Source organism: Podospora bellae-mahoneyi (assembly GCF_035222275.1).
Source record: "Podospora bellae-mahoneyi strain CBS 112042 chromosome 1 map unlocalized CBS112042p_1, whole genome shotgun sequence".
Lineage (NCBI taxonomy): Eukaryota > Fungi > Ascomycota > Sordariomycetes > Sordariales > Podosporaceae > Podospora > Podospora bellae-mahoneyi.
The window spans coordinates 1-54,752 of record NW_026946359.1 but is presented as its reverse complement, the minus strand read 5'-3'; the positions used below and the strand labels follow the sequence as shown (position 1 = coordinate 54,752).

Sequence of the window (54,752 nt, the reverse complement as noted above, 5' to 3'; positions counted from 1 at the left end):
GATGATACCAGATAGGAAGGAGGGAGTCGGATCAGGAAGCCCTGTGGTGGAGAGGCAATGAAAGGGATCCAGAGTGGTGTCCAGGTTGGTGGTACAAATAGTGCTGGGTGCTGCCTTTTCTTTCATAGAGAGAATATCAACCGTCCTTTCTTGACCAAGTTGTTATTCTTGCTTGTCTAGTGACCTCACACATACATCTCCACAATGGAAGACAGGACAGTAGTTGTTTACGGGGAGAAGGACTGGAAGAAGGATGAGATCATCGAGACCAGGATAGACCTGTCCTATCCAGTATCACCAACAGATTCAGACCTCTCCTCCATCCCTCCCCATTGAAAGAGAAAGCAGACCTCGAAGCCCAGACCACACCAAAAGAGGAACCATTACGAAAGCGCCTCGGCTTTATCCGGTACACAGCCCTCAACGTCTACCGCCGCCTATTCACCCTCGCTTTCATCGGCAACATTATTCCTCTGATCATCTACCTTGTCAGAGGTGCCGAGCCTCTCGACTTGGTCAATGCCTCAGCCATCAACCTCGCTGTATGTGGCCTCTGCCGGCAACCGCTCGTCCTCAACCTGCTCTACCTCATCTTTGGTTCTGTCCCGCGTTCAGCCCCGACAACAATCAAACGCCTCGCCTGCCGCATTTTTCACCTCGGCGGTGTCCACAGCGGCACTGGCGTCGCTTCCCTCATCTGGTACATCGGATTCGCGGGCACCTACACCTACCAATTCAACCCCACCACCGCCAACCCTATAAGCATTGCCGTCCTAGCCTTGATCTACTCCGTCTTCGCCCTCCTCCTCTCCATCATCGTGGTGGCCCACCCCACCATCCGGAGAAAACACCACGACGTCTTCGAGCTAGTCCACCGCTTCGCCAACTGGGGAATTCTCGCCCTCTTTTGGGTGGTAATCTTCCTCCTCGGCACACAAGAACCGTCCCTAGAAAAATTCCTCCTCAACCTCCCGGCCTTTTGGATCTTGATCCTCTTGACAGTAGCCACAATCCACCCCTGGTTGCTCCTCCGCAAAGTAACCGTCACTCCTGAACCCCTTTCCCCCCACGCCATCAGACTTCACTTTGATCACACCACCGTCAAGTTTGGTCAAGGCATCCAAGTCGCCAAGCACCCTCTCAAAGACTGGCATTCCTTCGCTTGCTTCCCCGACCGCTTCGACAATGTCAAGGACACCGCCTTGGAAAACACAAAGTTCAGCTGCATCGTCTCGCGGGTGGGCGACTGGACCAAAGACACCATTGTCGCTCAACCAACCAAGCTGTGGAAGAGGGGTGTGCCGACGTATGGATTCGGGTATGTCTTTCGTATGTTCAGCCGCATCATCGTTGTCACAACCGGCAGCGGGATCGGGCCGTGCCTGTCCTTTTTGGCGGATGAGAACAGGCCTAGTATGAGGGTGTTGTGGCAGACGAGGAGCCCGCTCAAGACATATGGGCAGAGAACGCTGGATTTGGTCAGCAGGATGGACCAGAACCCCGTGATTATCGATACGAGCGAGAAGGGGAAGAGGGAGGAGATGCTGCCGCAGGTGTTGAGGTTGGTCAACGAGTTTGACGCCGAGGCGGTTTGCGTGATTAGCAACCCTGCGGTGACGAAGGAGGTGGTGTTTGGGTTGGAGATGAGGGGGATTTTGGCGTATGGGCCTATTTTTGACAGTTAGTTTGGCGGTTGGAGTTTTTGGTTGGCTGGTTCTTGTGCATATTTTGGTTTTGGATTTTGGGATTGGAAATTGTAGTTATTGGCCTTGTTATTATGGGTTGTTTGTTTGGGATGGCGTCTGGAGAAGGGGGCATGATCCTGTTGGGAGGACAGGGTATTGTTTATTTTTGAAGCGTTTCGGCAGGAAGATAAATTCAGCTTCTGGAATTACTTTCAAAGCTTCGCAGTCCTAACCAAGTGCAGAGTGCTGAGAGGGGAGAAGCTATGCCTCTGCTGAGATCTTATCTCCGATAAGGCGTGATTGCGGGGATGACGTCAATCCATGTTGGTGCAGGGGCACATCAGACTTGATATGTGCGCCGTTTGGGCTTCTTCCGTCCAGAATACAGATTGAACGCCCAGGAAAAGAGGATATCCCAAGACAAGCGATTGATGACAAGAATTGCTTTGTTAAGCAGCCACGTAATCCATCAGATCAGTTCAGCCCATCCCACATTACTAATCACGATAATTGTCGGGTGTGGAGCCGGCATGTGCAACCCCGCGCTGGAATTTAAGAGGCCATCACCCCGCTATCTCAAAAGGCTTCAGTGACGTGACAAGATAACTAACTGACTTTCAACCCCTTAATGCGCGTCTTTCGTCCTATAATATCATCACAAAAACTCCTCAGACAAGTCACAGCCCGCAAAATGACCAGCAGTACCTTCCGCTACCTCGACCCAGCCAGCATCACCGCTGGTGTAGCGCCATGGGCCAAAGTCGACGTCGACCACACCTCTTACAGCCGTAAAACCGTCACCAAGGACGTCACCAACTTTTCCGACTGCCTGGACATTCACTCCAAAGTTGGCTCCTTTGGTGCCGACATCGATGTAGCCGGCTTCGCAGTCTACCGCTCCCCCTCCGCCACCACCCCAGAAGATTTCGAGGACGACAAGACCGTCCGCACCAAATACTACGCCGAAGTGGAAGCCCTCCTGAGAGAAAGACTCCAACACAGCGGCCAAAAGATCAAGCGCATCGAGATTTTTGACCACACCATCCGCAGGCACGACCCCGGCGCCGCCCGCCAGCCGGTCCAGCAAGTCCACGTTGATCAGACACCCAAAGCTGCCGAGGCCAGAGTCAGGCGACATGTCACTCCCAAGGAAGAAGCCGACGCCCTCCTCAAAAAGCGCTACCAGCTCATCAACGTCTGGAGACCCATCCGCCACCCCGCTACCGACTTTCCCCTCGCCGTGATCGACTACCGCACCACTGCCCCTGAAGATTTCGTGGCTGTCAACTTACTTTACCCCAAGCGTGACGACGGGGATGACGACGACAGAGGCAAGGAAGTCCGGCCGTCCCAGGAAACACTCGACTCGCTTGAGGGGTATGAAGTCAAGGGTGAGACATTCGGTGTACTGCCCAATGAGTCGCACAAGTTGTATTACATCAAGGATATGACGCCCGGGGAGGCCATGTTTATCAAGTGCTTTGACTCCTGGGGGGATCGGTTGCCTGGTGGGAAGAAGGGTGTTGCCGGGCTGACGCCGCACACGGCTTTTGTTGACCCCCAGACGCCTGAGGGCACACCGGGGAGAGAGAGTATCGAGGTGAGGTGCTTGGTGTTTTATGAGTAGATGGTTGACGACAAGACTAAAAAAGGCGGGTCGGGATGGGAGATGTAGATTGAACTGGATATGATAATGAGGCAAGATGTAATGAAAGCAGCTTTGGACTTCTCACTTTTGAGTTGATCATTTCGGACAAAGTACTCCGCATTAATATTGCAGTTCTTTTTGCTGATCCCGGGTATCTCCCGCCGGGTAAACAGTCCATTGCTATACCACCCCCGAGCCGCCCTGTCGTTTCTTCCACTCTTCAACCACCCCAACCCCACAAACCGATCACTGTTCACAATGAAACCTTCTACAATCACCGCCCTGCTCCTTCCGTGTGTTCTGTCCCTTTCCCTGCCAAGGCAATCCCATAAAACAGTCAGATGGATGCCCCTAGGCGACTCGATAACCGACTATGGCTGCTGGCGAGCCTGGATCTACCTCCGCCTCCAAAATGACCCCGACCTCTACGACTCCGTCGACCTCGTCGGTGGTGAGCGCGCAGGCGAGATCTGCGACGACTCCGAATTCGACCGTGATCACGAAGGACACCCCGGCTTCCCTGCCATCCAAATGGCCAACGAGGGTCGAGTGTCCGAGTGGTTGGCCATGAACCCTGCCGATGTGGTGACTATGCACTTGGGCACAGTGGATATCGTGCGAGGAAAGCCGAGGACGGAGGAGTTGCTACGGGCGTATAGCACGCTTGTGGGGCAGATGAGGGGCCGGAATCCAAATATGAGAATTATCGTGAGTACCGTTGGAATTTTGGCCGGCCAAGAGACTGCAGGATTGACACGAGAAATAGGTGGCGCAGATTATCCCGCTTGGGTTGAGCGCGGAAAAGAACGAGCAGGTCAAAGAGCTGAACAAAGCGATTCCTGCTTGGGCGGCCAGCCAAAACACCACGTCGAGTCCGATCTGGGTCGTTGACTTGTTCACTGGTTTCGATGCCGAGGTGGATTTGTATGATGGTATACATGCCAGCTCGTCCGGGATTCAAAAGATCGCTGATGGGTTCTATCCGGCACTATTGACTGCGATTAGATATGTCCAGGGGGGGGGCTAAATTCAGTGTCTTGTAACAGGGCGGCGATGTATTGATTGGGGGAAAAGGAGGAAGCCAAGTGTCATTAAATATCCTATATCCAAAATCCGCATCGCTTCAGCCGTCGGTATACCGGCCATGTAACGCCTCGACGCCAGTCATTATCCTCATCTCTGTGTTCTCCAAGTTTGTCTTTTTCGCTACGAGGCTGTGTGATCCGACTTTCCTCTACTCGAGGCTCGATCTGAGGTAGGTCCAAACAGTTTACTTCCGAAATTCGATGTGAGTTGTGCTGAGGAACCACTAACATAGTTTTCATGATTGGATGATCCTTCGATTTCATCATCTTGGCTTCGTGGGGTCGGTCGTGGTCGTTGCGCAGCGGCAACGTGTGATACGGGGATGGTGTACAGCGCCAGTGGATCGCGGCGTGCACTAAATTGGAGCAATGATGGCACATAACGGCCGACCAACGCCCGTAGTGTAGGGGCACAGGCACAAATAATGGCCACATTTGTTTCGATGACGCTGTGTCAGAGCTTGTGTTAGGCCTCTCTCAACGGCGACAGGGGCTTCCAGGAACCTACCTCCATATGTAGTTGATGGCGAATCGATAGGTAAAGTCGTACTTATCCCACCCCTGTGACACCACTACAACGCGAAATATGCTTATCCCAACAACACTGTTCTTACTGTTAGCATTCCTGTGCTGTCAGCGAAGAAGAAGACATACAATCCGCCAGTACCCAATATCGCGGCAATGGCAGCCTTCTGCGAGAAGCCAATCCTCAACGGTGCCAAAAGCCAAAGCGGCAGGACCAGCAAGATGAAATCGGTAACGCAGTTCAAAATCACGAGCCAGGCGTACCAGGCGTCCCTGTGGATGCACGTGCCCTTGACCTGGCCATCCCAGAAAGAGGACATGGGCTGGCATGTGAAAAGGACGCCAAATGCCGCAAGAGAATTGGCGATAACAACGATAACGAGCATGACGTATATAACATGATTGAGAATTCGGGTCGTCGAGAATCGGAGATAGAACACCAGAATCGAGCACTTGATGAAGAGGACCGATAAGTTACTCGTTATGGCGGCAGGAAATCCGGCAAGCTTTTTTCATGGTCAGTTGTGTCCGCCTCTCTAGCCCGTGAGGAAGGATTTTGATTACCAAAAGCAAGGTTTGCCCTCTCCAGGTGTTGGAATGAAATAGGTAGAAGATATGATACCCCAGGCCGAATTTGGTCACTAATCCGTTCGTTGTCAGCACTCGCTCCAGTCGTGGTATTCCCAAGCGTGCTGCTGAGCAGATGATAGAACGGATTCTGGCGTACTAGCAATGAGGGTGGCGGAGTATAGGACGGACAAGATGACGGCAATGAGAATGAGCCCTAAAACGCAACCCCGAGTTAGCCAACCCCCGCGGTCAAGAGCGGCCACGATCCCAAAAACATACAATCATCCTTGTGGCTCACGCGCAAGATGGAGCGCGCGGTATACAATCGGAGGACGACAAAGATTATCGCAAAGACCGGGGCCAAAACAGAGGCGAGAATGACGTTGGAAGCGATGTTCTCCGGACTTTTGGTGTTGTCCGGTACATCGACGTTGAACATCTCGAGGGATCTGGCGGCATGTTGTGCATGTCTCGGTGGGGTGTAGGTGTGTGTAGGCGACACACTCGGTCCAAGCTATAGTAATAGTAGCCCAGAGTTCGGTGGTGTTTGTCGAGAGAGTTAGTCCTTTTGGTGCACCACGGCCTACAGAGTATGCACGGGGAAGAAGATCATGATGAAAGATGGAAGAAGTGATTTTGCGGCACCACTTCCCACCAAGTCCGCTCCTTGCTCGACTGAATGAAGCTCGCGGTCGAAAATGCTTCACCGGTCCCGACCATTATTGTGACAGGGCCAAACTCATGCAACATGCGGGAGCAGGCTTTCCCCAACCTGGTCTGGCGTTGGGCCGACATGGGCCGATTACATCTGGTAGCGCTCCTGATTGGCCAACAAAGACGGGATCCTTCCCCGACACCAGGGGATCAGCGCCTCCAGTCCCGGGAAAGGGTGCTGACAGCGTTAGCACCTGAAGCTTGGCGGCCATTTCGGACATTTGCTTGAGGCCATTTATTGCGCAGTACGGAGTAAACATCAAAGGTCCCAGTCCAATGAGGCCTTGAAAGTGGATATCGATATTGACAGCAACGGCATGCGACTGTGGGAATCCAAGTCCACGGGTGCCTCCAATCCATTCTTATCAAAGATGCCATTGCCGAGCGGGGACCTGGGTATGTAAACGGCGACCACTTGTATGCAGTGCCGCCCGGTTACATCGTCTACTTGGCCAGTTTTGTGTCTGCCTAGAGATGCCGCCGGCAACTCGAGCGGACTAGCCACGATCCGACCAATTCTTTTCCACGTTGCTACTTCGCATGTACGGTACCAGTAAGCTGTATCTCTTGGGTTCATGTGCGTTTTAAGCAATGACGATCGATTCGACTGAACTGAACACATCTGGATGACAAAGCATGAATCCCGAGATTTGTTAACGACCGGGGTTGGCGAAAGATAATCCACTGGCTTCTGGTAAAGACCGGTGAGAGCACATTGTGTCAAAATGCATGGAATGTGGCGTTGACTAACAGCAGCCTTTTCTGACGAGGAACTTTGGAATTGGCAAAGTTCCGCATCAACAGCTTCAGTCGAACTGGGCTCTCTTCAAGTTGACACCTACATCCGGCTGTCGTTCGTTGCCTTTCAACTTTTAGTGCCTTGGATGATCCCAAGGGAGCTCTGTTGGTAGACGAGGTATGATGACTGAGCGCAGAGGTCTGCAGAAGTGCTGTGACCAGAGTGTAATCATGATACTCCCCCGAGACTACCTTACACTTCAAAAAGAAGCGGTCTGCAAAGATTTCCTAGTGAGCGTCGCTGGTAGGGCTTGGATTGGGCGTTTGCTTGATACTTCTTCGACAGATAAAAATGTAAGGAATGACATGAAGCCTGGCCTCAACCAAGATGGGCAGGATAATCATCATGGCGACCGATTTCTTGGGTATTTGCGTCAAACACAGTCATGCCTGGGCAGTGTTTATATCAATTCAAGGGTTGTCTTCAGGATTGTTAGTGCAACGGTTGACCCGTGCGCTACCTTTGCCGAATGACTCGTCTGCCAGCATGCGTTCTGTTACCAGCCTACTCCTGCTGTCTAAAATTTCCAAGACAACTGACACATCTCCAAACGACGAAGCTTATTTTTGGTCTTTGGCAGTGGGTAGGGTCACTGTTCAAGCGTGTCTTCCGTGCCCGGGGCTTCCTGTGGTTTTTATTTTATTTTTCACTTACATTGTATACATCTCAAAACGGAGAGACTACAACAAAACTTGCCGCAGAATGAAGCGAGACCAGTATCTGCCGCTTTGCCTTCAGCAGGTCACCAACTCCCCGCTTTAGTACCGCCACGGATCCATCGTCGCAAAGGGTGGAAAGATCCTGGGCCAGGGCTACAACGATTATCGCCATGGCTTTAACGGCGATGCTCTCAAGACAGGAACGCTTCGTAAGGCCGCATCTCCGCACACTACCCCCAACAGGCCTACCTGGGCGGCCGCTGATAGCATGTCCAACGTTCAATGCGGCTTCATGCGCTGGAGCTATGTTCACAACACCGTAGCCCAGGAGCAAAACAAGACCAAGCCATCATGCAAGAAGTCCAAGAGTGAATTAACGAAGAAGAAGCCGGGAAAGCAGCACATTCCCAACGATCTCGGCAAGAAAGCATTTAACAGAGACGAAAAGAAGGACAGGTTGAGTTGTAGGCCAGAGTTCTGTCGACTTGAAGGTATGCTGTCTAGTTGCAGTATGATTGGAGGTTATTAATCAGGTACTCATTCTGAACAGTCACACTTTCCGACCCAGGAATGCCCCATTCCACACCAAAGACAACGTACGCCAGCGAACAAAACACCCCAAGCTCATCGGCGCCGATGTCTATGTCGTCAGGTTAGCCCTCCACGGCACTGGCACTGATCATATCAAGGCTGAGGAAGTCGACGATTCCAGATTGTTAGACATGCCAGCGCTAGTCGGCGTTGATGCACCCTCCTCATCACCATGATGCCTTCACGACGAGTTGACAATAGCCCCCTATCCATCCCTGTTCCCATTACCAACATCGCTGAAATCTCTCCCGTAATGCGAGCCACCAACTCCCGTCCATGCTACCGCTGTATCAACTACATGCGCAGTGTCGGCATCAAGCGTGTGTTCTGGACAAATAAGGAAGGAAGATGGGAGGGTGCCAAGGTGCGGGACTTGATACCTGTTCTGAATGGGTGCGGCGCCTCAGGGTCATATCAAGAGGAGGTATTTGTTACAAAACACGGGATCTTGATGCGAACGAGGCTCATGGGTGTCTGACATTGCCGTGGGCTAGAAAGCTTAGAGTAGCTAGGGTCAGGGAAGGAAATAAGCGTATGAGGGAGCTACTTCAGACAACCAACATAAAGTCTTTCAGTGGTTTTTGATGACATTTCCATAGCTCCAACAAGCAATCAGCTAGACCGGGAAGAGTTTGTGACTGAAAGGTATGAGTACCTCTATCCATCATGACTGTCACATTTTATCATCCGAACATCGAGGTTACCCATAAAGACTGTCCCAAGAAAGGAGCATATATACCAGAGCAACAGTTGGCTTCACCATCATCTCGTCCCCAGTATCTCAAGCCCCACCCGAGTCCGAAGAACTTTTTTTCGCAGTTTTTTCCTTTGCTCCATATCACCAAACCTCATCAAACTGTATGCTGAACACGAGTCAATATGCCTCGACCTCTATCCCCAGACGAGTATCAGTTTCTAAAATTTGACGAATGGTCTCTTTCATACGACAACGCTGGCAACAAATTCGACATGCCGGATCAATACTTTGTCCCCGTTGCAGCCCCGTACAGTGGCCAGCCTATCGTCTCTCCTGTCGGTGGGAGCCACACGCTGCTTTCTACCAAGGATGTAGACGAAGAGGTCAATCCTTATATCAGCAATCCTCTTGTTACCTACTGGTCAGAAGAGACAGTCGAAGAGTTTGTCAACCGCTGTCGACCGTCAAAGCAAACCGCCACAAATTTTAACTGGTATATCATCCGCAACCCGCATGCTACTCAACTTCCAGGACGCGGAGGTGATAGGCCTTCTTGTTTGAAGGAGGGGCTCGAGATCGTTGCCAGTGCGGAAAAGGCCATTGAGGCGGTCGTGGCTAAGAAAGGGCGGGATCAGGCGGAGCCCCTGATCAAAAGGCTTTCGACAGATTTGATCGACTTGGCGAGGAGGCATGGAGTCACTCGTGGCCATGCATGTCCACACTCCTTTTTTTTTTGCTTTGATGTGCAAGTAAGCTAACAGAGGCAAATAGTTGTTCTTCGCTGTTGGTGCCAAGCGGGTAGATGAGGTCTAGTCAGCCGTCTGCCGTGAGACACTCAACAACAACCTCGGAGACGAGTCCCGCGTGAAATGCAAACCAGGCTCGCGTGCAAGAGCTGGACACTGGCTCATCCAGGTGTCCAACAGGAACTTTGACGACAGTAGCGAGGTGAGGAGGATGATGATATGTCTGAGGGGGATACTGGGGGTGGGTGACAAGACGCAACTGACGTACGTGCCGCATGTCTTTGACATCCTGGGGGCAAATAAATGGAACGCGTGTGTGGTCAAGTATGCGGAGAGCTCAGATTTTGGGCCACGGGTCGTCATGTCATGAAGAGGGTCGTTTTGATATTCACAATTCAAGCACGTCAATCCCCAATTGGCTATAGTCACAATGAAACTGCATGAGGGTGAGTGAATGATCCTTGGCCTGGTAGTGAACACATGCTCTGTGATATTTCCAGTCTTGTAAAAGCTGTATAGCTCAAAGGAGGCTAAAGCATCTGCCTCAACCCGTGCCTGCTCCTAACTCCCTTTGTCCTCAATGCTTGCCCCGAATCCCTCCCGATGCTTGCTAGATCACATTTATGCTCGCTGCGCTCGCTGCCGGTGTCTTGCTGCGCTCCTCCCGGGTTTGTACGCGAATCAGCCGACGCAGCATCGTTCCCAAGCGCATGAGAAAAGTACCTCTGGAAGGATACAACCGTTAGCACACGATTTCAGCACGGGTATATCTCTTTTCCAACTCACTCACAATATCATCAGTAGTCCTCATGGCGACGCTTCTTGGCCACATCTTCGGGCATGCCAAAGAACTGTGGGTGAGCGAACCCGTTGAAAACGTCATCTGTACCGGCAGCTCCAGTCTGGTCCTGGGTCATGAGGGGGGAATGGCAAGAGGCCGCTGACATGCCTGGCCTGGGAACGCATGGGAGCGATTCCGGCGAGTCCGTTGCCGAAAGCAGTATTTTGATTCTGCTGGCCAGAAGCGGTGGCCATCTGGGACCCATTCCAGAAGTCAAAGGCAGGCGTGGTGGCGAAGGCTTGAGGTTGCTGCGTGTGAATGGAAGGCTGTTGCAGAGGCTCGGGAGCAAAGTTCATGGGCGCGCGCTGCTGCTGGGCGAACTGCTGCTGGGCGAACTGCTGCTGGGCGTATTGCTGCTGGCGAGCGCGTATCTGGGACGCCTGTCGAGCGTTTTGCTGCTGGGTGGCTTGTTGCTGCTGAGTGAGTTGAGGCTGGCCGTTACCATTGCCCTGCACCGTACCAATCCGGCCTGGCTCCTGAACCGTTTTCAGGATCTTGTCAAGGCTTCCGTGAACCTTGTCAATTGTTGCATTGAGCGTCCAAAGATTGTCGGTGGTCTTTTCCATGTTGGCACTCATCTTGTCCATATTGGCGGTCATGGTGACCATACTGCTGCTCAAGGTGGCGATTTGGCTGCTCATGATCTCCACATGACCGCTGAGCCTCTCCACAGAGGCTGTCAGAGCCCTCAGGGAGGCAGCAGCAGTAGGTGGTGCTCCATGATTGGCATTGTTAGACGGGGGGGGAATAACTGGGAGATTGTTGGGATTATGCGAGCCTTCCTCTTCCTTCATATTGTCGGTTGAGATGGATCTGAGGGTAATCTGAGATTCGGACGAGAGTTGAGAGAGTGCGATTGTCAGGGAAAGAAGAGTCTCAGAAACAGGACAGAAAGGAGTACTTATAGTATTTGAAAGTTGGGACGAGAGAGTCGGCGATCAATCACAACGATAGAGCAAAAATTTGCACTGCCTCAGATACAGTTGCTCCCCTGGCTTTAGTGAATATTAATTCACACGCTCTACCTTGGGAGTTAGCTGAGACCGTACAAACTAGAAGGCGGCGACACATTTTAATCAAGATCTTTCATCTGATGCTTGGGCACTTTCATGAACGGAATCAAGATATAGATTGTCTAAAGTTCTGGAGAAACATACCAGGTATTCTTTTCTAGCTTCCTATGATTATAATACCCTACTTGGAATAACTTGAACCATTCACACTCTTCATTATATACTAAGTTATTTCCTATGATCTTTTCATGAAATGCTCATGTGGTTGATGGACTAGCATATCAAGCAAGATCACCTACAGCAAATGCATTGAGGGCCTCTAAGGTCAAAGACTTTCAACATTCTAGCATACTGAGCAGAGTCCTGAGGCTAGATGATGGTGAGCAAGGAGACATGATGTTTTTGGTGATTTGCCCTCGTTCTTGTTCTTCTGTGGCCCTCAAGTAGTGAAAGCCAGTGCATGGGGATAGACATGAGCATTAGATTGACCAGAACTTTGGGAAATTGTTTGTCTTCTTTGACAGCTGCAGCCTGGTCAATAGAACTGGGGACATGAGAGCGGCAGACGTGAGGTCATTGCGGCATAGTCGTCTGGACGATTCACCAAAGAGGAGCATGGCTGAGGAGACAATCTCATATATTGCAGGCTTCCTGCCTCGACTCATCGCCCGGTGCTGAATTTGCCTCTGGAGGGATGCCGAGTTAGGCGGGGCAGCTCCGGCCATTCCTGTCTCCCGACAACGGCCCCACCTAGCCCTAAGCGGGGCCGAGAATTGACCACTGCCGGCCTCCGGCTGGCCGGCAATTACGGGTCTCAGGGCTTGCAGCTTGGGCGACATCACACTCGCAGCCTGCAGAATATGCTTGCTTTACTCTTTTCTCTCTCTCTCTTCTGCCTTCCATTCCACAACCAAACACTCTTCCCCAATATCCACTTCGAGATTCATTATAACTCACTTTCTAGTCACCTCACCGCAAGGCTGTCGGTCGACCTCTCTCGGCAAACTCTCTCCTCTTCACAACCCAGCGACACCAACCGTTGAGCCTGCTCACGCTCTTTTGGGCTGGAGCTCACCCCTGCCCGGGATTCTCTGTCCTCCAAAAGCACAACATCGCCTATCTGGCGAACATGTCCGGACCGGCCATTGCCGAATTCAACATTCCGCCTTTCTCTGAGTGCTGGGCGCACTTGTACAACTTGTGCTCTCACCCTGGCGTCTCTGTCGATGTGCTTGAGCGGTACATCGTTCTCATCCGTGAGCAGACAGTTCGCTACGTCAACACACTCCCCGCGTCTGTGCAGGCTTCCAGCAAGGATCGTGCCAAGGAGGACAGTCTTTACTTCTTTACTTTGGGTACATGCGGCATGAGATTTAGCTTCCGCAGGGCAAGGAGCTCGCCGCTATGACTCTTCAGGAGGTGGCTTGGGAGGTGGCGATCAACCAGATGCAGGCTTATGGATTTCACGCCCGGTTATGTTGCAAGAATCTTCTTCGACCTTTCTGATCTTCACTGACAGAAAACAGCGGCGTCAAGCTAGGTGTCGGGAGCAGTTCTACGTTCGAGAACTGCCAGCTAAGAAGGAGAGGGAAGGTGGCTATGAACCAGTTGCAAGGTTGTCAAGCTTGTGGCTTGTGGAAGTCGCCTGGGTGGCTGGCATGGTAAGAAGATATCTTGATCTGCTTTTCTGTTGATGATGCACTTTGCTGACTCTCTTTGCGAAAACAATACTTCTTGGTCACGGCGTCCAGGTTATCATGGAGTGGTGAATGGACGGAGAGTTAGAAAATGGCGGACCGCCATACAAGAACTATTCATTGTAATATATCACTTGGTGGATTGACGAACGGCTTTTCTCATTGCGCCTTGATATCGCCATTCAATGTGACTATCGTTGGTGACCCATGCTATTACTCTGAGCCCATGGGCCCAGTGTGGCATTAGGTAGAGAGGCCTGACAGTCTTGATGAACTTGCGGGACGAGAAGGCAGGGGGGCATCAGTTCAAATAACAACAGGCTTCCCCTATAATCCATGACTTGGGACGTTATCCCGAGCAAGTCTAGCGGACAATTCACGCAACATGCATTATGGCCAACTCAGGTTTCTTTACTTAACAAAGCTAGCTGCCAACATACCCTATCTTGGGGAATATTGACCATTCCACCACGTGCTTTGTCCCCTCCACTTGGCAAAGACCTTTCTCACTGGAAGCTACCTAGGTACTGAGTATAATGCTTCAACCCTCTTTAGCTCTTCCAGGTCCCTCTTCCAAGCACGGATCTCTACACGAGTCTTGATCAGCTCGTTAATGAGCCCCCTCTGGTCCATCCCTTCCAGAGAAGGCAGACCAGTCTCCCCCTCAAACATCTTCCCATGCCGGAAACTCTCCAGACAACTATTCATTGAATGCTCATCCATCTGCCGATACCTGCTCGTCGTCTCCAGTTTCAGTCTGTTCAGCCTGAGCGTTTCCTGCCGTAAAGACGGCACGAGGTCTTGCACCTCAAATCTGGGCTGCAGCCACTGCGGATCTATCGATGCCAAATCCTTCGAAGCTTCCATGGCTGTTCTGACCCCGTCGCCGTCAAGCTTGTGGTGATTTTCGTAGTGCTGCCTGAGGGTGGAATCGTTGCGGAAGGTCTTTGGGCAGATCCAACACGAACTGCCTGGCTTTGGTGTGTGCTGACTGTGAGATTGTCCGTTAATAGGGGGGTTTCACACAGCGGTGCTATTGGGAAAGGTATTGCACTTGCTTTGTGATGTGGGTTTGCAATGACTTTTCCGAACCTATGAGTGTAGTGCAGTTGGCCCGGGGGCACTTGGTCCGTCGGCTTCCAGGCTGAAAAGACTCCTCATCACCATCGGTATCGCCAGCAGCTTGGATAGCTGGAGCCTGGGTGGTGGAAGCTGAGGCCGCGGGGGGGTTGACTGGTTCGGGAGCGCTTTCGACTGGTTCGGGGGCGGTGCCGACCTGTTCGTGAGCGGTGTTGACTGGTTTGCAAGCGGTTTCAACAGAGGATTCCAAGGCTGGGTCTACCGGCAGAGGGTTCGAGACTACTAGTGGCGCGTCGACATTGAAACCATGGTTGTCCATCGTTCTCCGCACTACTTCGAGGTACTCGGCGAAATACTCATCAGACCCAGGTTGGGGGACCAGCCTGAAAGGCATCCATGAGACACTGCCACTACTGATCATGGCTTTTGGCCTGGAAGGATTCCACTTACTGACCGGATACCTCTCTTTGTGCACGCCAGTCGTCCATCACGAACTTGGCTCGATGTAGATACTCCATTGTTGACAATGACCTGACACAAAGCATTGATGAGTGTCAGCCATCTCTCAACTAGTGCGGTAGAACTTGGGAGGTTGGAAGGTTTAGTGAGGAGAGAGGTGCTCACCAATTTTGCCTTTGCATCGTGTCAGCTTCTTTTCGATGATCACTGAAAATCGTAGATGAGGTAAGAAAGGGGAGTGTAGATTTTAACACCGCTCGCTGGCCGAGTAAGAGTGGTCGGAAATGCTGAAAAATGCAGAGATGGTTGAGTCGGGTTTCGTGTGTAGCTGTGTGAAGAAGAGACAGACGAGCAGCCAAACTGAGCAGCGAGATCAAGTTACCACATTCCTGTGGAGCAAACACACCCGCTTTGTGAGTCAACAATATCACCCAGTCGAACTATGACATCGCCTCTTCACACACAATGCAAACATACTTCCTTCATAGACACAGCTCTGGTTTAAACCCAATCGCATAATGTCATTCAATTATAAAGCTGCTGACCCTAACGCCACACAAATGCAATGCTATATACCAATCCATCACACATCATTCCCACCCCCTGATCTAGCTGGCATTGATCCTGGAGATCAGGAACTTGGGCGCCTCATCAGCAGCCTCATCAGCATAGGTGCCATGGGCAGGCAGAACAATGAGCGAGCCGTTGCAAACCAAGTCGCCGCTCTCGCAGTACACCTTGAGACGGGCGGCAGGGTAGTTGGGGATCTTTCCGTTGTTCTGCTGGTTCTTGGTCCAGCCGTAGAGGACAACACCCTTGATCTGCTCGCGGATGGTGGCGCTGCTCTGGGAGATGGCGGCACCGGCGAGGGCGGCACCCTGGCTGTAGCCACCGGCGACGATCTTGGCCTGGGGGCAGAGCGAGTTGGCGCGGATGAGGAGGCTCTTCATCTCGTTAATGGCGGCGGTGGTGGTGCCCTCGGAGAGGAGGTTGTCGAGGAGGTTGGCGGAGTAAGCACCGCCAACACCCTGGACCCAGACGTTGGCCTCGCCAAAGGCAGCGTCGAGAGCGACACCAGTTGGGCTGCCGAGAGATCCCTTTTGGCTTGGTTAGCTATGGTCGACTTCGCAAACAGACAGGACAAAACTCACAAGGTTACCACCCTCGGTGGAACCGCGGGCGTAGATGAAGATGACCTTGGGGCACGGGCCGCCATCGAGCAGTTCGTTAGCAGTCGCACCCTCACCCGACTTCCAGCCACGAGCCTCAAGGGTCTCCATGGTCTGGCGGTGAGACTCGACAAGCTCCCGGGTGCGAATCTCATCGAGAGGGCTCGGGAGAGCCGCGACGAGAGTGCCGGTGAGGGCGGCGACGGTAGCGAGGAAACGCATGTTGATGGATTTGTCGAGAGACTTTGAACGAGAAGCTGAGAGCTGACCAAAGAGGAGACTGAGTACTCAAGTGAATGAGACTCGAAAAAGGGCTGGTAATGGCTGGAGTTGAAGATCTGGAGCTGAGAGGTGCTTGGTGAGTTCAGGCAGGACGAGGAGGACAGTATCTCGACATCTTTATATCTCTGGGTTCCCCTCCCGGCCCGACACCATCGTGGTTCTCGCGGTCCGTATCCTCCGTAGTAAGACGGTGAGAAGACAGTTACAATAGTGCCAAGACCGATGGCGTCTTCCCCATGCCGTCAGGGTCCATGGGAGACAGGCATTCCCCGCATTCGCGATGCAACGCTTAGCGTCGAGCTCGGGCAGCTTGTGGCTTGCAGGGTTGCATCTTGAGGCGTTTGTTTGGGTCATTTGAACTGCCAGTAGCGGACGTTGATCCCAAATTGTACCAGAAGCCCGCCGCCGCTGTGCTGGCGCGCCGACGTATCCCAACACAAGTTCAAAAAAACCTGAAGTGTGCCAAATCAAGAACCAGCCGCATGCAAGAGCCAGGCCGTGGACGGAAGGTCCTGTGACTTTTGGTGCGGCGTCAAGTCCCGTTGGTCCGGACGAACCTGGTACACCTTCCTGGACCGTCTTGGAACACCGGCCACCGCAGTCCTCCCTCCCCGACCCCGTATCTTGACAGTTGACACTGCCGGCATCGAGTATTCGTACCTATCTTCATGTTGAGAATGCCATTGGGCAGCAAGAACAGAGTCGCAGCCATCTTGCAACGGCGCTCGGATAGCGTAGATGTGATGGGGGGTGTCCTCTTGCAGAAATCGCCGTACTGCAGGGCCGAGCACTAAATCACAGCATGTGAAAGCTGGAGAATTTGGAGAAGTCAGCAATTGAGAGTTAGCTATCTGAGTCGCTATCTGAGTCCTGACACAACTCGGCGACAAAAACCATGACTGTCTTGAGCACCGCGGACATCCGTTACAGATTTCCAAGCAAAATCCCAACAAAATGTTTTTGATGGCGGATAACTCCATCCAACTCCATATAGATAACCACCCAGATCCATTTTGAAGTGTACATTCACTCGGCACACAGTTCCCATTTGGGACTTTTACAACAGGTAAGCGGCCCCTGACCCTGGTCTCTCCAGTTCAACACCAAAAAGCTTGGCTCTCGCTGGATCTTGGGTGGGCCGAAAAGCCCTCATGGTATCTTGGCGAGCGGTACCGCAACGCGGCAGAAGCTGTTCGCTTCCCATTCTGCCTATGCTACCGTGGTCATTAACGGGATGTGTATACCTGTCAACAAGACGAGGGTTTGCGAAAATAAGCTCGCAGCGTCAATGCGATCTGTGGCACGGCGGTTCCTTTTATGAACCTTATTTCGACTTCGCTCGCTACCATACATGGAGGATAGCAAGGCGGGTAAAGGTTTTCAGCTTCATGAGCTAGTATGTTGATGGGCTCAACAAAATCACAGGAGGGCAAAGCAAGACTTGTAAGAAAGCCATACTTGATCCGTCTTTCACAATTGATAAGAACCTCTACACGTATATCAAACACTCTTGCCAACACCAGCCCAGTCCCCCAGCTGCCCAGCCAGGGACTTGATATGAACCCTGCCACCTTCCAAAACCGCCCAAAAACGACAACAAGCCCAACCTGTCTAGCGCCAAAGAATGCAAACCGCCGAGTCAGAAGTCCTCTCATCTAACGGGCCCCACAAGATCCAACCCCTTGACATTGTAGAACCGCTCCACCTCGCTGCGGAATTCCCTCAAGTGCTTGTGTGCCCACCCTCCCTCCGTCTTCCTCAACTCCCTCATGACTTGGACAGCATTGAACATGCCACCCATGTGTTCAGCCAAGAGAGCATTGCTCCGCACCCCGATGCCCCTGCGTGCGATAGTCTTCCATGTACGACCTGATAAGAGTGCGACCCATTGGTCAGGCTACCTGAAAAGAATGGGAGGTGAATGGAACTACTTGCCATGCTGTTTTGGCATCCCCCTGATCAAGTACCAAACATCCAAGACGATAAATGCAAGAGATATCAAGCGGGTGGCTCGCCATCTGTCCCGAAGCTTGCCACAAGCTCATTGTCTTGTGAAAGTGTCGAGTGGCACGTTCGTACTTGTGTTCCTTGCGATCAATAGTACCAAGTACGAAAAGTGTACTGTTGAGAGAGTTGGTAAAATGCAGAAGATTAATGGCGTGGGAGGTGCTCGACTTACTGTGCAACCAAAACGCCGTCGTGTGGTGTGCGAGCGGCGATTTGCTACATCGGCTGCTGTATCCACATTCTGGCGTCGTCGATCAGAATGTCGTCTTCTTCCTCAGCATCATCTGGATTTGCGAGTGTGCTCTTGCCCTGTATGGCCTACTCACTCTGGCATTTCCTGTGCATGTGTGAGAACGTGTCTGGTTCTGGGCAACAATAACCTCCCAATGCTAAGAATCATCCTGTCCAAGGTCCATGGAAGTTGTTAATTCATCAGCGGATGGCCCTCTGCTGTCGATGAAAAGAGATAACCCTCTGTGATTAAAGGTTGAGGTGTCTCGACCTTCTCGGCCCACGTCATGATGTCCTCGTCAGTGAGTGTTATCTCTGTCTCAACTCTCCGGCACCTTTATACCCAATCCGGTAGGTTTCCATCGCCGCTTGGAACCAATCCAACGTATTGTCGATATCCCGCTGCGTGACGCAGATAGACGAGTAAATCAATGCCATGTCCGCGAGTGCAATTGCTTTATGGTACAGGTCGTCTGTCCACTCACCCTCGGCCTCTGAGTAGTCATTAGAGTGATTGAGATGAGATGCGCAAAGGGGATCCGCCGCATCCGGTTCACCAAGAGCGAGTTTTGCATAGCCGGCGTAACACATCGTTTTGACCTCTGAAGGCTGTCCAGGGGACGTCTATTGCCAAGATTGTCATCGTGTCCCTGCCTGATTATTGGCAGGAAAGCATCGGGGTCCCAGTCTACCGTACTATATGCTCCGATCTTGAAGACATATCTATTTGCCAAGACAATTGACGACTGATCAGCTTTGTCATGTACGACAGGATAAGTAAGATAGATAGTGACGGAAGCTCACTGTTCGACGAGGCTTATCAACCGATACAAATCTTTCATCGTGACGACATTCATATCCTTGTTGTTGGAATACTCTCTCGTCAATAACCAACGCAGGGTCAGGGCATGCTTTAGATATTTTGCACAGCCATCCTGATGGTCTGGGTACAGACGCCTGTCCCTAGGGCATTCAGGAAAGGCGATAGAGAGCAAAATTGCTGCATTGCTCAACGCGGTGTGCTTTTCCGATGTTGTTAGTAAGCCCTTGAGGATATTTTGGGCAACCATATTGTCGACACAAAAGCATTGCAGATCCTCATCGCTATCTATCAGCGTGCAGGCGACAAGGTTCTCTAACGATGCCAGCAGACTGTCGGTAGAGCCGGTGTTAGTAACTCGTCCATAAAGATATCTGAGATGTCTGCATAGCGTTTCTTACCATTTCTCGTCCATTTGAATGCTGAGCAATGGATGAGGTTCCAGGAGACAGACGGGGTCAAACAGCTCCTTGGGTATGCAGGTCGGTTCTATCACCGACATGATCTTTAGGATTGTGCGGCACTGTGAACTCAAAGACTCAAACGCCAACCCCAAAACTGTTTCTGACAAACTTTCAGAAGAGGAGCGAGGAAGTGAGGAGTGTTCCAAACGGCTCTCCATGTCGGACATGTCAAAAACGCCCCGACCGAGCATACCGACAAGCTTTGGGATACGGCTGCAGTCAGCCGACAGTTTACTGCAAACAAAATCAACCAGTGTTGTAATTCTTTCATCACTCAGCCGGTCAAAATTGCTTTTATTGCGATTCTGTTCCAACAGAGCTCGAAAGGTGGCTGCGTAGGAGACTGCGCTCAAATCAACATGGAGAATGGTGTCAGTATATGCGAAGCAGGCAGGTTAAAAGGAGTCTGATGTGATGATGATTTGTCCATGACCGCCGCATCTGTTGGGAAGAAACCGGTACACCAGTCTACCGCTGTCCGCATTATCATATACTATTAGCCAGCGGCACTCTAACATATCACATTTTGCCTCAATATTAGCAACTATCCAACAACGAAAGAGAGGTCTTACTTACCCGTATTTGTTGACCAGGTTCAAGAACATGCTGCCGCTGGTTTTGAAGTCTCCCGGCTTTGCGTCGGGAAGACAGAGATGAACCGCCATAGTGTCCGAAGGTTTGAGAGAGAACATCGGCTACGTTACCCTCTGGGATCCAGAATATTGCATCCACCTCTTCTTGGGCACGAAGCATGTCGGCATACTGAAGGGTCATCATGCTCTTCCTACTGGCAGTGGCATCATTTGTGATTGTTAGGGCACGAAGGTGTTCTGCGCCGGTTTTTTTTTTTTTTTTTTTGTGTGTCAGGCTTTCTGAAGTGTTGCTCCAGCGTTTCCATGGCGCTGGGAATCTCAAACATGTACCTAAGTCTGGTGGATTGCAAAACGAAACAGGGGAGTTCTGCATCTGCGTCTGACAGTGCCACAGAGCTCTGTGGTCCGTCTCGAAAAGGTGTGAGGTTATTCGATAAGCATCTTGTGGGTACGACTTGTTGGTTTGTTGACAGGGAGTGTCTCAGAGCCGTCAACTGAAGAAGAATGTCCATCAGATGCGCAACATGCCAGCATTTCTTGGCCAAAAGTGGCAGTACTCTTACTTGTAGGGGGAAAGTGTTCTTTGGACCGATTGGGAGGATTCCGGCCCGATATATGTCAAGGACCTCTCTGAGAAAGCTGACTACATTGATGACACATTGAAGGTATGACCTTCGCATCTCTGGGCTGATCAGGTGACGTCTCCTGACATTTTTACGACAGGATTCAAGTGTGTCGAAAAATATATGGAGTGCTGAGAGAATAGGAGCTACCGCAAGAGAGTTGTGGCGTATGATCTAACAAATTTTATTAGCGACCAGTCTAGGTGGTTGGGTGCTTAACAGTATATCATAGGGGCGAGCGTACATGTAGCACTAGCTTCGCCAGATTCTCGACAAGCGAAAGATTAACTCCTGGCTCTTACTGCTCGAGGTGAAGCGCAGACTCGCCCACTGCAGCAAGATTCCAGTCAAATCCTCTTCTGACAGTGATGAACCCTGGGTGTTACTCGGAACTGCACGGTCTGCCGTACGCTCCCGATCAAGTCCCCGGATGAGTTGAATGTCGCCAGGGGTTAGGCCTTGCTCCAAGAGACCCTTTGCCAATGTCCACCGCGCTAGTACGAGGTCATCGCTGTTAGGAAAGGTCAGGAAAGATGCTCTGCCAGTATGAGTGGGGCGGGGTTCCTACTGACGTCTGCAGTAACTCCATACTGGTGACAAAATGTTGACTGCAAGGTAGGTAGGTAGGTACCTGCGATGTATACAGCTGGGAAGTCGATTACCAAGGCATGCTGATTGGCTATGTTATACAGACGCTGGGTGCCAAATGGCTTCCCGCCTTGCGTAGCGTGTGATGGCATTGTTGGAAGCACTGGCTTGCGTGACTACCGAAACAGCGTCGAGTTATGGACGGAGGATGACCAAGATTTGATCAGCTGCACGACCATCATGTCGGGGTGGTTGATCTGATGAAAGAAGGCGCAAGGGCCTGTTTGCAGTTGACAAGTCGTCCTGTGTGGGGTTACTGACCCCCCTCCTGTCAGCCACATGGCGCCAGTGTGATAAAGTTGTGGAAAGAGCGGTAACTATCCCTGGAAACAAGAAGCAACTTTAAACTTTGAACTGTCCCTGTCAGTCACGTTTGCATCCAAACTCGCAGAATCAGCAAGCCGGAATTTGCCGCCAAACATCAACCTCCCGGCTGGCCAATCCTGCACCTCATGAGACCACGCCTGGTCACGTGCAAAACCTGTAATAAAGTCAAGGCCACTTTTTCCCGAGTCGCGGTGAACTTCGATATCCACCAGCAAAAGGTAATTGGACAGCTGGTGCTGAGGATAATACTAATAACAGCCAGCAGCCCTTGCAGACATAAGTAACAAGGCCGTTTCTCTCGCGTTCGGGTATTTTGTCGTATTCGTATTCGTATCTGACAATCTCCTACACGACGGCTTTTGAGGATATATAGGCTTCGCGAAGACTTCGCTCGGAATGTCTTCTGGATACGTGGAGTATCACAAACCATAGCCCTTTGAATCTTCTGACAATGGCCCCCTTCAAAGTCGTCGTTCACCCACTCACGTCCGAGCCCACTGACAGCTCCCACAGTCCCAGCCTTACCGCGTATGAATCCGAACCTTTCTCCTCTCCCAACGCCCTAGTCTTCATCCATGGCCTGACAGCTGGGCCCCACACAACAGATCTTACACATCTGCAGGCCGCTCTCCCTTCTGAGTACTCCATCTGGGAGCTGCGTATGCGAAGCTCCTACTCTGGATGGGGGTATTCCTCCCTTGACAACGACGTCCAGGACCTCACACGACTCGTCCGCTACCTTCGTGAGGACCTCAAGATTAAAAGGATCGTTCTGATGGGCGCTAGTACTGGATGTCAGGGTGCCCTCGAGTACAACAACCATTCTAGTCAGCCTCCGCGTGTTGATGGGTACATCTTGACATCTCCTGTCTCGGACAGAGAGGCTGCCAACACCCTCTGGTCGTCCGAGGCACTGGCTGAGAGCTTGGCTGTGGCGAAAGAGTTGATAGACCAAGGAAAGGAGTGTGTTACCATGCCAAAGAAGCATGTTCCTTTTTTGCAACGCCAGTCACGGCGGCGAGATGGTGGAGCTTTGCTGCCACTGGGTAAGTGTATTTATTCTTTTATGTATCATTTGGTGTAAGATGCTCATCAAGTTACAGTGGCGCCGAAGACTACTTCGCTTCAGACATTTCAGATGAGGTTCTCGCAGACAAATTTGGCAGGGTGAACAAGCCATTGTTGATCTTGCCTGCTGAGAAGGATGAGATGGTCCCGGCATCGGTCGACAAGCAGCTGTTGTTGGAAAGGTGGAGTACGGCGGCCCCTAAGGGGGTGGTAAGTGAGCTCTCGGGGTTCATTCCTGATGCTGATCATGTTGTATCCTCTTCTGAAGCCCAAAAGTGGCTTGCCGAGAGGGTTGCCAAGTTTTTGTCCAGCATCTGATTATGCTGTCATTTTAGATATTGGCAAATATAAAGGTGGCTATGCGTTTGTTTGTTGATAAACAATGTGCTTTCAGATGGCATGTCGTTTTGTTGTGCGTTTGCAACTGTGCTGTGAATTGGTAGCCCTCGGTGTTGATACACTGGTTGACACCAAACTTTGCCCACGTCGAGGCTAGGATGGCCACCGGCAATGTCTTCTTTCACAGCCGGCGATATCAAGTCACCTTAAATCCTTCACTGAATTTCTTTCATCCTGTTCAACAGTTTGACAATCTCTTTGTCTAGTCCAATATGCCTGCGCCCTGTCCGTCAACCTTTCACTCTTCTATCACAACTTATCAAGCTACCAGTGTTGGAGAGTTCAAAAACAGTCCCTCTTTGTGCTTGAGGCGTCGGCCGGTCATCATTGAAGGCTGCTTTCTTAGGTACCTACACGGCTACACTTCGAAGCCTCGAATCCTCTCAGAGTTGTCATATTCTGACCACCTGCCACCAAGGATGAATCCAGGTGGAGATGAGAATTACAAGTATGTATCAGCAGACCTTGACGGCTACATTAGTTGCAGTATGACTGGAGCTCGAGACCTATACTGATGTTTTGCGATTTAGCTATGCTCCTCACCATGATCCTGACTGCGATCCTGACTACGATCTCTTCTACAACATGTATCCCTTGGTTCTTGTTGACCCCTGCGACGCCTTGGGAGTAGCGCCCACGAACGATGAGCCAATCGACCCCACGCCCGCTGACTTGTTGTTTTACCGACACTTCCCGATTGAAGGCCTTGTCCCACTTCTTCAAGATGAGACCCACCTCCTGAGTTCGCAAGCGGGTCAAGTCCAGGAGAAACCACACCATTCAGACCAACGACAATACCTGGGACTTGATATTCACTACCAGCAAGCTCTGGTGAATGGTGAGCAACTAAAACAAGACCCACCCTATTCACAATATGTGGGTCAGCAAACTGTTGGCCAGGAGAAAAGGCTGCGCTTGTCACCACTTCCTGACGATCAACAACCACCGCTTCCCGACGATCAACAGCCAGTTCCCAAAGATCAAAACGCACCTCACACAGCAAAGAACCAAGAAACAGTAACCATGGCCAACAACAAAGCCAAAGTCACTTGTGAAGGGTGTGGCAAGGCCCTTGGGGCTAGGAGCATGTACAATCATAAGAAAATGTAAGTGGTTTCTTTTAGATACCTAGGTACCCGGTACGGATGGACTGACGCCTGCTGGACATGTAGCTGCCGCAAGCTCAACTCCGAGGACGAGCTCGACCTGCCCAAGTGCACTCTCCCAGTTCTCGGCGGCGGCCCGGAAAAGATCTGCAACACCCTGCACCGCAGCAAAACAGCCCTCCGTGATCACCAGCAAACAAGGCATCACTATTTTGCCCCCGGCGAGGCCAGCTACGACAAGCGCATCAGCATCGATTCCAGCTACCTGACAAGACTCTCCAAGACTGTCTTGATGGCTCGGGTGCGCCTGGAGGGCGAGCAGCTGCGCGAACATGTGGACGAGCTCACGAACGACAAGGTCATTGAGAACATTGACAAACAGGTCAGAGCTGGGATGGAACTTACCAAGGAGGAGTTGGCCGAGCGGTTGATTTTAATTCGGGACGAGAGAAGAGCTCTTGATCTGGAAATTCTCACTTAAGGCCAGACAAGGAGGATGAGGCGGTGGCCGGATTGATATGGATGTGGGGATATATTGGTCACAGACAGGAGGGTTGATATTGAGCAGCACCATAAACGTATAGGAAGCGTATGTACGGACGGTACATGGTTGGGGATTTGAGAGGATGGTACAGCATCAGCTCTTGGTCAAATACAGTATTGTGTGGGATCCGAGTTCGCGGTAACATTTTCCAGTGTTTTTCTGATATGTGGCGTTGCATTGAATGTGATACAAGTAATACAAGTGGTCGGAACGCGAGGGTCCAGACCCTGCCACCTTAGAGGGCTGAGGAACAATTCCGATAACACGCTGATGAGACAAAGGTGCCTTCCCATTCAATTCGGTGGAAGGTTGAGTTCCTCCCGCCACGCACATGTGATTGTGCCTTGTGACTTACATGAAAGTCAAAAAAAAATGTATAAAGGAGGCAGCTGCGCCCTTGCACTGAGGGGGCGGGATTCAGTTTACCCTCTCCCCTCGCCCGCATCCAGATCTTCCAGACCGAAAGTCTCTCCACAGCCCGCCAAATTCGAACCAGTACCTATTTTCCCAACCTATCACCCCAAAATGCCCCTCAAAGGCTACGGCATCTGGAAAGGCACCCCCACCAAGTGGGACGGGACCGCTAAGCCCGGTCACGGCCACATCACCTTTTCAGACACCACCTCCACCCGCCTAGACGCAGCAGTCAACATCGAAAGCAAGTCTTCCGACTCCCGCCTCGTCTACTGGGTCATCCGCGACCTCCAGCCAGTCTCAGCAACCTTTACCCACTCCCTCCAGGCCCTCCCACGGGGTTTCCACCCCCAGAAGGGCACACTCGAAACCGGCAGCCTGGGCCTTGACTTCCTCCGCCTGAACCTCTTCCGCCCCCAAGATGGCATTCTTCTCTCACACAACACGCCCGGAACGAGCCACAACATCCTCGACTATCTCAACCCAATCCTGAACCAAGCTGTCGTACAAAAGGCGGACATTTACCTGTTTGGCGAGCCGTACAATGACAAGACCGGGATTCATGATATCCACATGAATCAAGGGAACTCGGGACAGTGGAAGAAGGACAATGGAATTTTTCAAGACGGCGGAATCATCCTGGCCTTTCCTGATGGTCATTGGGAGGGCATATTTCTTGCGTTTGCCGTGCAGACGTACAAGACTGATGAGCAGGGCATGCCGGTTGGCGACACGTTTGCCAAGTTGCTGGGTGGAGGAAAGCAGCCTGGTGAGGGTGATGAGGAAGAGCCGGAGCCGATTGTAGGAGATGGGATCAAGATTGAGGCTGCGTTGGTCAATCCTCATGGACCGGACCAGCAGCCTACCAGGGGAGATGGGGAGACGGTGTACTTGCTTAATCGTTCTGTGACGACGGTGGACTTGGAGGGTTGGAGGATTGTGAATGGATCGGGGCAAAGTCATGTCTTGAAAGGAGTGTCTTTGGCAGTGCAGAGCAAGAAGGGGATTGCTGTGCCCGGGGTGGCGTTGGGTAACAAGGGAGGGTCATTTCTTTGAAGGACAACGGCGGAAAACTGGTGCACCAAGTCAAGTACTCGAGAGATCAGGCTCAGAGGGAGGGAGCGCTGGTGTATTTCTTGCAGAAGTGATCAGAGCTTGAGAAGTTTGGGTGTCGACTGTCCTTGCAGACATATCCCTGGGTTTATCTTCCGGGTTAGCCTCCGCATGCTCTGTTCATGGTCAACTTGTCAAAATTCTTCCCATCGCACGGCACCTCATTGTGGCCGTGCCCTGGTAAGCACTGTGGGGGCTCTGCACTGGAAGTGTCAGTTGTTGGTGTCATTGATGGTGCCACTCGGTAAATGGTACGTGTCGGTGTCCTTCGAGGGTGGGAGATGGCCTAAGAGGACATTAGATGGAATACTGGCTCATGGCGTCAGATTGGGTCTGCCATGGAGGCATCAAGTTTTCAGTCTATAAGAATAAGGCTTTTTAGCTGCCATAGATATGTCCAGGTCCCCAACACCGCAAAGATTACCGTTCCTGCCATAGCTCAAGGGTGCCGATTAATTGTCCTCCAGCAACAATTGGGTCAGTATGGCCTGATCAGCGATCAATTTATAACCGAATTCGCCTATGAAGAGTACCAGACTCCAACTGCCCTCGGCCAGTCTCTCATGGTATGCAGTATCAATCATTACTTCTGACCGTGCATATCAACAGTACCTAATGGTTACAGGTGGTGCCACGTGCTTCAGCCGTTGTGCCTGGCCAGACTAATGCAGAGCCAGTCGCAATCCATTCCAACCATCACAACATGGTTAAATACACATCAAGGGAAGACAGCGGATACAAGACAGTATCAGGACACCTCAAGGACATGGCAAATGACGCTATCAAGCAGATTCCGCAGCGCTGGGAGGCAGAGAAAAGATCTAACGAGGGTAGTAGTCTTAGATCGCAGTTTCCGGTTTATCATAAATATTAACTCATAATTAGCATATATGAATGCCCCCAATAATGTCACATTCACCATCGGTTTCAGTCTGTCTCGAGTTGCCCAAGTAACGCATTTCGTCGGAAGGGGAGAGGAACTGGTTTAACTACACAACATACTTGGCAAAGGCCCCGAACAGCGGATAGCAGTGGTACATGGCCTCGGCGGCATGGGAAAGACATAGCTCGCCGTGGCCTATGCAAAGCAGCATCGGAACGATTATTCTGCAGTCTTCCGGGTAAATGCTTGAGACGAGGTATCCTTAAACAAGGATATTTATGGATAGCCGATCGTATCTTGTCAGCGTATCCCTCCCTCCCCTTGTCTACATTAAGAAGGCTTCAGAGGGTCGAGATCTTGACGAGACCGTACGGACGGTTAAACGGTGGTCTGACAATCGAGGGAACAGCAATTGGCTCATCATCTATGACAATTATGACAACCACATGTTGGAGAATGAGTTGGATGGGGATCAAGAAGCCGCCTCGGCAGGTTATGATATACGCCCATTCTTCCCGGATGTTTACCATAGCGCTATCCTCATCACGACATGAGCATTAAGGGTCGATCTCGGTTCCCACGTGCCACTAAAGAAGTTGAAAGTCAGATGAGGGGTCAAGAAAGCCAACTAACCATTGTTTATAGACGCTGCTGCTACCGAGTTTGCGCAAGAGCTAGACGGGCTGCCACTTGCCCTTTCGACTGCTGGGGCTTATCTCCATAACATGCCTACAACATGTGCCGAATATCTTCAGTTATATAAGAAGTCATGGCGACGTCTGCACATCACCACGCCGTCGCTCCTCTCGTACGACCGGGCCCTCTACTCGACATGGGATATCTCATACACCCAGATTGAGCGGCAAAACACAGCATCTGCAATGCTATTGCAAATATGGGCCTACTTTGACCACAAGGATCTGTGGTTAGAGCTGCTTCAAGAAGGCCGACCACGAGGACCAACCTGGTTTCAGGAAATGACACACGATATAATCGAATTCAATAAAGCAATACGTGTCTTGTGTGATTATGGCCTAGCTGAGCCTGATATGTCGCCAACAGAATATACAGAATCGCGTGGGTATAGCATGCATAGTTGTGTGCACGCCTGGACGAGACACGTGTTGAACGAGACAGAGAGCAATGATTTGGCACAGCTCGCAATAATATGCGTAAGCTCAAAGATACCAAAGGACACCGAACAGAAGTACTATACACTACAACGGCGGCTTCTAGGGCGTGCAGCATTTTGTTCAACAACGATCTTAAACGGAAGACCAATTGCTAAAGGAGAAGAGTGGACTTTAAAAGGACTAGGCGACCTGTTTAGAAACATGGCCCTATTTCAAGAGGCAGAGGTTATGTACAAACGCGCACTGCAGGGCGAAGAGAAGGCACTTGGGCCAGACCCCCCATTAATACTTGATATTATTAACAATCTGGGCCTTGTTGATTGGAATCAAGGCCGGCTTAAGGAAGCAGAGGCCATGTATGAGCGTGCACTGCAGGGCGGAGAGAAGGCATTTGGCCCAGACCACCCATCAACACTTATTACTACCAACAACCTAGGTAATCTCTATCGAGATCAGGGTCGGGTTCAAGAAGCAGAGACTTTGTATCGGTGTTTGGTACAGGGATATAAAAGGCAACAGCAGAGAATATCACTCCTAATATTGATTCTGTCGAGAATATGGAAGATTTTGCAAAGTTTCAAGTTTAACAGGGCAAAAACATGAAGCAAAATCTTTATATATACGGTGCCAGGAAGTGTTGAAGGCTGTGACTCGAGAAATTGAGTTGTTGAGTGAAGATGGTGGACGATAGCGGCTGGGCGGGTTTGCAATTCTTAGTGTGCAGGGTCTGGTGATTTCCATATTGATTTCCGGGCGGGAAGGAGGAAGATCTTTGAACTTCGCAAAAAGAATTCGGAATTGTCCAGCAATCTTGATATTATTAATTCTATGCCCACATCGCTCCCATCGGCCACCTCCATCGTCCCCAACGGCTCCTTGCAGCCTCACGAGCAATACGAGCTTGGCCTTAAAACTCACTATGTGAATTGCATACTGCGGAATTATCTACACTGGCTAGTTCTGTTGAATATCATGGTAGTCAGGGTGGTAATTTCAGGGTATCATAAGACGGGCAGAAGAGAGTTATTGGGGTGATCAGGGGTTGGGCGTAGCCCGACCAAACTTTGAACGGAACATCGAACATCTGCAGCTTAATGAATACATTACCCGCCCTGCAACTTCTCACGCTCCAGTTGTAAGCGCTTCAACCTGTGATACTATGGATCCGTGGTTGTTGATCTTTTCAACAGGAGGAAACAGGTGACTGGTGTCATGGCTGGCCCCATCGGCCAGGTGAGACCCTGAAAAGTCATGCTCGATGTACAGAAGTACCTATATTCTCTACAGCCCGTTTTATTTTCGGTTTGTATTTTCTGTCGGCGCTTATATGCTTCATGTTCATTGGAAGACTTAGGGGTGTGAATGCACAAATGAAGAAGAAATTTTTCTCAGATTTTGGCAGTAATTCTTTCTAAGAAACCAGATTGGATTTCTCTCGAAATGAGAGTCTATTTGTTGTTTAACGCCCACAGGTCGGGCGGCCGGGGCCCACGGCAAGAGAAATGCACACCCGGGCAAGATGAGCATATGAAAGTAATGAACGAAAGTAATGAACCAAAGGAAGGAGGCACATCGCCAACCCGCCACACCAAGCATCAACCCGCTCCGTCTCTTAGAATCCTGACAGGTGTCTCAAGATCTGCCGTCATCCCAACATCTACTGCACGATCTTGAAAGCCTCGAAACTCTCCGGGATGTCCGCCGCCGACACGCCAGCTTTGGCAATCTCATTGAGCTCCACGGTGTCCAGCTTGGCCTCGACAATAGCCGTGTAGTTGTATTGCGTCCCATCAGCCAGGTACATCACATTCGGCTGCACGCACTCTGTCTCCTCATTCTCCTGCACCGTCGCGCCCCGAATCATCTTCCTGTTGTTGAATCCGTACCCCAGCCCGCCAAAGGGCCCGTTGCCCAGGCAGACGTAGTCGCGGCCGCGGCTGTCCTCCTGCTGGCGAACGGTGCCGCACCTGGTGGGGGCGTGCCCGCGCGCCTGGATGTTCCACTGGGGCGGGATGGCTCTGAAGCTGCCGCTGTTAAAAAGGTTCCCGCGTTAACGGTGCAGCAAGTGTTGGGGTTCCAGTTCTGGCAGATGTAGCCGCCTCCTGAAGTTGAGCAGCCGCCTGCGAACTCGAGGTGTAGGTCGATGGCGGCGGCGGAGGTGGCGAGAAGGGAGAGGGCAAGGAACTTCATATTGGCGGTTGAGGAGAACGTAAAAGATTGCTCTGAGAAGGCTTTTGAGTTGCTAGAAGTGGAATCTGGCGCTTTCCTCTGTGATGCTTGAGCTGGTTGGAGAAGTGAAGAGTTCAACAGCTCCAGGACACAGAGGGGAGCCAGCCCTTTTATGCCTTTCCGGCCGGACGTCTCTCATCATCTATTGTGAGGCCGGGTCCACAGTTGCTGCCATGGGAGCTCAGGCCAACCTGGGCTAGTTTCTTCTCTCTCGCCGTGGAGGTAGTTGATTTCCTCCTCAATACACCAACAAACCTGTTCCAAACATCATTATCACCAATCTCTCCTTCCTCATTCGGCGGGATGCCTAGCCTGCCGGCTGACGCCTCGGATTTGTTTTCTCGGACCCAAGCGCGGATTGTTCCCCGTTTCAATATTTGACCGGCAGAAATAAGTCATATTGTTGTCCGAGAGCGGCGGAATGTGGGGCGAGCCGGCTGAAGCCTCAGACTTGTTCTCTTGGACCGAACCCGCCGTTGTACGACACCGAACACGGAACCACGATGTCACTCTATGAGGCATCACCGCTAGTCATTGTGTCACCAAGTGGTAATGTCCCTCGCTCGCCTCAACAAACTCACCCCTGAAAGGTGACCACCCTGACTGTGATTGGGCTCTGTCCACGACGACCGCTCCCTGACCGAAAACACCTCAGACTACGACTGCCTGCATCTTGAATGGGGATCACTGTGCTATCTCGGCGCTGACGAAGCCTCGGTACTGTCTGACGAGTCCGAAGAAGAAGGCGTGGTCTGGATTCGTCCATCACGACAGCCAAACCTGGCCTAGTACACAGTGGCAATTAAAGGATGTTCGAGTCGTTTATAATGGGCATTGATGGTGCTGAACTAACCGGAAACGTGCAAAGGCAGGGCAATTGATATAAAGTTTGGTGAAGATGAAGATTATCGGATTTGTCAGCTCCGTGATCCCCAAATTATACGCGCCGACGATGTCATGGAATTTTAGCTGCCTTCTGAGACGGGCATGAGCCACACAACGTACTACAATTACAATCCCCCGCCATGAGTGGTACTGGTGTCGAGACCAAACCCCCACCCAGGTCAACCTCTTCAACAGCTGGGATTCCGACCCACGGGGTGATTGGTCCGGTGAGTACTACCTAAATTGTCAAGCTGTGTTTTCACACGGGGAGTACAACTAACATGTGATCAAGCTGTTCGTCATGTGGCACGTAACTTGGAATCTCGTAGCTCTGACAAGGTCTTGCGGAATAACGAGATACAAACATATCTACAAGCCCACGGTACTCAAACCCCACTCTGTAGTTTCACGGCTGAAATGATAACTCCATCCCTTTATAAATAGGGGCTGAAAATCCATCCAAATGGTATTATTATTAGGGCGAACTTAGCCTAACGGTTCACAGCAGCTACTAAATCGTACGTAGTAGGTTAGTAAGTAGGTAAGTCGTGATTCCTTGCATAAATCTCGAGTATTTCCACTGATAAAAGCTGGGAAACGTCGGTCTGAGACGTGCCTTTCTCTTTCAAAACAACGAGGAGGTCGGGAGAGAGGCCTAGAAGTGCAATACCCCGCACTTGTGACTCTAAGAGAGAGAATTTTGCCGGATCAGTATCGATGGCTTTACGCTGAATATGACCACTTTTGTTAATCGTTGTCCTGGAGATATTTTGTATGTCGGAATAAAACCAGCATGTTACCTAAGCAGTTTCCACTGTGGACCACGCTCAGCAGCTCCGCTGAGACGGACTAGTGTGCACCAGTCTCTATAAACATACGGATTTACTATGAAGGAATGCCAAATCATCAGCACGTCTATGTTATCAGGGGCAGAACCATTGGCATATCCAAGATAAAATCATACATGCAAAAGCTTAGTAACTCACCGAGCGGTGGCAGCGAGGTTTGTATCGCAGTATCGCTCACGGAGAAAACCCAACGATAAAACCGGGCGGTTGTACGACGAAAAAATAATCCCACAATGTTTCTTGGTCTGTCTGGTTCGATTGCGCCCATGATCGCATCCTGTCCCTCAAGGCCACGAAAGACTCGAGAAGCCTCAGATGGGTATCACAGGAGGCAACAGTGGGGGGGTCCATTGAAACTGTGTCACAATCTGGGGACGAATGTGTTGAGAATGCTTGGAAGATTGAATGGTGCTTGGCCGGTTAAATACCTAACGTGTGCACTAGCTTACAGGACAAGCTGAAAAGAAACAATACGGGGTAAATGTGTTTGCTGGATGAAGATAAGAGAGACGACAGGAATGCGGTCCAAATTTCTTGGTGGTCCAAGTTTGTTGTATGATGGAGAGTTTAAAAGCTTTCAGAAGCTCAAAGACAAGCAAACTCAACGTGCTCAAGCTCAAGGCACTGCTTGCCTTACATAACAAGGAAAGAGGACGCCGATGGACCCCACTTGAAACCTAGAACGTCCGACTCTTATTCTCCATCCAAAATCCGGCATCAGAGCGCCACGGACGCCTTCCAAACGAACAGGCGTTTACAGACAGTAACTACCTAAACCTCATATCCTCGCCCCCTTCCTCTCTTTCTCCTCCCACAGCCTCCCCACCTCCCCCCTGTCAACGATCTTGATCCCCCTCGGGCCACTCTTCCTCTCAAACTCAACAACCACCACCCTCTCCGCATCCCCTCCCCTCGTGTTCCCCTTTTGAGCCCCAAGCTCAGGACCAGGCGACTCCAAACTCAACACGGTCTCGTCCCTGTACAGCTGCCCCGGCGCAAATATCACACTAGGCGAGATAACCTTGTCCTTCCAGCCAATCAGATGGGTATTCGACACCTTGGGCTTGAGCTTTCCATCAAACGAGTCGTACTCCCCGCTTGAAGTCGGCACCTTTTCCAGAAATTGCCTCACCCCCTTCCGCTGCGTGGCATAATCCGTATTGGAGTTGTTCAAAAGGGGAGAGGAGATTCAAGAGGTAGAATTGCGGTGGGTAAAGCATAATCTCCCCGCTTTGGGCCTTGGACAGCCAGGTGAGGGGGTACTCCCACTCCGCAGAGGTGTGCTCCTTTTCCTGCTCGCCTTCTGGGGTAGGGGTGTGGATCTTGCTGGGCTTTTCGGAGAACGAGTTGGCGGAGGATACCGGGAGGAAGTAGAGATACATTTGGGTTGTGAAGCGCTTTTTGGCTGGGGGTGGGGTGATCCATCTGGTGAAGGGGATGAGGGAGTCTATCTGTGTTAAAAGTCCGTTGACGAGAAAAGGGGCGAGGAGCACAAAAACAAACCTGTGTCCGCCACACCACCATGGTTCTTGACCCAATCCCCAAAAGTGATCTGTCTGTTGTAGACATCCTTTCGTCCCTTGTCCCTCACTTCATCACTGACTTCAACAGGGCTTTTACTCAACAAAATACCCGTCTCTTCAAAAGTCTCACGGATGGCAGCATTTCGATAGACGATATTGTCCAGGTGCTCATCCTTGGCCGTCACCCCATCATGAAACTCATCCACGTTGCCACCAGGAAACACATGCGCGGACGCAAAAGAAGAGGCCGTCTTGACTCTCTTCAACAGCAATACTTTGTTGGTGGGCGAGATGACCAGGATGCTGGCACTGGGACTGGGCGCAGGCCACTTGGTCGACGACGGTGCAGCTGACTTGGTGTACAGTTTGGGGTCCATTATTTTTGCTTTTTCAAAAAGGGGCCCTTGGTCCTGATTTCTCGACGTTGTGACGAAACTTCTCTTGCTGGCGTGGAGCACCGAGTGGACGGTTGTAAGTGAGAGTGAGCGCGTCGCGTTAGAGAGCCGGAATGAGTGAGCAAAGCCAGAACTCCTGGATATGACGACAAAATGCAAAGAGCTCATGTTTAGTAGAAACCAAAATAAAAAGACTCCAAATTGGGGAAAAGAACCGTCCAGGTTCCCCCTCACTCACGCTATTCTCATCGTCAAACGGTTTCCGGTCACCGTGATGAGGGGATCTTCTGAAATTTGGCGCTATCAACCTCGGTTTGCTTCGGCCCCGCTTATTTCCGGCCCATTCCCGCTGACACACTCAACAGCATCACTGGCAGACTGTCACTCAGAATTGAAGGCATAAATCCATTGTTTCCAGTCATCACTCATATCCATACTCGTGTATAGTACACATGGTACAATGAAACAGCGCAAACACTCCAAAAACTACGACTCGGTCCTCACAGCCTCTTTCTCTCCAGCCCTCGCAAGCTGACCCGCCACAGACAACAAACACTCTTGCTCTCACACCACTGCTTGACATCCGCTGGTGAGACCTCCCCATCATATCCTGCCTTGTCCAGCTGTCCTGCATTGAGCCACAATGCCAAATCCTCGAGAATAATCGGATCATACATCAATATCTTCTCATACCAGGAGGGGTCAGTGGGGTCTTTGGATGAAGGTGCTGATGTGATAGCTTTTGTAATGTATGCAAACACGGAGACTTGCTCCGTGGTTGGACTGACAATGAGAGACATTTCTGTATCTTCATTGATGGACAGATCTACCAGGGGAGAAGAAAACATGTCTTCATCTGCTGGTCGAGCACGTCTTGCAGCTGAAGGCGGGGACGAGAGTATGGGATCATCTAGATCAGAGTCGGCATCCGAGTCGGGAATCTCAATCACTCCATCCCTGCCTTGTGGTTTACTTCGACGTGGCGTTGTTGCAGGCGATCTACTACACCTTGGAGAGGTAGCTCGTCTTGCAGGAGATTTTTTTCACACGGGGCTTGGTTCTTTTCGGGGAGCTTCCGTCTCTTTGCGTGGCCTTCCCCGTGGAGATGCGAGACCGGCAGATGTCTTCCTCTGCATATCATAATCTTGAAGACGGGCGATGAGGTCTGGCTTATTCCCTGACTGCTTGAGGCTACGCTCCTGTAACAGCTTCTTCAGCTCCGGGACCTTCAGACTACTGTAATCAGCTGATGGTGCTGCCGTGCCCGAATTCTTCCTTGGTCGACCTCGTGGACTGATCGTCGCAGCAGCCTTGCTCGGTTTGGAGGCAGCTTGGGAGGTGGTGGTGGATATGGTCCGCACACTGGTAGCCGCGCCTCCTGTGGCTGACTGGACCCTGCTTGCCCAACACTGGTCAAGAAGCGCAATCTTGGCTGAACGTTTCTTTACAGGTTTGAACCCAAACTTGGAGATATCTCGTGCTAGCTGGGCATCGGTGAAGAGCTCATACTTTGGTCTAGATGGAGCCATAGGCCCGGATTGCAACCGAATAAACGGGTCGGCGGTGGGTTTACTGGATGGGGATGCTGGTTGTAGATTTGGAGTGATGGGCGAATGCGCGAGCTGTGGGCTGCTCAACTGTGTCAACAAGAATTCGTGATGCTCTTGGTTGGATGGTGGAAGGTCAAAGTCAATATAGTCATCCCAATCTGCGTCATTCGGCTCGGGAATTTGTTCGACCACGGCGTTGGCGATATGGAACTTTGGCGGAGCATGCGCTTCTGACCCGGTCCCTGCAGATGAATCGGTGGTGTCAAATATACTATTGCCAGTATGTCTTTGTTCATCCGCCCCCGGCGTTGGTGGTGATGCTTCCCTCATGGGCTCTGGCGCCTTGGTCGGCGGTGGTGGCAAAGACTGCTCCGTCATCTGCACAGAGTCATCCAACGATTCCTCGTCATTGGCACGAGATTGCGAATGAGCGGGAGGAGGTGATTCGGTCAAATCCAATATCTCCATGTCCAGAAGAGCGCCGTCCTCATCTCGCGCGCTAACCCCCCAGAGAAGACGCGCAGGTTTCCTGCGAACCGCAAGATCGCTTGTCACCGGGCTGGGAATTGCAAAGGGGTCATCTGTCGTGTCGTTTGACAACTTCATCGCCTCGTGAAGCGCACGCAGCAAATCGGGGTCATCCTCTATCGCAAGTTGACTTGAAGTTCCAAACACGAAATCCTGTTGGGCCACCTGTCTCAAGGCACTCTCTGGGGACAGCAAGATGGGCTTTTGGGCTCAGGCTTCTTCTTAGATGGTCTTGGCTTTGCAGGTTTATTCCCAAGCTTCCCTTTACCTCTCAACACCGTGCTTGATGACCCAGTCTGCACATCTGACGTGTCGAGGTAGCCGAGGAGCGAATCTTGCTTAGACGGCTCTTCCTGTTTTCTGTAGGCTGCAGTAGCCAGCTCCGTGATCGTGCGTGGCTTCTTCTTGACAGCCTTTGACTTGACTGGGGATTCTGCAAGGGCTTTGCCATTCGCATTGATGTTGGAGATGCTCGCGGCAGCCGTCTGCACCATCTCGATGAGCTTTCTCTTGCCCAACACATCCAGTGAACTTGTCCCTGAACCGGGGCCAACTGATTGCACATCATCAGACGTCCGACCGAACTTATCATGAAGAGCCTTGAAGACATTGGCTTCTGGCGATTCCACTGACCATGTTGATCTTTCCACCGGTGAATCAGCCACAGGTATTAATTGTCGGGGTAGGCTTTCGCGTGGCGGGTCCAATCGAATCTCCTTTGCAGAGCTGGCTCCAGAATCACCGGTCCGTCCTCTTCTACTGGTACCACAGCATCTGTTGAGTTTGTCGTTGGAGGTTTCGATGTTGACGGTTCCTTTGCAAAATGCCTGCTGACTGTCTCCACTTTCTTTTCGTGACCTTCTCCTTGGTGGCTGACTTGGTCACCTTGCCTTTAGCAATTGTTGTTTGTGTTGTCTCCCGAACCGACTTTGGTTGTTTCGCCCTTTTCTTCGAGACCGAGACATCAACCCCGAGGATTTCAAAAGAATTACACTGTCATCCGCCACTAGAAGCGGAGGGTCTTTCTTTGTCCTTGTTTTCGTGGGCGCTCGGGGTTTGGACTTTGGTTTCGACTTGTCGAGCGCAGTATCTTTCAGAGCTGGCATTGGAATCCCAGCCTCCGGGCCTGAAACGTCCTCTGCGTCTGGATCTTGGGCTGCCCGCCACATCGTCGCAGCGCTCGTAAACGTTGTTGACGCATCACCGGGGATCGTAGCAGCATTCTTGCCGCTGCGGAGTGTCGTCAGCTTAGTCGTCGGGACAAGGTCGCAAAGTGAGGGAAATTCGGGAGAAGAAGATATGACGACCAGATACTCGTCGCGCGCCATGCCTCTGGGTGGAGAAGAGAATCTTCAAGCCCCGTGGCAAGATGCGCCCGGTGCGTTGAAGGGTGCGACGGGAGATGTTGAAGGTCGACAGGATGGCAACAAGAGTCGGAAAAAAGAAGATAAAGTGCAGTTTCTGACAGTATTCATTTGGGATGAGCGATATGCATCATCATAAAGGCTCGAGAAGCATCACACCGTTTGCAATGGCACCACGCAAGCAACCCAAGAGTTGCTGGTTTGCCCTTGTTTGGATTCTCAGCGGGGCACCTCAGCCAAGCCTGTCACATCGCGAAGACCGCGCGGCGTCACCTGACTGGGCACATGAGGGCCCAACCTGTGGTCCACTTCCTTTTTGAGAGCTGTGGTGGGGTCTATTCTGGTCTGTGCACACAAGCCCACAGACCCCGGCACCCACCAAATCACTCCAAAACTGATCGAAATTCAAGACTCTTGAAATTTTGCCAGTCCTGCCCTCTCCGACACCGCAAAGCAAACCCAAACCCGTCTTTTCGCAGCACTCATCACCAAGTCGCAGCCATGGAGAACGACAAGGGAGAGATCGTCGATCTGTAAGCGCTCGCCCTCTTTCCCGCAAAACCCGACGACCACGAGACGGACGGCGACGAGGGATGGATCGGTTGTGGTGGGTTGTGTGCTGACTTTGGAATCTCTACTCCAGTTACGTCCCCCGCAAGTGCTCTGCGACGGGCCGCATCATCAAGGCCAAGGACCACGGTTCTTGCCAGATCACCATCGCCAAGGTCGACGAGAACGGCCGGGCCATCCAGGGCGAGAACGTCATCTATGCTCTCTCCGGTTTCGTTCGCGCCATGGGCGAGAGCGACGATGCTCTGAACAGACTTGCTCAGCGTGACGGTCTCCTCAAGAACGTCTGGTCTGCCCAGAGATAAATTACGAATCCTGGTTGTTGGGAGGAGATGATGGTACGTCGGACGACTGGGCTGTGGAGCATCAATTGCGGCGGGCGGAAATGCTGACGGATTCTTCTGGCAGATGTGCGTTTTTTAAAAACTTTCCGGACGCCTTTTTCAACGAACGATTTGGACGACGGGCAGCGGGATGACGGCTGGGTTTGGGAATCATGCGTTTTCTTTTTTTCGCAGAGATACAGCTTTGCCGGTAACTCTCGACGGCGTCAACGGACATTATCTACTCGGAACAAATACACTGGCATCGTGATCACTTATTCCTGCCCCGCTCGGAAAGCCCCCTATTCCTCGCTGCGATTTTTGCGTGACTGCCCCCCCGGCCAGCAAAAGCTCACCAAATCCATACTCGATATTTGGGGAGTCTGGGGCTACCTCGATAGCTCCCATGCCGTAGATCAATCAAGAGGCCTCGAAAAAGCCGTGACGGAGAAGTTGCTCGTTATGGTACAGATACGGGTCTTACATTTTACCTTGACTCGTCCAGTGTGCATGGTGTCTGGATGAAGTGTTTACCTACCTATTTCCATCAATTGGCATTTGGCTCAGGGGCCAGTCTTAGCAGATGGCCCCAAAATTCCCGCCATTAAGGTGTCCCTGCGGTCAGTGCTGCGCTAACAAAGGAAGCTGGAAACGGATCGGATCGGGGCGCGATGTCAGAGACACCATGACGTCCACCACGATCGGGCGGCTGGGGGTCCGATTGGCAATCGTAGCAATCCTGACGTGCCGCTGCACAAAACAAACGGGCCACCGCTGTAAGCAAGTGTTTGCAGTGTCCCTTCTTTCCTCTTTCACAAAAAGTTCCATGTTTCTCCTACTTCGTGCTTGTAGACTCTCGCAAGGTATTGCCTCTCTGTCCACTCGCCACCTACACTCCCACTACTGTCGGCCAGCTCTCAACTTTACCATCATGCCGGCTAGTAGATATCCCAAACGAAAGCCCTCCGCCAACAGTGCGCCAAGCACTAATGGCACGTTGAATGGTACCAACGGGTTCATCAAGCCCGACCCTGACCAACCGCCTCCAGAGAAGAAGCGCAAGACCGTCCTCGCCGAACCCTCTTCCGAACCATCTCTGTCGTCAGACCCCTTGCGAGAGCCGCACCCCTTCCACCAAGATGCCGAAAAACATGGCATCGTCCTCCGGAAGTACTACCCTCACGAAATGTCCACTGCGCGTGCCAGGGCATACAACAACAATGAGTTGCCCCGACCTATCGAGCTGCTAAAGGCTGCACAGGCAGATACAGCTGAACACAGAGCCAACACGCCAGTTGCAGGGGCGGTGGTGCACTGGTTCAAGATGGACTTGAGAACAACAGACAACACGGCTCTGTTTTGTGCCAGTCAAAAGGCTCAGGCTGCTGGCGTGCCACTCATTGCGCTGTACATCCTCAGTCCGCAAGACTTTGAGGCACACTTGACTGCTCCTGTGAGGGTGGACTTTATGCTGCGGACACTGGAAATCTTGAAGAAGGACCTTGCGGCGCTGGATATCCCTCTCTGGGTCGAGACTGTGAAGAAGAGAAAGGAGATACCAAGCAGGATTGTGGAACTGATGAGCGAATGGGGAGCTAGTCACTTATTTGCCAACATGGAGTACGAAGTGGACGAGCTGAGAAGGGACGCCAGGATGGCGAGACTGCTGGCAAAAAGGGGGCTTGTCATGGAGGTGTTGCATGATACCTGTATTGTGCCGCCGGGGAGGCTGACAAGTGGAAGCGGTGGGCAATATGCAGTGTACACACCCTGGTTCAGGACTTGGGTTCGACACGTTCACGAGAATCTAGACTTGTTGGAGCTGGTTGAAACCCCAACGAAGAATCCCGAGTCCACGAGACAAAAGTTTGCTCATCTCTTCCAGTGTCCAATACCCTCAGCACCAGAAAACAAGACCCTGAGCAAGGAGGATCGGGAACGGTTTCGGGCTTTATGGCCGGCTGGGGAGCACGAGGCAATGAAACGGTTGTCCAAGTTTGCAGACCAAGCCATTGGGAAGTATCAACAAAACCGAAACATCCCTTCCAACCCCGGCACCTCCAGCCTTTCTGTTCACTTTGCTAGTGGCACACTCAGCGCGAGGACAGCTGTTCGGACAGCCCGTGGTCGTAACAATACGAAAAAACTCGACGGAGGGGAACGAGGGGATCCAGACTTGGATCAGCGAGGTTGCGTGGAGGACTTTACAAGCATGTACTAGTCCAATGGCCGTATATCTGGTGAGTCGCTCTCTGTTAGTGATCTAGTTCTCTTCTGACAAGCCATACGTAGCATGAACAAGCCCTTCAAACCAGAGTACGCCAACATTGAGTGGTCCTACAACATGGAGCACTTTGACGCTTGGAAAGAAGGACGTACCGGATTTCCCATCGTCGACGCCGCCATGCGCCAGCTCCGTTCCATGGGTTGGGTGCACAACCGCTGCCGGATGATTGTTGCTTCCTTTCTGTGCAAGGACCTGCTTCTTGACTGGAGGATGGGGGAGAAGTACTTTATGGAGCATCTTGTCGACGGCGATTTTGCGAGCAATAACGGAGGATGGGGGTTTTCGGCATCAGTGGGCGTGGACCCGCAGCCATACTTCCGCATCTTCAACCCGCTGCTGCAGAGTGAGAAGTTTGACCCTGATGGAGAGTACATTCGCAAGTGGGTTCCAGAGCTGAAGGAAGTCAAGGGCAAGGCAATCCACGACCCATATGGGCGAGGGCTGCCGCCTTGGCTATCAAGGCAGGGTATCCGAAGCACATTGTTGAGCATAAAGGTGCAAGAGAAAGGACATTGGCTGCATACAAGAAGGGAATAGACAGCGGTCTTTGAGACAACATTTTTAACCACCACAGAAATTCCTTTTCGTCCAGGCCAGCCAATACCCCGAAGCTCTTGTCCTGCAAAGGATGCCGTGTTAAGCCATGTTATCCTGCCTGGGTCTTCCGCAGTAGGAAGGAGCCAAGCCACCTCCCACCGTGTCACGCGTGCCTTCCAAAAGTCTACTGAACGGCAAGGTTTCACGCGTCTTCTTTCACTCTCAGCATTGCGTTCCGACCTCGACCTCTCGACCTCTCCAGAACCATCTTCAGTCTCTTGTGGCCCGTCAGATCGCCCAGCTCATCGTCCTCCTTCCGGACGGCAATTGCCTAGCCACGTCAACATGTCGTTCGTTAAGAAGGAAGAAGGGGGTCATATCAAGGGCGAGCCCGGTGGAAAGTTTGACATGTCGAAGATTCCAATGGCTCCCCCCAAGGCCACCTCCAAAGCCTTGATGAAGCCCAAAGACGAGGGCAAACCGGTGAGCACCCCGGCTTCTCTGAAGCTACGCCCTGCTGACTGCAAGAACAGAACTTCTTCGCACTGCCCGAGTACAAACCGCCGGCCGGCCGTGGTCGTCGCAAGGGTCGCTATCGAGGTAGAAACTACATCACCCATTCTGTCGGCAATTTTCGCATAAAGACAGTGTACAACTGTGACCGTGATGAAGTCAAAATGTCTGTTTTAAGTATCAATGCATTCACTCCATCTGCCTTGAGAAGGGCGCACGCAGAAGCGGACTGGGCTTCGGTCGAGCGAACTATTTTCGAGAAATTACGTCGAGCCCATTTCAACATTCAGCCAGTTCCTGATGACTTTGGCAAGCTCGGTGTGTGTATGAGCCATTCTTTGATTTTCCATGCTCCCATTGGTTTTGGGTCAATGGACGACAGCAATTCAGTTCTCATCAACAGGGACGTGTCTTTCAGAGTTCGCCCTATGAACAATTTACCCCAGCCTACGCCGATGCAGTATCAGGTCAACGATTTCAAGCGCGGTTCTGCCCCAGTCATCAAGACCGAGCCGTTTTCCGCTGCGCCCTCCACAAGCAGCGCTGCTTCACAGGAACTCAAATCGATCTTCTCTCACCAGGGGCCCGTTCCTGCGTTTTCCCTTTTCGGCTCGACCCTCCCGGGCGCCCGCTAGTTCCCTCAAAAAGGCCGAGTCAACTCCTCCAAATTCGTCCATCTTCGCCTCGAGATCCTCTAGCGACAGCTCTAGCTTCAAGGCAACTATATCTCGGCCTTTTAATTGAGCCCTGCACGAACCTGAAATGGGAGCTGTCTCGGGGTTTGAGTGGCCAAGCGGCGGAGCAAACAGGCAGCTTTGCGGCCGCGTGCATATGGGCATTGGCTTTGATAGTGGTTTGGAACTCTGGCATCAGTGAAGGAGATTTTGTTAGCAGTGTGATTCTGGTGCTGTCCAGCGGAGAGATGGACTGGAATTGCCCAATACCTGGATGTGAACTTTATGCTGGGTGAAGATCTTCATGTCGTCTACTTGTCACTCGCGGATGGTGTTGGTTGCAGGAAAGTCAATACAGATTGATGTTCATCCTGTAAGATTATCAGAGCGTACATTCCAAATCAGCACGATGGTGTCATTCATATTGTTTCCAGCTCAAAGGTTGCTTGAAGTAGTCTCCCACGACGAGCCAAATGTCTGATCTGCGATTGTATCATCACCCTCTCTGTTCATCCCCGAATTCATACCAGCTTGCACATTTTCACAGATGATACCTTACCGTTGTATACGCTTGCCAACCAGTGTTTGGAAGTCGTAGTACGATCTCGGCTCCGCATTGTGAGGAAGTCCTCCTCGGTCCCGGGGGCGTCGGCGCAAGCAGGTCGGTGACGAAGGTTAGTGTGTAGAGATATGTACCACCTGGCCTACCCTATGGGTAGGATGTCCTTTTGGTTCCATATAATGGGGGTCAACAATCCATGTATATTTGTCTGTGGTCATCGGGACAGAGATGATGAACTACTTTCTATTGGGGAAAGTTTTCTGGCCCTATCACTTCTTCATTTGTGTTCGTCTTCGGCTAGCCAGACACTGAGAAAACAGGCTGCTCGAGGACGGAGGCTTGGACACTATCGTTCATCTTTTTGTATGGTAGGAAGTCTAGGGGGCAGGTCAGAACTTCTTGGTTGTTTCTCGCGTGATTCTGGCCTGGATACGAACCTTGTCATCTCATCTGGGATTCTGCCTGATGAGGCGGTGCTTGTGTTTGGCAAATCTTGCGCTCCTTCCTTTTGATTCAGGAGCTTTATCTTGGAATTTAGTCTTTCCATCTCATCTGTTGTCGCCAGCGGAGTTGTGGGGCGGTAAACAAAGAATAGGAGAGATAAATATTCTTCCCGACGCCAGACCAATTTTCCTCCTCACTTCCACTTCCCGACTCCTCTTTTCCCCAAACAGCTGCCACTTTGGCGCAGCTTTCAACGACTCTCACTGCTTGGCTTTGGTCCATATTCCACCGCCGCCAGGATCCCATCATGGCGATCATCGACGTCCTCGGTATTTCCGTCACCGTTGAAATCAACTGTGAGACAGCCACGGAGTACAACCCGATCCCTCCCGCCGAAGCTGATGGGCAACCATGAACATGACGGGACCCCTCACGTTGGCAAGTATATTGAGGCTGTTCTGGCACCAGTTTCGCCTTTCGACTCAACAGCTTGGGTTATCGCGTCACTGGGGACAAGAACCGTACGTACGAGTGGTCTACAAGCTACGTCAAAGCGCATCTTCTTGTAGATGGCACAGGATTGAAGATCCACGGAGGAGGCGTTTGGTACAACGATCACCATCAGTCCTGACTTCCTACGTCTGTGCCGACAAACACGCCGCCGGGGAGGTTAATGAATATGCTGTGGAATAAAGGACTGAACCGTCATCTGTAGTTTACATTTGGTAATCTTGACGTGAGTGAGTAAATAAAAAACTAAGTAACCCGTAAACAGGCACATGACGGATGCTGCATAAATGCTAACAGCATGGTAATCGCAGCGGAAAGCTTTGACACCACTACAAAAGGAACCAAAAAGACCAAGAAATATGGGCCCTTTATTGTCGAACTCTTCAACCACATTGGAACAATCGAGTCACGAGAAAGGAATCGGTTTGAGGGGCCAACTGGTATTTCCTCACTGCCATCAGAAACCATCCCGCAACAAGCCGCAATCAAAGCACTTGATGGCAAGCCTTGAATTGTCGGGCCACCTTTCAACCTGTACCATCCCGGCTAAGGACTAGCATAACATTACGCGACGGCGCGATGTTGGACCCTGGGAGCGACCTTTTGCTCGATACGACTTTCGCTATCGTCACAAGGGTAAGTAGTATTTCTCAGCTGATACCGAAGCCGGTGCTGGTGTCTGGAAATATGATGCTGATTCAATAAACAGACGGCCTCATAAAACAAGGTATCATTCCCGAGCCCTCCCTCGAAGAACAAGTTGCTCAGATGAGTGACGGGAAGAGGAAGGAGGCGCTGCTCAAGGCTTTGAAGCGCGAAAAGGTAAGCTAGCATGAGAACACATAGCCACACGGATATCATATCATCATGTCAGACGCTAACCCTGTTGTTTGAACCCCTAGGAACAATAGGAGGAGATTGAGACTGTTCGCGACATCAAGACAATCAAGCGAGAGGGGACGAGAGTGACGACGATTCCAAGAATGACCCACGCCGATGCCATACGAACCAACACAAGAGAACCAGGCGAGTGTCCTGCACAGAGATTCTGAAATCAGAAGGGGATGGCGAGGATGAAGACACGCTTGTTGACCTCACCGGCGACACAGGTTAATGGGGCCAGGAGGCAATGGTGACCTTTTAACACAGAGATTATGGAGTAGCCAGGATTATGTCATCTCTTTGCTCTCATTGTTGATTTACGTAGTCAACATACCAGAGGACCGATGCCACCATACGTTGAGTTGGTTGCGATAGTAGACAGCCCCAAAACCAAATCACAAAGTATTACATTAAGAATATTCTATGTGCACCCATGTTGCAGCTGTCCATGCTAGTCATGACCGAAGATATTGCCATCCCAAGCGCAAAGACATGGTTTTTCCCGAAGCCCCCAAACGCCTTTTATAGGTGTACCCGTCCATTATAATGCACTCATGGAAAAGACACACTGAAAATAGACAGTCCCAAAACACCCAACAGATTTCCCTCGTCGAGCTCATCAGTCCTCGGTGAGATCAATCTCCATCTGGCCATGGGATAATCTCCGAGTTTTGTATCGAGTCTCGAAGGCAGGATCTGGGGCCCAATCGTCTACTTCCATCCTGTCAGCTTCGCGCTTGAGCCTCGCAGGCTTCGTGTCCGGTCCAAACTATTCTGTTGTCAGCTTTACGCCTGATCAGTGTCAAATTTCAGCGCATTCAAATTCGCACCTTTTGCTTCTCCAGAAGCTCTGCCAACTTCCGTCGAACCTCTGTTTCACTCATCTCCTGGACATCGCCGGAGACCGTTGGCCGCGGAATAATGCCTTCTTTGATGAGACCCTCTGAAAAAACATCTCGTAAGCAACGGGCTAGCTGCAGCTCGGGCTCTTTGTTTTGCACTAACCTTTCGAACGATAACGGAACTCAAAAACCGCAAAGGGGCGTTTTTTCGGATCATGATAGTTGTCTGTTGGGTACAACCCAGGATGATCAGCCCGAGGGCGAACGACGGAGCTAGAAACAGCTGTAAGTCATTCGGGTTCAGTTGTCATGGCAGAAATGTGACAAACCTCGTGACGCAGTCAACAGCCCTGCCCTTTGAGGGCTTTTTTCGGCCATGGTCACCGTCCTTTCATTCTCGGTACCAGAACCACTGATTATTTGCGGCTTATAGCCTTCAGATACGTCCATGTGATACAAATGGACTTTAAGAACCCCGGTTTCTTTCGCTCGAGCGGTCTGCTTTTTGACTTGATCGGTCGTGAACTGGTCCGACTCGACTGCCATCATTATCACCTAGTGAGTATCTTCCCATAACATCTGACCCCCCCACGGAAAGTCAACCTACCAACATTGAGAGCTGAAAAACAAAAAAATCGATTGATGTAGTTACCCCCACGAGTTCGTGACACCGTCGAACCCACTGTCCGCTCTACGAGGCTGAGACCGAGTTTCTCGACACGGTCATTAAATGTTAAATGGGTCATGCCTGTCTCGCGGCCGTCATTGACGACAGTGAAGCCAACATGATCGGATACGTAGTGAAATCGTCGAGGCTGAATGCTGACTCGGTAATGATAAAAGGCCCCAGGTTTGGCTTCAATGTACTTGATGATATACGGAAGGTCGGGGGTGGCGTGGTGATCAAACTCGTCACGTTGCATCTCAATCTGCATGGAATCCGCGTCGGGGTCGTCATATTCTTTCGTGGGTCTGTCTGCCACCTCCACTGTCACGGTGAGACCAGGAATGGATGGGAGAATAGCCATGGCGTCCAGATTCTCGGTGATGCGTGGTTGATGAGATGGGATGTTGTCGCAACTTGATGCAAACATGCAGCAGAAGAAATGCATTTTCCACTTAAGCTTTAGCGCGCCCCTGAACAGGTGGCTGTCGCGCAATCACGTGCTTATGTGTCCGCAGCTTTGAGAACTGAGGCTGCAAGGAGCAGCAGCGCGAACCCTGATGATCCCCTTCAATCCCCTTCCATTGCTCTTGCCTTTTTGTCACTTGAGCATTTCGCCCAATGGCTTACCAAATTTGCAGCACCATTTCCCCATCCTATCTTTTACATACACACTGACATCCCATTCCAACACCTTCAGAAGCCCATCATCCGCCAACATCACCAACAACAACCAATCATCAGCCCGCATGGCTCAGTGGTAGAGCGTGTCACTAGTAATGACAAGGTCGTCAGTTCAATTCTGGCTGTGGGCATCTAGACTTTCTTTTTGAAACTCTATTTTTGACGACTCCATCTTCATGTTGTGTGTGGTGGAGTCTGTGGTTCAGGAAGGTTACATCTTTGTGCGGCTCTAGCTACTGTCGGGTTAGGGTTGAGCGAGTGGCCCTAAATAGAGGTCAAGACTACCTGCGCCGTGTTCTTACTTTCCCTTCACCGTGCACGATGCAGGTAACTTCCGACTGGGCTCGGGGCCAAACTGGATGGCTCCGAGTGCACTCGGTAGGTCACCTCAGAATTCGCAACGGACTCCGGTGCCAGGTGTAACGGTCTCTGTTAGTCTCCGACAGCGGTACGTCCGTAGCACGACAGGTTCATTCGCCGCGCGGTGAGCTCGGTCCGGCCAGCAACGGAGGGAATTGAGTCCAGGATGGTATAAGTAAGTCCCCCATCCACACCTTTCTTTTGCTCGAGTATCTTGATCAACACACAGTCACTCAATCATTTCAGCAACGACATCAACGCTTCCATCAAGACCAAGATGTCCCCCAAAACCCTCCGCATCGGCGTCCTCCTCGAGCTAGTCCAGCTCTCCGACATCATGGGCATCGATCTCTTCGGCAACCTCTCGGCCAGCTACTTGAACCAGGTCCTTCCTCTCGACCCCAAGTTTGGCGCCTTTACCCCTCACGCAATGAACATTGAGTTCTTTTACATCGCCTCCTCCCTCGAACCGGCAACCACCACGCCCCCCAACGCCTCCCTGCCAAACTCCATCGGCGGGTTCAGATTCTTGCCCAATGTGACCTATGATGACTGTCCGAGGGACCTTGACATCATCCTCATTGGCGGCCCGCTGCCCACCCATAGACCTGAAGCAGCGGACAGGTTCATGAAGGAGGCCTGGGGCAAGACGAGGGTGTGGATGACGACTTGCATTGGGAGCTTGTGGCTGGCTTCGACTGGGTTGTTGGAGGGGAAGAAGGTGACCACCAACAAGGAGTTTTTGCCTGTGGCGCGAGCGGGATTTCCCGGCACCGAGTGGGTTTACCAGAGGTGGGTGGTGGATGAGAAGCCTTATGAGGGGGATGGCAAGGGGAGCTCTGGACAGCGGGAGGGCGGGGGCTGGTAAGTTTCCAAACTCAGTGCTGAACTGATAACGGTGGCTAACCTTTGTGGATAGGTATCGACATGATTGCGAGGTATTGTCTGGACAACTTTGACAAGGAGTTTGTCAACATTATGGCGCTTGAGGGGTTGGAGTTTAATCCTGGAGGGCAGGCTGGCCAGTTTTACCCCGTCAAAGAAGGTGAGAGGAGGGTTATTGTGTGAGGTTGGTCGTAAGAGTTATCTTTAGATTAAGGTTTTGCCATGTTAACAAAGATTCTGTCTCTTTGTGCTGAGCAGAGGTGAAAGCAGCTGGCAGTACAAAAATAAGAGGGCGGCAAATGCAAGAGAGCATAGGCAGGTACATATATACATAGGCTAGCGAGTAATACCCTTATCTCTGTTGGCTGTGGTTTTCTTCTCTTGCAGAGCTTTGAACAATCATTGATAGGTTACGCTTGTCGAATCCTGTTTGAATCATGCTGAGTACCTCTCCTTCAAGGCCAATGCGATGAATACGGGAACATAATAATGTAAGAAAACCTGAATATCTGGACATGATAATACAAGGGTCCTACCTACTATTGATGAAGTTCCCATCTGTGCGCCATCTCTTTGCAGTTCCAGTTTAATATCATATCATCCTCGCTACCAGGCGGCAATCAAAACATATTGAAAAGTGCCTGCCGGCTATTGCCCCTCCAATGGCTACAATCGCGGAGGCCAATTACGAAGCCACCAACCAACAGCTCCCAGTTGTGGTTACCGGGGCAAGTCTTTCTTCTGTTGATTTATCCGGCCGGTCGGCCAGATACAAGACCCGGAGTGTGTCTGGTTTGAGAATGCCTCTTTTGATTACACAGAGCAATGCATCTTCATTCAGTGCTCTTTCCTTGGTCCCCACATAATAAGCTGTTTTGCTAATGGCAGTTGCTACAGGGTTGCATTTCGACTGCACGCACAGGCACCCATCGAGGGAACTATCCTCCTATCTTCTCTTGCTCAATATTTGCGCCACAGCCAATGCACCAAATGCACCATTCCTCATTCTATTAAGTTACCCTGTTCCGTCGCTTTCAGATGAGATCCTCGCAATGTCGATTGTGCAACGGACCCTCAGATCCCCGTTGTTCCCTGGCCCTGAACAGTTGAAACGTCATGTCTTAGCCGCATGATCCAACCTGCACTTCTGCGCTGGCTCAAGTGTCATCCGATCTTTTTGCAATCTCGCGATCCCATATGCTTCCACCGCCGCCGATCTCGTCCATCCGGTCTCTCCATATCTGGATATCCCTTACACCTTGGTTCGGGGCTTGCTGACAGCGCTGACAGGCACCAACAGTACCAAACTGCTGCCCCATGCAACATGCCCAACCCACTATCTCGCTGCCGTCCGTCCTTGTCCGTGCGCATCTTCGTTATTGCCCAAGCATAAGAATTGCCGAAGCTATATCTTGAGGCAGACCCGAACTTCAGCTTCCTCTCCCCAAAAGTTCTTGGCCCAACCGAGACAACGTCGCATCGGTTCCCGTCTCTGCCATTTGACAGATACCTCTCGGTATGCCTGCTCTGCCCCGCTTCTGCTTGCTCGACCCCAGACTCTTCATTCCGCAGCTGCATATTCGGATACAGAACCCTCCATCTCGTCTTTTAATTACCCCAGATGCACAAGTTTCCCAGCCCGATGCCGTGTTCATGTATCCGTGTCTGGTATATAGTCAGCTAAGATAGGAGCCAAATTTACCCCAGCTCAGACCCTTTTTTGCTTCATTCTTTCTAAACCGACATTCGTTTTTGTGTTCCCTCCCCGGCTACCCTATCCCACAAGCTAAGGTCAACCAAGAAGCTGTCAAACCACTCCGTCGGGACTTGAAGCTTTCCTAGTGTGTATGGTTGCAACACTATGTTGGAGCGTCCAGGGCGAATAGCAGGACAAAGTTGGATCGATTGCTACCATACATAGTCGTCAATCACCATGATTGACACCGCCACCACATTACCACCCAACCCCTCACCAGATTCTCCACCTCCGCCATCATCATCATCATCATCATCCTCACCACCACCGCCGCCGCCGCCGCCAGGGGCCCCAGTAGTCGACTTTGCAGGTCTAGCCCATGACTCTCTTATGGTCAATATCATTGCCTCGGCTTCGATATGTTGGTTCATCGCAGCCCTTTTTGTGGCCCTCCGATTTTACACTAGAGGGGTCCTGATCAAAGTGATTGGGGGCTCAGACTGGAGTATACTTGTTGCCTTGGTATTTTCACGTCTAGCTTTGTGCGAATTTTGCTACACTTTCTAACACAAGCCATGATCAGATATTCGCTGGCGCAACATGCGGAGGGGTGATTGAACAAGCAACACACGGCGCAGGTCAGCACGTCTGGGATCTTGACCCCAACGACACCCCCTCGGCGATTGCCTGGGGCCGGGCGGCCTGGTACTGCATCTTGTTCTACCTCATCACGCTTTGCTTCTCCAAAATCAGCATCCTGCTGCTGTATATCCATTTGTTCACCTTCAAGTGGGCGAGGTTGGCGGGGCAGATCCTGCTCGGGATTGTGATCATCACGCACCTGTTCATGGCGCTGGCGACGTTTACGGCGTGTATACCGCTGAATAGCTATTGGGATTTTACCGTGGAGAAAAAGTACTGCCATGCGCAGAGTGTTTGGTGGAGCAATACGGGGATGCATATGGGTTTGTTGTTGCCTTGGGTTCATCTCTCGGGGAGAGACAGCTAACAAGGGGAAATAGTGACTGACTTTTTGATCTTTTTGTTGCCCATGCCGGTTGTCTGGTCCATCCGCCTCCCTCGCCGCCAGAAGCTGGCATTGTCGGGGGTGTTTGGTTTTGGGTTCTTGGTCTGTTTTATTTCTATCCTTCGACTGATGCAGCTTATTCGGGTTCAGACCGACCTTGATTTCACCTACGCCGCTGCCGAGCTCAGCTATCTTACCGCAGTTGAGGTTAACGGTGCTATTGTTTGCGCCTGTGTCATGACGTTGAAACCTTTTATCGCCAAGTTCTTCCCTGGGCTTCTCAGCTCGAGGGCATCAGGATCGTCGAATGGGCAAAGTGGTGCGGGGGATAGCAACCAGTATTATAATTACGCGGAGGGGCGGATCAACGGACGAGGGCCTCCTACGATTGGGAGCAGGCCGTCAAAGGGAGTGCGGAATGACTTGGGGTCGTTGGCCAGTCCGACGGATTTGCAGTATGGATTCCAGGGATTGGGGTCGTCGGGGGAGGAGTCGGAGAACTTTCAGGAAAAGGGAGGGAGTAGGAGGAACAGCAAACATTGGCTTGGGGTGGTGGATGGGGGAGCGATGGGGGTGAGGGGGAATCATGATCGGTATGTGGAGATTAGGGATGGGACGGATTCTGGGTGGGCAGTGGATGTTGAGAGGGGGAAAAACTTGAGTTCTAGTCCTGTCAGCCTGAGGTCTCTGGTTAGCAGGAGTCGGCCGGGGGAGGATGCTCGGATGGATTATATGCTCAGGACGGGCAGGTTAAGTCCTGGGGCTGCGGTGCCGGATGACAGGATTAGAGTTGATACGAGGTTACTATCACAAAGGAGTAGTAGTGACTTTGGTGACAAATTTTTCTATTCTTGTTCATGCTCTTCGGGTTCTCGGTGGAAGTTGAATGCCGTTCGGTGTGTCATTGTGGCGGTGGGTTGTTTGGTTTTCGAAAGACCACTAGAACCTGTCAGTTACAAGTTGACGGGTAGGATCATGACTTACATGTCCGCCACACTTGAATTGGTCCGAGAGCCTTCCTGGGGCTGACACTAGACGTTTCAAGCTAGAGATTTCTGTGAGTGACAGGTTCGGACTTTTTGCCATCCTTGTCTTACATTTTCCCCCGACGGTGAGATGTCTAAACATGAAGCTGGCAGAGTCACGCTAGAACTGAGAGGAGGTCGACCCAAGCGTTTTGGTCACACAGTTATGTCAGACTATCGCATAGGTATGGGGACTACCACATTCACCATTTTGAGGGGACAGTCTATGAGACAACAGAGCAACACTCGGAGAGACGCCGTCAAGTTGCTCGAGTGATCCGTTAGCAGCAGTATTGGACTGACTCCAGTTGTGCTGGGAGCTGCCTCATATTCAAGTTTCGAGAGCAGACGGTCTTGCCAAAGGTTAGCCCAGTTACCAACCAAAAAACAGGACTCCTATATGTAGCATAGTGCCAGGGGCAAAGTGCGAATGAGCATGTCGTACCAAATCCTGGGCGTGATCTGATTGCATTGCGTGCAAAACAATGGACTCGTGAGGCAGGCCACCTGGATAGCCTCATGCAACACCCTTTACAAAGGAACAGGCTACATGGCACTATTGAAGCTCCCAAGCGTCAACATGGCATCCCTGAGAATCAATGACAAATAACCTCTTCAGGAGAGAAAAGCGTGGAAGAAATCCTCTATAAGAAGGCCATGTTCCCCACCACACCTCTGTTTTCTTTTACCATCCTCATCACCAACAGACACAACCAACTTGCTCACTTCCAACTCTCAAAATGAAGCTCACCACCCTCCTCACCACCGCCCCCTTGGCCCCTCCTCACCACCCTCACCACCGCGGGCTCCTGCTCCTGCTCCCGCCCCGGCCGCCATCGAAGCCCGCCACTCCACCTCTGCCCGCTTCTCCAAGTTCACAGCAACCTGCCCTCCACCTCCTGCTCGTCAAACCTCAACCCCCCTTTCTCACCCCCTCCACACCGACTAACAAACTCCCCGGCTACGCCGCCACCCCAACCCTCCTCCCCGAAAACATCACCGTCAACTTCTCGCACACCACCTCCGGGCAGCACCATCCCCGCCAACTCTGGCCATTGGACCTCGAGCAGCGACCCTCTCGTGTTCCTCCGGTGAACAAGACCCCGTTCAACGAGTACCGGATCGTGGTGTCGGATGTTCACGTCGTCGGGACCTCGGTGATCTTGGACTTTTCAGCCCGCGGCCGACTGGGTTGCTCAGCCCAACCCTCTTATGTTGGCAGTCAGACTTTTGAGGCTGTGTAGATAAATGTTTCAGCCAATGGGCTTTATGTGTGGTGGGGTTGGTAGTCGATAGAACAACAAGATGTAGTTTCTTTTGAGAAATGGTACCAAGTAAAAGGGTATCTCAAATTCTTGAAGCTGCAAACAACCTAATGATACCCATCCATGCCAGTTGCTGATAATGCTAAACGCGCCTGTAGGACAAAACTCTACCGCGCAACACTCTCCTCATCCCTTTCGTCCGGCAACGTCATCTTGACCTCCGCTTCCTCAAACCCAGCCCACCCCTGTTCCCGGTACTGCCGCCGATAATCTTCCCCTCAGATCCTCGCCCTCCTCTGCCCAATACCACCAACGACACTGCTAGCATCGCTGCCTCCTACTCCCTCCAAAGCTACTCGCCTCATCATCTGCTGTCATCCCCGCCACCGTCAAGTTCCTATACCGTCCCGCCCACAACCCCTGACTCCGCCTCTCTTCCCGATCTGGTATCTCGTCCGTACCCGCGCTGCAGACATACAGCAGATACTTCAGGTTCGGTAGCGTGTGCCTGATGTCCACAACCTTCAACCCTGGCTGACACACAACGTCTCGATATCCTTGTTGAGTAGAAACCACCCATAGTCGAAACGGTATTGCGCGCTTGACCTCCTAGGAACATAGAGCGGGAAATCTCGTTGTGTGTCTGGTAGTTGCGAAATTCATCCGGATGGTTGACCGAGACCCGTATTGCCCGGATGGGATAGGGGCAGTGGAACACCAGGTAACACTGCAGGTTGTCTGTCAGTTACATATACCCCAGCGCAGCGCCAGGGTATCAAGCCCAGTTCCCTTTGAGGAGTGCGTCGTCGTAAATCGTGCTGGGGAGCGTGGCAAATCGCAGATGGTAAATGTTAAGTGAGGTCCCCAGGAGTGAGACAGAGCTGGATGCGCCAGATCCTGTCATAAGCCCGCAAATGCGCCGGCGCCGGGCTGCGAATTTGCCTCTTTGTTCTGCAAGGAGTGTCTTGGAGTGGGCAAGCTTCCGGTGGCGTTGTTAACGTCGGTCTCGGCCCTTTCTTGAGGGCCCTGCCTTCAGCAATGGCGGAC

At 51.6% G+C, this 54,752-nt stretch overlaps 24 protein-coding genes and 1 non-coding gene across 25 annotated transcripts; 15 read left to right on the top strand and 10 right to left on the bottom strand.

The window, feature by feature from the left end:
• Positions 1-544: 544 nt before the first annotated feature.
• Positions 545-1,054, top strand: QC761_0000250 (uncharacterized protein; the record flags this gene model as incomplete). The annotated part of the gene is made up of 1 exon (XM_062871712.1): positions 545-1,054. One exon carries the CDS (start codon positions 545-547, stop codon positions 1,052-1,054), a length of 510 nt encoding a protein of 169 aa, XP_062736347.1.
• Positions 1,055-2,340: 1,286 nt separating this feature from the next.
• Positions 2,341-3,511, bottom strand: QC761_0000230 (uncharacterized protein; the record flags this gene model as incomplete). Its single annotated transcript, XM_062871709.1, is given in 3 exon segments — positions 2,341-2,965; positions 2,978-3,093; positions 3,419-3,511. The coding sequence occupies 3 exon segments, from the start codon at positions 3,509-3,511 to the stop codon at positions 2,341-2,343; spliced, it is 834 nt and encodes a 277-aa protein (XP_062736345.1).
• Positions 2,377-3,312, top strand: QC761_0000240 (uncharacterized protein; the record flags this gene model as incomplete). The annotated part of the gene is made up of 1 exon (XM_062871710.1): positions 2,377-3,312. One exon carries the CDS (start codon positions 2,377-2,379, stop codon positions 3,310-3,312), a length of 936 nt encoding a protein of 311 aa, XP_062736346.1.
• Positions 3,512-3,591: 80 nt separating the features above from the next.
• QC761_0000220 (uncharacterized protein) lies at positions 3,592-4,455 on the top strand (the record flags this gene model as incomplete). The annotated part of the gene is made up of 2 exons (XM_062871708.1): positions 3,592-4,041; positions 4,100-4,455. 2 exons carry the CDS (start codon positions 3,592-3,594, stop codon positions 4,358-4,360), a joined length of 711 nt encoding a protein of 236 aa, XP_062736344.1. The 3' UTR covers positions 4,361-4,455.
• Positions 4,456-5,599: 1,144 nt separating this feature from the next.
• On the bottom strand, positions 5,600-6,203 carry QC761_0000210 (uncharacterized protein; the record flags this gene model as incomplete). Its single annotated transcript, XM_062871707.1, has 2 exons — positions 5,793-6,203; positions 5,600-5,727 (listed from the first exon to the last, which is right to left on the bottom strand). The coding sequence occupies exons 1-2, from the start codon at positions 5,950-5,952 to the stop codon at positions 5,600-5,602; spliced, it is 288 nt and encodes a 95-aa protein (XP_062736343.1). The 5' UTR covers positions 5,953-6,203.
• Positions 6,204-10,516: 4,313 nt separating this feature from the next.
• QC761_0000200 (uncharacterized protein) lies at positions 10,517-11,354 on the bottom strand (the record flags this gene model as incomplete). The annotated part of the gene is made up of 2 exons (XM_062871706.1): positions 10,517-10,627; positions 10,665-11,354. 2 exons carry the CDS (start codon positions 11,352-11,354, stop codon positions 10,517-10,519), a joined length of 801 nt encoding a protein of 266 aa, XP_062736342.1.
• A 1,348-nt stretch (positions 11,355-12,702) lies between these two features.
• QC761_0000190 (uncharacterized protein) lies at positions 12,703-13,113 on the top strand (the record flags this gene model as incomplete). The annotated part of the gene is made up of 2 exons (XM_062871705.1): positions 12,703-12,928; positions 13,100-13,113. The coding sequence occupies 2 exons, from the start codon at positions 12,703-12,705 to the stop codon at positions 13,111-13,113; spliced, it is 240 nt and encodes a 79-aa protein (XP_062736341.1).
• Positions 13,114-13,664: 551 nt separating this feature from the next.
• On the bottom strand, positions 13,665-14,991 carry QC761_0000180 (uncharacterized protein; the record flags this gene model as incomplete). Its single annotated transcript, XM_062871704.1, has 4 exons — positions 13,665-14,261; positions 14,329-14,733; positions 14,801-14,881; positions 14,975-14,991. 4 exons carry the CDS (start codon positions 14,989-14,991, stop codon positions 13,787-13,789), a joined length of 978 nt encoding a protein of 325 aa, XP_062736340.1. The 3' UTR covers positions 13,665-13,786.
• Positions 14,992-15,417: 426 nt separating this feature from the next.
• QC761_0000170 (uncharacterized protein) lies at positions 15,418-16,878 on the bottom strand (the record flags this gene model as incomplete). The annotated part of the gene is made up of 2 exons (XM_062871703.1): positions 15,961-16,878; positions 15,418-15,906 (listed from the first exon to the last, which is right to left on the bottom strand). The coding sequence occupies exons 1-2, from the start codon at positions 16,198-16,200 to the stop codon at positions 15,418-15,420; spliced, it is 729 nt and encodes a 242-aa protein (XP_062736339.1). The 5' UTR covers positions 16,201-16,878.
• Positions 16,879-17,824: 946 nt separating this feature from the next.
• Positions 17,825-19,089, bottom strand: QC761_0000160 (uncharacterized protein; the record flags this gene model as incomplete). The annotated part of the gene is made up of 2 exons (XM_062871702.1): positions 17,825-18,129; positions 18,834-19,089. The coding sequence occupies 2 exons, from the start codon at positions 19,087-19,089 to the stop codon at positions 17,912-17,914; spliced, it is 474 nt and encodes a 157-aa protein (XP_062736338.1). The 3' UTR covers positions 17,825-17,911.
• Positions 19,090-19,298: 209 nt separating this feature from the next.
• On the bottom strand, positions 19,299-22,023 carry QC761_0000150 (uncharacterized protein; the record flags this gene model as incomplete). The annotated part of the gene is given in 5 exon segments (XM_062871701.1): positions 19,299-19,650; positions 19,720-20,130; positions 20,142-20,275; positions 20,359-21,172; positions 21,243-22,023. 4 exon segments carry the CDS (start codon positions 20,746-20,748, stop codon positions 19,299-19,301), a joined length of 1,287 nt encoding a protein of 428 aa, XP_062736337.1. The 5' UTR covers positions 20,749-21,172; positions 21,243-22,023.
• Positions 22,024-22,190: 167 nt separating this feature from the next.
• Positions 22,191-23,359, top strand: QC761_0000140 (uncharacterized protein; the record flags this gene model as incomplete). The annotated part of the gene is made up of 2 exons (XM_062871700.1): positions 22,191-23,019; positions 23,088-23,359. Exons 1-2 carry the CDS (start codon positions 22,425-22,427, stop codon positions 23,357-23,359), a joined length of 867 nt encoding a protein of 288 aa, XP_062736336.1. The 5' UTR covers positions 22,191-22,424.
• Positions 23,360-23,724: 365 nt separating this feature from the next.
• On the top strand, positions 23,725-25,027 carry QC761_0000130 (uncharacterized protein; the record flags this gene model as incomplete). Its single annotated transcript, XM_062871699.1, has 3 exons — positions 23,725-23,888; positions 23,971-24,546; positions 24,613-25,027. The coding sequence occupies exons 1-3, from the start codon at positions 23,860-23,862 to the stop codon at positions 25,025-25,027; spliced, it is 1,020 nt and encodes a 339-aa protein (XP_062736335.1). The 5' UTR covers positions 23,725-23,859.
• Positions 25,028-25,360: 333 nt separating this feature from the next.
• QC761_0000120 (uncharacterized protein) lies at positions 25,361-26,560 on the top strand (the record flags this gene model as incomplete). Its single annotated transcript, XM_062871698.1, has 1 exon — positions 25,361-26,560. The coding sequence occupies one exon, from the start codon at positions 25,361-25,363 to the stop codon at positions 26,558-26,560; it is 1,200 nt and encodes a 399-aa protein (XP_062736334.1).
• A 395-nt stretch (positions 26,561-26,955) lies between these two features.
• QC761_0000110 (uncharacterized protein) lies at positions 26,956-27,491 on the top strand (the record flags this gene model as incomplete). Its single annotated transcript, XM_062871697.1, has 2 exons — positions 26,956-27,183; positions 27,243-27,491. The coding sequence occupies 2 exons, from the start codon at positions 26,956-26,958 to the stop codon at positions 27,489-27,491; spliced, it is 477 nt and encodes a 158-aa protein (XP_062736333.1).
• A 5,882-nt stretch (positions 27,492-33,373) lies between these two features.
• On the bottom strand, positions 33,374-38,491 carry SLX4_1 (5'-flap endonuclease; the record flags this gene model as incomplete). Its single annotated transcript, XM_062871696.1, has 3 exons — positions 34,099-38,491; positions 33,957-34,042; positions 33,374-33,685 (listed from the first exon to the last, which is right to left on the bottom strand). Exons 1-3 carry the CDS (start codon positions 34,679-34,681, stop codon positions 33,374-33,376), a joined length of 981 nt encoding a protein of 326 aa, XP_062736332.1. The 5' UTR covers positions 34,682-38,491.
• Positions 37,800-38,830, top strand: RPS21_1 (40S ribosomal protein S21; the record flags this gene model as incomplete). The annotated part of the gene is made up of 2 exons (XM_062871695.1): positions 37,800-38,488; positions 38,599-38,830. Exons 1-2 carry the CDS (start codon positions 38,241-38,243, stop codon positions 38,828-38,830), a joined length of 480 nt encoding a protein of 159 aa, XP_062736331.1. The 5' UTR covers positions 37,800-38,240.
• Positions 38,831-39,431: 601 nt separating this feature from the next.
• Positions 39,432-41,672, top strand: PHR1_1 (DNA photolyase phr1; the record flags this gene model as incomplete). The annotated part of the gene is made up of 2 exons (XM_062871694.1): positions 39,432-41,062; positions 41,141-41,672. The coding sequence occupies 2 exons, from the start codon at positions 39,432-39,434 to the stop codon at positions 41,670-41,672; spliced, it is 2,163 nt and encodes a 720-aa protein (XP_062736330.1).
• Positions 41,673-42,017: 345 nt separating this feature from the next.
• Positions 42,018-43,224, top strand: QC761_0000070 (uncharacterized protein; the record flags this gene model as incomplete). The annotated part of the gene is made up of 2 exons (XM_062871693.1): positions 42,018-42,155; positions 42,206-43,224. The coding sequence occupies 2 exons, from the start codon at positions 42,018-42,020 to the stop codon at positions 42,818-42,820; spliced, it is 753 nt and encodes a 250-aa protein (XP_062736329.1). The 3' UTR covers positions 42,821-43,224.
• Positions 43,225-44,544: 1,320 nt separating this feature from the next.
• QC761_0000060 (uncharacterized protein) lies at positions 44,545-44,886 on the top strand (the record flags this gene model as incomplete). Its single annotated transcript, XM_062871692.1, has 2 exons — positions 44,545-44,576; positions 44,694-44,886. 2 exons carry the CDS (start codon positions 44,545-44,547, stop codon positions 44,884-44,886), a joined length of 225 nt encoding a protein of 74 aa, XP_062736328.1.
• A 68-nt stretch (positions 44,887-44,954) lies between these two features.
• Positions 44,955-45,427, top strand: QC761_0000050 (uncharacterized protein; the record flags this gene model as incomplete). Its single annotated transcript, XM_062871691.1, has 3 exons — positions 44,955-45,011; positions 45,117-45,197; positions 45,287-45,427. The coding sequence occupies 3 exons, from the start codon at positions 44,955-44,957 to the stop codon at positions 45,425-45,427; spliced, it is 279 nt and encodes a 92-aa protein (XP_062736327.1).
• Positions 45,428-45,645: 218 nt separating this feature from the next.
• Positions 45,646-47,614, bottom strand: QC761_0000030 (uncharacterized protein). Its single transcript, XM_062871690.1, has 6 exons — positions 47,590-47,614; positions 46,707-47,536; positions 46,429-46,638; positions 46,263-46,372; positions 46,088-46,200; positions 45,646-46,026 (listed from the first exon to the last, which is right to left on the bottom strand). The coding sequence occupies exons 2-5, from the start codon at positions 47,209-47,211 to the stop codon at positions 46,138-46,140; spliced, it is 888 nt and encodes a 295-aa protein (XP_062736326.1). The 5' UTR covers positions 47,212-47,536; positions 47,590-47,614; the 3' UTR covers positions 45,646-46,026; positions 46,088-46,137.
• Positions 47,409-48,725, top strand: QC761_0000020 (uncharacterized protein; the record flags this gene model as incomplete). The annotated part of the gene is made up of 2 exons (XM_062871689.1): positions 47,409-48,671; position 48,725. Coding segments are annotated over exons 1-2 (588 nt in total). The 5' UTR covers positions 47,409-48,084.
• On the bottom strand, positions 47,507-47,578 carry QC761_0000040. Its single transcript has one exon. It is a non-coding gene; the product is annotated as a tRNA-Thr (tRNA).
• A 1,111-nt stretch (positions 48,726-49,836) lies between the features above and the next one.
• Positions 49,837-53,274, top strand: QC761_0000010 (uncharacterized protein). Its single transcript, XM_062871688.1, has 6 exons — positions 49,837-49,921; positions 49,983-50,208; positions 50,405-50,910; positions 50,972-51,353; positions 51,411-52,472; positions 52,566-53,274. Exons 3-5 carry the CDS (start codon positions 50,626-50,628, stop codon positions 52,442-52,444), a joined length of 1,701 nt encoding a protein of 566 aa, XP_062736324.1. The 5' UTR covers positions 49,837-49,921; positions 49,983-50,208; positions 50,405-50,625; the 3' UTR covers positions 52,445-52,472; positions 52,566-53,274.
• The last annotated feature ends 1,478 nt before the right edge of the window (positions 53,275-54,752 follow it).

What these genes read in the sequence shown, in the direction of transcription:
- QC761_0000010 (XM_062871688.1), top strand. Translation starts at nt 50,626, where the DNA reads ATGATTGACACCGCCACCACATTACCACCCAACCCCTCACCAGATTCT. An exon ending in GGAGTATACTTGTTGCCTTG is followed by an intron (nt 50,911 to 50,971) that starts GTATTTTCACGT and finishes AGCCATGATCAG; the next exon opens with ATATTCGCTGGCGCAACATG. An exon ending in CAATACGGGGATGCATATGG is followed by an intron (nt 51,354 to 51,410) that starts GTTTGTTGTTGC and finishes AAGGGGAAATAG; the next exon opens with TGACTGACTTTTTGATCTTT.
- QC761_0000030 (XM_062871690.1), bottom strand. Translation starts at nt 47,211, where the DNA reads ATGCATTTCTTCTGCTGCATGTTTGCATCAAGTTGCGACAACATCCCA. An exon ending in GCTGTTGACTGCGTCACGAG is followed by an intron (nt 46,373 to 46,428) that starts GTTTGTCACATT and finishes AGCTGTTTCTAG; the next exon opens with CTCCGTCGTTCGCCCTCGGG. An exon ending in GTTCCGTTATCGTTCGAAAG is followed by an intron (nt 46,201 to 46,262) that starts GTTAGTGCAAAA and finishes ATGTTTTTTCAG; the next exon opens with AGGGTCTCATCAAAGAAGGC.